Raw genomic sequence first — 72,089 nt, 5'->3', positions numbered from 1 at the left:
AACGTATGCGTCCATCAACAGTTGAATGGATAAATAAAATGTGGTATATTTACACAATGGAATATTATTCAGATTTATCAATGAAATTCTGTCACTTGAAGCAACATGCATGGAACTGGACACCATTTTGTTGAGTGAAACAAGCCAGACACAGACAAATAAATACGGCATTTCTCAGTGTTCTATCGAAATTTTTAAAAAGTTGATCTTCCAGAAGTAAATAGTAGAGTAGTGGTTATGAGAGGCTGGGAATGGGGGGAGACTGAGAGATAAGAAGAGGTTTGTTAACAATGCACAATTACAAGTAGACAGGAGGGATGTGTTGTAGTGTCCTACAGTGCAGTAGGGTGACTACAGTTAACAATATATTGTACATTTTCTGTTTACAAGTAACCAGAAGAGAGAAGTTTGTATGCTACTAACAAGTTAATGTTAGTGTCTGAGCTGATTAATTTGCTCACTGTTCTGATTTTGGTCATACCTCACGGCACACATGTATTGAAATGTCACAATGTACTCCACAAGTATAAACAGTTATTATGTGCCAACTTTAAAAAATCCTTTAATTAAAAAGAATTATATTGGTGTACATTACAAATGATTCAACACAGAGACAGGAATAAATACCATTTTTCTTTGAAATAGTGAATTAACTAACAATGTAGTTACATTCATTTACACCAAACTGTGTATTTGATCATGGTAAGCATAGACAGAATTATGCATAGAATAATATGTTTTAATTTTAGACTAGTACTTATTACTATAAATGTAAATAATTTTAAAACAGCTAAGTAAAAATAATAAAGTTGAGGAAATGTGTGTGTGGTGTGTGATGTGTGAGCTTTTTCTTGTGCACCACTTTGTCCACGGTGGATGTGTGGTGTGTGTCTGTGTCTGTTTGTGTTTACTCTGCTTGGGGTTCTCTGTGATTCTAGGATCTGGACTTCAGTGTCTTTCACAAAATGGGGAAAATTCTTAGCCATTATTTTTTCAATTACTTTCCCTGTATTTATAATTTCTCCTCAGATTTAAAATATAAATATACTATAATTTTGATATTAATGTTTAATTTCTTTCTTCACTTCCTTTTCTTTGCAATTTACTTTGTGAAATTTCTAGTGACATTTTAAGCACATGGTTTCATTTAAAAGCTGAGCCAGCTCTACTGAGGGGTGTGCCCAAAGCTTGATCAATGTTTATACTGCATTGCTTTTGATTTCTTATGCATTTCCATTTGATTTCTTCTTAGTATTTTCATATTTCAGTTACCTATTTAGTCCTGCATTATGTCCACAGTTGCTTCAAGAGATTGTTGCATATGAATTAGAGTTACTTTACATATCTTGTTTAATTAGATAGTTATAATATCTGTATCATTTACAAATCTCATGCTGATCTTTTTTATTATGACTTTAATATTTCTCATTAATTTATGTAATAATTGTGGATAGTCACACATGTTGGGAGGGACAGTTGGTATTGGTTTATTATTTCTTTTTTTTTTTTTTTTTGAAACGGAGTCTCGCTCCGTCGCCCAGGCTGGAGTGCAGTGGTGCGATCTCAGCTCACTGCAAGCTCCGCATCCCAGGTTCACGCCATTCTCCTGCCGCAGCCTCCCGAGTAGCTGGGACTACAGGTGCCTGCCACCATGCCCGGGTAAGTTGTTGTATTTTTCGTAGAGACGGGGTTTCACCATGTTAGCCAAGATGGTCTCAATCTCCTGACCTCGTGATCCACCCGCCTCGGCCTCCCAGTGTGCTGGGATTACAGACGTGAGCCACTGCGCCCGGCCTATTATTTCATTTTATGCATTTTCTGCCTGTATTTGATCATACTTTACCTTTGCCAGGCCTTTATTGTGGAAGTGTCTGTGAATCTTCTCAAAGCTACATTTGACATTTACTTTTGCAGTGGACTTCATAGTTGAAGTCTGTTCTTCTGTGTCCACCAGAGACTTCAGATCCTCCAGTGATACCTTGTTTTTCTTTTCTGCTTGGCTTTGTCTCTTCACCTGTTCCCTCCTCCAGAGAATCATGTTCAGCTCCCTCAGGTGGATTAAAATGTTATTTAACTGAAAATTCTGAAATTCGTGGAAAGCAATAGAATAAAGGGAGATTATCTGACCTTCCCTGGGTTCATATTGTGAACATGAGTCTGGGTGTGACCTTTCCAATGTTTCTGAACTTCCTCCAAATGAGATGTTGGTCTGTGTGTTCTTGCTCTTTTCCCTGCTGTGGAGTCCTCTTGTTTTCCCCAGTTGTTCCCTCCCACAGCTCCAGTGTTCTCTTTTGGTGTTATCACCTTCCAGATTTGCTGACTTGAACTGCAGATTAAGGCTGTGATTAAATAAGAAAGAGAGGGGAGGTAGTTCTCAATGGAACTTAGAAGAAGACCTCTTTTCCCATCTCAGTTCCTAAGAGGTTGCCCTGGTGCCTCTATGATACTGGTTTTAGTGGCTTTCCCTGCAGAGTAATTTCTTAATTCTCCAATGGGGATACAGAAGGTGGATCTGAATGCTTTTCAGAAGTGTGGGCACTTTTTCTCTCCTAGACAGACACATTGGGACTGAAAGATTTTTGTGACTGTCCCCATTCTGGGGAAAAGGCATTCAACAGGATAGGAAAGCTCTTCAGTATGTGGTCTCTTGGAAATTCACACTACAACACATTTACCACACTTGACTTCAAAGCAATCCAATATGTAAGTGTGTTTTTATCTTATAACAGCCTACATTTTATGACATATGCTGCCTCAGTTCAACTTATACCCCAGCTTTGTTATTCTCAACAAAAACTTGCCTGTCCCTAGATTTCACATTTGATGTTTACCTTAAAACTTCAAGTATCTAAAGTTTTATAAGAATAAATTGGCCGGTTGCAGTGGTTCACACCTGTAATCCCAAAGCTTTGGGAGGCCGAGGTGAGTGGATCACCTGAGGTCATGAGTTTGAGACCAGCCTGGCCAACATGGTAAAACCTTTCTCTACTAAAAATACAAAAATATTAGCCAAGCATGGTGGCGGGAACCTGTAATCCCAGCTACTAAGGAGGCTGAGACTGGAGAATCACTTGAACCCAGGAGGCAGAGTTTGCAAGTCATGCCATTGCACTCCAGCCTGGGTGACAGAGTGAGACTCAGTCTCAAAAAAAATTGCAAAATTCCAGCTTCTTTATGTGTTATTGTTGATATTGTTGCTGAAAAAAATAAGTAAAATATATTACTCATCTATGTCCATTTCCAAGCTGTGCAGAAGATTTTTTAGTAAGACCCAGAGTAATAAAAGAAAGCAAATATTGTTAAGCTGTTCAACAGAAAAACAAATTACGTTAAATGTGTTCAGTGGAATACTATCCATCATTTATAATAAATTAATGCCTGATACACAGAACAACAAGGTAAAAAATCTAAGTATTTATGTTGAGTAAAATAAGCCAAATAAAAATATATACTCTGTTATTTCATTTTTATAAATTTTGATAAAAATGCATCTAAAGTAATATAATGAAGATCAGTACTTGCCTGGGGAAATGGTAGAAGAAGGGAAGGGGAGAGGAGGAGGAATATAGCAGAACAGGAGGAAATGTTGAGAAGAATTCACTAGTCCACTTTCTTGATAATGATGAGAGTTACATTATGTTTATTAATTGTACATTTTAAATGTGTGAAGTATATTACCTTTCAATTAAGCCTCATAAAATGTATTACAAGCAAACAAACAGAAACTTAGACAAGAAAGGAGTAAAACTTTGACAAGAAAGATAGAAAAAATAAGTTAAATGTCAGAAGTACCTGAAAATTAATGTGTCTGGACCCTAGTTCTCTCCATATTTTCAGGCGAGTGCTGGAGTGCAGCAAAACCACATGTGCTCTTATTACAGAAAGCGGGTTCTAATAAAAACACTAGACACATCCAGCTTTGTCCTGGAGTTGGTTTAGGGAGCAATCAGGACCTGTGATGAGGAACACAGGGCGAGTTACTGGGGTTCACTCATCCCAGACATGAGCTCCTAGATGTACGCAGAGCCCCCTTCACGTGTGGGTTTACTTCTGCATCCATAAATGAGAAAATATTGACTCCTACAGAACATAGCTTACACGAATATTTAAAAATGAAATAGGGTGATCCTGGCAAAGTGTTTATCACAGCATAATTTCATAAGACAGCATATTTTCCAAATACCATCATTCTCAGCGAACTTCTTCAGGGCACCATTGCCTTATCTGGGTACAGCCTACTCCTCAAGGGTCCCACCCTAGATCTTGTTATATAGTAGGAGACATGCAAATAGGGCCCTCCAGGGCAGGTGTAGGTGCTGCTAAGGGTTTTCAATTCTGTACTAACATTTGATGTCTCTAAATGCAAACCTTTTCGTTTCGGTTTTTTTGTTTGTTTGTTTGTTTGTTTGTTTACAGTAGGACACATCCTCACCTCCACAGAACCCACAGTGTCACTTTGGGGGCAGAAATAATTATTTCATGGTCAACAGGATGAAAGTCCTGAGGATGCTCGGGGGAACCTGGAGAGTGTTTTCCAGTTAGACTCAGGGCAGAGACCTCCATGGGAATCTCTGATTAGAACAGGCTTTGAGTTCTGATAGGAGCTGAGAGAGAGGCTCACCCAGGGTCAGGGTCCTTAAAACCACATGGTTTTCACAGCTATCCCTCCTCGTCTTGTAAAACTGGGCACATCTGACTCAGACTGATTCAGTTGACCCTCTTTCTGCTAATCCATTTTCCTTCCCTGTAGACTTGATTCTCACAATTCCCTTTCTTCTTCTCTGCCCTGAAAACTGAGTATGTGTTATCTGTAGTCAAAATCCCAGGGCTCAGGTCTGCAGGACCTGGGTAGTCTGAGGGGACTTTCTCACTCACCCTTGCCTGGACTCTCCTGCTGTCTTCTGTCAACGGAGATGTTTGGAAAATGAAACGGACCTTAATCACGAAGGGAATAATCCTAGTTTTCTCCAATGGAATATTGATGTAGAGCTGATCTTATGCTTTTCACACTGTCACAGAGTTTGGACTGTCACCTGTGACTTTGAGGAGAGCTGATGATGGACACTCCATCGTGCTGTGAGCTCTGGATAGTACTAATTGTAGGCAGCCTAAGATCAATACTGCTGGCCTTCAGGAAAGACAGGCTGGAATTCCTGGGAAGACCTGCATCTGCCGTACAGCTTGGAGTCCCATCGTCTTCTGTTATGCTCTGATTGAATCAGCCCCACCTCGATTATTTAGAACAATCTTCGTGACTTAGGAAAAAATAATGGCAGTCTCTACTAACGCCTGTATTATGCCATGGGAGCAACACCTAGGTTAGTGTGTGATTTAGTAGATGAGACAGTGGTCTAGTCAAGGTGACAAATAAAATTGATTGTTGCCATTATGATATTTTATTTTATATTTGGCAATATAATGATGCTCATATTATAAATATTTCACTACATTATTTGTGTCAGAGGCTTTGGAACCAGAACAACTTCATCTTGAATAAAGGCTAAGAAAAATAAGACTGAGACCTGCTGGACTACATTACCAGTAAGCTAAGGCGTTCTTAGTCACAGGATGAGAAAGGAGGTCTGCACAACATCCAGGTCATAAAGACCTTGCTGATGAAGGTTACAGTAAAGATGCGGCCAAAGCCCGCCAAAACCAAGACAGTGACAAAAGTGACCTCTGTTTGTCCTCACTGCTAATTTTATGCTAATTATAATAATATGCTAAAAGACACTCCCCCCAGCGCCATGACAGTTTACAAATGCCATGGCAACATCAGGAAGTTTCCCTAGTTGGTCTAAAAAAGGGGAGAAATACTCAGCTTTGGTAACTTCTGGGGGATTCATGAATAATCCATCCCTTGTTTAACATATAATCAAGAAATAACCATGAAAATGGACAACCAGCAGCCCATATTGCTGCTGTGCCTGTGGAGTAGCCATTCTTTATTCTTTTACTTTCCTAATAAACTTGCTTTCATTTTACTCTGTGGATTCATCCCAAATTGGGACCCCTTTCCAGTAACATTTGTGTTATTATTCGTTTTCTAAGCAGAAAACTCCAAGACGGTATGAAGTTTCCCTGAATTTTTATAAGAAGTACATCCACCCCTTTGAGAGAAAGTGCACAGAGAGTAGAATGAGGCTGGGAAGCTGATCGTATATGATGGAAGCATGTCCCTAAGTGAAAGAGAGAGGGAGGGTGGATTGGGTGGAAGGTTCCTATATTTCTGTGCTGTGCAAGGAATCTGCAAAATATAATTGAGTCTTGTGCAAGTCAGTGCTACCTCTCAGAGGAAACCCATGACTCCCAGAAATGGCTCTGCTTATGAATCATTACAAATGTAATTGCCAATGCAGAAGGTGGTGTCTGGTGAGAGGTATTGGGTATGTGAAGTCATGAATGACTTTATGCAACACACTTGGTGACAATTGAGTTTGTGCTAACTTACTTCAAGTGAAATCTAGTTCTTTAAAATACTCTAGGACTTTCCTCATCTCTTCTCTTGTACCTGCTCTAATTATGTAATGTGTCTGCTGCCCCTTTGCCTTCTTCCATGATTGTAAGCTTTCTGAGGTCCTCAACAAGAGCAGATGCTGGCATCATGCTTCCTGCACAGCATGACCATTTGGAGTTTGATGGCCTGAAGGTGAGAAGAGACAAACCGTGTTATTAGAAGACATGTATCAAAACCAAACAAGGTGGCGAGGACAGCTTGAAAACAAATTCCAAGGCTGCTGACATGCCCAGATAACTGTGGCTGTAGTTATGCCTGCTAAGATTTGGGTGCATGGGGCTTGGCTTTTGTAGCTCCCATGGACTTATTTTCTGAAACAAAGAAACCTCTGGATTAGGGGCACCCTATTTATTCCAGTCACCTGGCATGATTTGCAGGATAGTTGCTCAGAACTAAAATATTGATGCAGATGTCTATATTCCCCCTCCCTTTGTTTCTTCTGAGCTGCAGCCAGAGATCATTGGTTGGTTCACAGGAATAAGCAGAGTTAGTCTAAAATGGAGGCAAATACTTAAAACAATTGAAGAGATTCGAATTTAAAGACAAGTGTATGATATGTTTTGAAACATAATTTTTCTCTCTCCAGTTCTGATTTTTGTCAGAATGTAATCATTATACGTCTGAATTGTTTGCAAAGTAAACTTTGGTCTCATGGTTGGCCTGATCATTAGCATAAAGTTCAGAAAGAATAATTAATAATAATTCTGTAGGAAAAGCCTGCAAGCACTAGGAGCTTCACAGTCTAACAGTATGAGCACATGCATCCTCCAGCAACTTACTCAATATTTCCAAGTCAGCCTGCTCCTATCTTGAATACCATCCAGTAATATCTGCCTCAGGTACACTAATATATGGTTCTCTCTGCAGGCTCCTCTCTCCTCAGATTTCAGTGGTTTTTTTCCTCTATGATATCAACTCAGATATGTTGAATGTTTTTTCTTTATTTGCAGTTTTGTACATTTGTTGTTAGTGGGGTCAGGATAATATCTTTTTTTTTTTTTTGAGACGGAGTCTCACTCTGTCACCCAGGCTGGAGTGCAGTGGCGCAATCTCGGCTCACTGCAAGCCCCGCCTCCTGGGTTCACGCCATTCTCCCGCCTCAGTCTCCTGAGTAGCTGGGACTACAGGCGACTGCCACCACGTCCGGCGAATTTTTTGTATTTTTAGTGGAGATGGGGTTTCACCATTCACAGGATGGTCTCGATCTCGAGGTCAGGATAGTATCACAGTTTACTCATTTTTTGCATTCCCTTGCCGAGTAGCTGCTTTTCTCTATAAAATCCATTAACTGAGATAACAAATCACCATTTGTTACTGGTGAACAATTAGTTTGGCATATATTTATGTACTGGAATATAATGCAGCTTGAAATCAAGGCATGCCTCACTCATAAAAAAGCGTGGCTAAATTCTCAAGTTATTGTGCAGAGTGAAAGAAGCTAAGGAATTAAGAGTAAATTTTATATAATTCATATGTAGAAACTTTAGAAGATGCCACTATTAAAAATTAACATGAATAACATTTAAATTTTTCTGAGAATATGGTTTTGTGAATAATGAGGATGTGAGTTAAATTTGAGAGGAATAAGAAAAGATTTAGGGATTAATTATTCAAGACGATTGAAATGCTGAGTGAATTGTTGTAAACATAGGTCTACATTTTTCAAATCACTCACTATAAATTTGAATTAATTATTTATTATACTTGAATAAATCAATAACAAATAAATGAATATTTTTGTTAAAATGGAGCAATAAAAAGACTGATATTGGCAGAAGAAATATGACTGACTTCTGAAAATACACACACATGAACCGTGGTTCTCTCTGCATATTTGGGTAAATTACAGAAAGTTGTCATAACAGATGGGGAATCCTGCAGACTTCACTAGGCATGGGCCACACTGCCCTGGAGTTGTCTCAGGGGAGCTGCCTCCTCCAGTGTTTAGAGCACAGGCCCAGATAATAAGACTAAATTTGTTTAGATGTGTAAACTTAGATGCACTGCACAACTGCTGTATTCTCTATGTAAATTATATTCTGTAAAATATAACATTGAAAGCTGCATTAAATATATTGTGTAAATATGTAAAAATAAAATCAGATTATGAGAGCTAAATGTTAATCAAGGCACAATCACATAATATAAAATTATATTTTCCTGAATGATGTAATTACTACCAATCTCCCCCAGGACACTTCATCTGCACGGAGCCCGGCCCTCTCTTCAGATGTCCCACTCCAGAGCTTGCTATATAATGGGGTACATGGAAATAGGGGCCTCCCTCTGCTGATGAAAACCAGCCTAGCCCTGACCCTGCAGCTCTGGGAGAGGAGCCCCAGCACTGGGATTCCGAGGCTTTCCATTCGGTGATCAGCGCTGAACACAGAGGACTCACCATGGAGTTTGAGCTCAGCTGGGTTTTCCTTGTTGCTATTTTACAAGGTGATTCATGGAGAACTAAAGAGATTGAGTGTGAGTGAACATGAGTGAGAGAAACACTGGATATGTGTGGGAGTTTCTGACCAGTGTCTCTGTGTTTGCAGGTGTCCACTGTGAGGTGCAGCTGGTAGAGTCTGGGAGAGGCTTGGCCCAGCCTGGGGGGTACCTAAAACTCTCCGGTGCAGCCTCTGGATTCACCATCGGTAGCTGGTACATGAGCTGGATCCACCAGGCTCCAGGGAAGGGTCTGGAGTGGGTCTCATACATTAGTAGTAGTGGTTGTAGCACAAACTACGCAGACTCTGTGAAGGGCAGATTCACCATCTCCAGAGACAACTCAAAGAACACGCTCTACCTGCAAATGAACAGCCTGAGAGTGGAGGACACGGCCGTGTATTACTGTGCAAGAGACACAGTGAGGGGAGGTCATTGTGCGCCCAGACACAAATCTCCCTGCAGGAACACAGGGTGGAATCAGCTGCAGGGGGCACTCAGGAGCCACTGATCAGAGTCAGCCCCGGAGGCAGGTGCAGATGGAGGCTGATTTCCTGTCAGGATGTGGGACTTTCTCTACTTCTTAGTTTCGCCAGGGAACCTCTCTAAGTTTAGAATTCTTTGCCTAACAATGTCTTCGCTAAGTATTTGAAAGAGATTATTTTAATATGAAGAGCTATTCTCACATGCACAAAATGCAGATTGATGCTTACAGGGATGAAAAGTCCATCAATGATAGACTGGATTAAGAAAATGTGGCACATATACACCATGGAATACTATGCAGTCATAAAAATTGATGAGCTCGTGTCCTTTGTAGGGACATGGATGAAGCTGGAAACCATCATTCTCAGCAAACTATCACAAGGACAAAAAACCAAACACCACATGTTCTCACTCACAGGTGGGAATTGAACAATGAGAACACATGGACACAGGAAGGGGAACATCACACACCAGGGCCTGTTGTGGGGTGTGGGGAGAGGGGAGGGATGGCGTTAGGAGATATGCCTAATGTAAATGATGAGTTAATGGGTGCAGCACACCAACATGGCACATGTATACATATGTAACAAACCTGCACGTTATGCACATGTACACTAGAACTTAAAGTATAATAAAATATATATATATATATATATATAAAGTCCTCAAACATGGTCACCACGATCAGAGCCCTGAGTAAGCTCAGGGTTTCCTGATGAGTCTTCTCCAATCAGACCCAGGACAGGGACCTCAGTGAGCCTCCGTGACTGGAACAGTCTTTACGGATCCTGATCACAGATGATAGAGGCTGGGCCAGGGTCAGTGTCATGTAGAACCTCACAGGTTTCACGTCTGATCCTTCTTCTGACACTAAATATGCAAATCAGCATCAACACTGATCTGGTGCTTCTTTTGTTCCTAATCCATTTACTTCCTTTTTCAGTCGTTGTTCTCATTTTTCCGTTTGCTTTTCCTGCTTTCTGGAAAAGGAAGATGTTTCCCTGTGGTCAAAATTCCAGGCCTCAAGCCCTTTCCTGGTGCTCAGGTGGGTCTCAGGCTGTGGCTGCTGCAGTAACGCGGGAGAGGCTGGTGGGACTTTCTTCACTCCTCGTCACTCAGGACCCTCCACTGTGTTGCATGGAGACTTATCTGGAAATGCAAGTTGCCAGTGGGAACTGAAGGGGCCAAGCTTGTTTGGTTAATTTGGGATGTGGATGTGGAGCTAATCCTGTTCTCAGAAACCTTCACAGAGTAACTTTCTTCACTAGCGGTGTGAGGGAGAGGGTGTGAAAGTTGTCAGAATCAAAATAGAACAACTTGAGTTATAAACTTTACAGGTGAAGCTGGAGAGAAGGTCATGAATAGAGGGTTCTCATGCACACATCCTTGATAACAAGAACTACCATAAAAATACACTGCACAGCCGGGTGTGGTGGCTCACACCTGTAATCCCAGCACTTTGGGAGGCCAAAGTGGGCAGATCACCTGAGGTCAGGAGTTGGAGACCAGTCTGGCCAAGATGGTGAAACCCCGTCTCTACTAAAAAATGCAAAAAACAAAAAATAGCCTGGCATGGTGTTCTATGCCTGTAGTCCCAGCTACTTGGGAGGCTGAGGCAGGAGAGTCACTTGGACCCCGGAGGCAGAGGTTGCAGTGAGCCAAGATTGTGCCACTGCACTCCAGCCTGAGTGACAGAGTGACACTCTCACACACATGCACACACACACACACACACACAAATTATCTGCACAACTACAACCTTGAACAAAGGCTAAGGCTACCACAACAATAAGAGAGTTAATACTGTGGGGATATCTGCCCTGCCACTCTCTATCCAACCTTAAACTTATTCTACCCTTGTTATTGATTCTTCTACCCCCGGATAGTTGTCTCAAAACAGCTCATGTAAGCCTCCTCATTTATCCTTTAAAACACTTGTCTTCCTCTATCTACCTAAATGTGCCCATGCATATTCCCATTACAATGCTCATTTTCAAATAAATATTATTTGATTTTGGAGAATCTCTTTCTCTCTGATATTCAGGTGTGACAAGGTGCAGAGGGACATGCCACTTTCCTGTGAGATGTAGGGGATGACAATCTTGGGGGATGGCTGGAAACCTCCAATATCCTCAGGGATGGCCATCAGTAAGTGCAGGCTGGAAGTCTCAGAAACAGCTGAAGCTACTTAATCACCCTGGAGTTTTACCTTCTCCAGATCTGCTCTGTTGGATTCAGGGCTAAGCTGGTTATCCATGATAATCTACCTAACATAGAGTCAACTGGTTACAGTTTTAATAATGTCTATTAAAAAATTCACACCACCACCTGGATTAGTGTTTTGTCAAATCAATACAAATTATTTTCCAGCCAAGTACACCATATGACAGATCATTAGCCATGGAGAAAAACATTTAACCTGAGTTCTAGGTTCTTATACTGTTAAAGGTGTAAAACCAATTATTTTAAAATCAGGCTATTTTTATTTTTGCTATTGAGTTATAGAAGTTTTATTTATATATTGGATATAAACACTTTTTCAGATACATGGTATATTATCCAATTCTGTAAGTTGGAATTATTTCGTTGCTTTGAAGAATCTTTTGTAAAATCTGGTCCCACTTGTTCAATTCTGCTTTTTTTGTACGTGCTTTGAATGTAAAATCCAGAACAGGATTGCTAATTTTTTCAGGGGTGGGAGTTTTACAATTACACATATTACATTTAAATATTTAATGCATTTAGAGTTAATTTTTGTGTTTATTCTATCCTAAAATTCTTAATTCTTTGCATGTGAAAATTCAGTTTTCATAACATGCTCTTTGGAAGACACTATAATTTAGACATTGTATATCACTGGTTCTCATGCTGAAAATCAGCTGGCCATCAATATGTGGGTTTATATCTAAGCTCTCTGTATGCATTTATGCCAATACCATTCTGATTTATTACTCTACATTTATAATAAATTTTGAGGCCTGGAAGTGTAATACCTCAAGCTTTATTCTTGCCTTGTTTCAGATATTAGACCAAAATATTCTAACCTTTTACTATTGAGTATAACAATAGCTGTGACTTTTCTTAATGGCTTTTATTATGTACAAGTTGTTTTGCTGTCTTCCTACATTGTTCAGAGTTTTTATAATGAAACCCTGAATTTTTTCAAATGTTTTTTCTATGTCTGTTGAAATGCTATTGAGATATTTTTTCTTTAGTTTTTTAATGTGGTGTACCAAATTGATTGATTTGAGGAGACTGAATCATCTGTGCAACTCAGAATAAATTTGAGTTGATCATGGTGTATGGTTTTTAAAAAAACTTTAGAACTTAGTTTACTAAATTTGGAGTGGTTAATTTTTGTCTACCAATGATATTGATCTATAATTTTATTTTATTGTGGTGCCTTTGTCTATCAATGGTAATATTACTGGTAATAGTGTAATGGTAGCCTCAGAAATAGTTTGGAAGGTTGACTTTTCACAAATTTTTGAAAGAGAGACTGGTTAGCATTACTTCTTTAAATGTTAATGCTCATTTTATGATGTAACATATAACCTATCATGGAGAATGTTCAATGTGTGCTCGAGAAGAACGTGTATTACATGGCTCTTGGTTCGAAGGTTCTATAACTGTCTTTCAGGTGAATTTGTCCACTAGTGTTGTTCAAATTCAGAGGCTTAAGAATTTTCTTTCTGGATTTGCTAAACATTATTGTAAGTGAGGTATTAAAGTCTTCTCTTATGTTTATATTGTTTTCTATTTCTCTCTTTATATCTCTTAAAGTTTGCTTAATGCAGTTGTATTTGAATTTGTACACATGTGTGAAAAATAATAATTGCTAAATGAGTTTCATGGTACAGACACATTATAAGTAATCATATTTTCCCAAATGCTACTGTTGCCAATGAACTCCTCCAGGTGTCTCACATCTGCTCTGGGCTCTGCCCTCTCCTCAGGCATCCCACATCACAGCTTGCTACAGAGGAGAAGGCAGGAAAACAGGGCCCTCTCTCTCCGAGTGAAAACAAGCACAGACCTGACCCTGCAGCTCTGAGAGAAGACCCACAGCCCTGGGATTCCCAGGGGTTTCCATCTGGTAATCAGGACTGAACACAGAAGACTCAGTATGGGAGAAATACACGAAATATTTGTTCTCAGACATGAGACACCCACAGAGGGCCCCCTGTGTCCTTCCCTGAGAACTGATCAGCTCTTGCATCTGAAGAAATGACCAAAGACCAGGACAGAACCATACAGAAGCATCGGAGGGACAGCACCTGGGGCTCTCATGGGGTCAGGAATAGCATCTGTTCCCAATAGATGGACTAAGTAAAAAGTATCATAATTCACAAGGGTTTAACATAGCACAGAAGAAAAAGTTACCCTATACCCACTGTTGATCTTGTGAAGCCAGGAACTCTGAGACAGATCTCAATTAATTTAGAAACTTTTCTTTGCCAGGGTTGAGGACACACCTGTGACACAGCCTCAGGAATTCCTGATGACATGTGCCCCAGGTGGTTGGGCACAGCTGGATTTGCACATTTCAGGGAGACATGAGACATCCATCAATATAAGTAAGAAGGACATTAGTTCCATCCAGAAAGGCTGAGACAACTCAAAACAAGTCCTCCCCACTCAGGGCTTCCAGGTCACAGGTAGGTGAGAGACAGATGGTTGCATTCTTTTCAGTTTCTGATAAGTGTTTGCAAAGGAGGCTATGAGAATATGCATCTATCTCTGTGACCAGAGGGACAACTTTTAATAGACTGGGAGGCAGATTTGCCCTGAGTGGTTCCCAGCTTGACGGGGCCCAAGATATTTTCCTTTCACAATATGGTAACTTCAAACAAAACTTCAAAGCCACAACAAAATGAAACAACAACAAAAACATTAAGACATGGGTACTTATTAAGAGTAGAAAAATATTCAATCCCCAAGGAAAATATTGGCAGTATCTACCTCCACATGACGAAAGAGTAAGCAATGTGAGCCACAGAAAGGAGCACTATTAACCCACAGAGTGACCGAGAATAACATGGGTGATGCGAGGGCATTGAACACACATCATTGTATTTTGTAGATTCAGAAAGCAACAGAAAAGATTGATAGTGGTAAAAGAGACAGAGCCCTGCTTCCCTCTCCCTTTTCCCTTCCCGATGAGCCCTTACAGCCGTGACCCTCAGCCTCATCCTGCAGTGCAGCAGCTACCATCCTGTCCAGGCCAACCCCCTGCCCCGCCCTGGGACTGTTACCTTATTTTCTCCCGGAGTCCAGGTGCCCCGGCGTGTGGTGTGGGAGCCTGGGGAGGCCGTTTGTTCTCTGTCAGGGTCTCCCTGGGAGGGACGCAGCCACCGCAGCTGGTTGGGGCCTGGCTTTGCCGAGGACAGTCCTTTCCTTTCCCATTGTCTTTGGATGACTATCCCTGAGCTGGGACATGAGGCAGGCAGAGGTGCGGGTCACCCTTAGAGCCCCCCTCTTGCTGCTGGGGCTCTGGGTGCTCCTGGCTCCAGTCCAGTGTTCTCAAGGCCATCCCTCGTGGCACTACGCATCCTCCGAGGTGGTGATTCCCAGGAAGGAGACGCACCATGGCAAAGACCTTCAGTTCCTGGGCTGGCTGTCCTACAGCCTGCATTTTGGGGGTCAAAGACACATCATTCACATGCGGAGGAAACACCTTCTTTGGCCCAGACATCTGCTGGTGACAACTCAGGATGACCAAGGAGCCTTGCAGATGGATGACCCCTACATCCCTCCAGACTGCTACTATCTCAGCTACCTGGAGGAGGTTCCTCTCTCCATGGTCACCGTCGACATGTGCTGTGGGGGCCTCAGAGGCATCATGAAGCTGGACGACCTTGCCTATGAAATCAAACCCCTCCAGGATTCCCGCAGGCTTGAACATGTTGTTTCTCAGATAGTGGCCTAGCCCAACGCAACGGGGCCCACATTTAGAGATGGTGACAATGAGGAGACAGACCCCCTGTTCCCTGAAGCAAATGACAGCATGAATCCCAGGATATCTAATTCGTTGTATAGTTCTCATAGAGGCAATATAAAAGGCCACGTTCAATGTTCCAATTCATATTGTCGTGTAGATGACAATATTACAACTTGTTCCAAGGAGGTGGTCCAGATGTTCAGTCTCATTGACAGCATTGTTCAAAATATTGATCTGCGGTACTATGTTTATCTTTTGACCATATATAATAATTGTGACCCAGCCCCTGTGAATGACTATCGAGTTCAGAGTGCAATGTTTACCTATTTTAGAACAACCTTTTTTGATACTTTTCATGTTCATTCACCCACACTACTTATTAAAGAGGCGCCACATGAATGTAACTATGAACCACAAAGGTATAGCTTCTGTACACATTTAGGCCTATTACACATTGGTACTCTAGGCAGACATTATTTATTAGTAGCCGTCATAACAACCCAGACACTGATGAGAAGTACTGGTGAGAAGTACTGGTGATGATAACTACTGCACATGTCAGAAAAGGGCCTTCTGCATTATGCAGCAATATCCTGGGATGACAGATGCATTCAGTAACTGTTCTTATGGACATGCACAAAATTGTTTTGTACATTCAGCCCGGTGTGTTTTTGAAACACTTGCTCCTGTGTATAATGAAACCATGACAATGGTTCGCTGTGGAAACCTCATAGCGGATGGGAGGGAGGAATGTGACTGTGGCTCCTTCAAGTAGTGTTATGCCAGTTATTGCTGCCGAAGTGACTGTTGCTTAACACCGGGGAGCATCTGTCATATAGGAGAGTGCTGTACAAACTGCAGCTACTCCCCACCAGGGACTCTCTGCAGACCTATCCAAAATATATGTGACCTTCCAGAGTACTGTCACGGGACCACCGTGACATGCCCCGCAAACTTTTATATGCAAGATGGAACCCCGTGCACTGAAGAAGGCTACTGCTATCATGGGAACTGCACTGACCGCAATGTGCGCTGCAAGGTGATCTTTGGTGTCAGTGCTGAGGAGGCTCCTGAGGTCTGCTATGACATAAATCTTGAAAGTTACCGATTTGGACATTGTACTCGACAACAAACAGCTCTCAACAACCAGGCTTGTGCAGGAATAGATAAGTTTTGTGGAAGACTGCAGTGTACCAATGTGACCCATCTTCCCCGGCTGCAGGAACATGTTTCATTCCATCACTCAGTGAGAGGAGGATTTCAGTGTTTTGGACTGGATGAACACCGTGCAACAGACACAACTGATGTTGGGTGTGTGATAGATGGCACTCCTTGTGTTCATGGAAACTTCTGTAATAACACCAGGTGCAATGTGACTATCACTTCACTGGGCTACGACTGTCGCCCTGAGAAGTGCAGTCATAGAGGGGTGTGCAACAACAGAAGGAACTGCCATTGCCATATAGGCTGGGATCCTCCACTGTGCCTAAGAAGAGGTGCTGGTGGGAGTGTCGACAGTGGGCCACCTCCAAAAAGAACACGTTCGGTCAAACAAAGCCAACAATCAGTGATGTATCTGAGAGTGGTCTTTGGTCGTATTTACACCTTCATAATTGCACTGCTCTTTGGAATGGCCACAAATGTGTGAACTATCAGGACCACCACTGTTAAGGAATGGACAGTTGCTAACCCTGAATAAGACTAATTCAGCCTCCTGATCCCTGTAAAGATACAGAGACTATAACAGCAAAATCTATGGAACAGGATCAAGGGAAGGGATGGCAAAGCTCAAGTCCACATTTCTTGAAGTCCACAGGAGGCACAGGGTCCTGTCTCACATCATGGGGGAAACGGGAGGCATTGGCTTCTGTCCAGGTTCTTGTAGGTCACTGATGCTCGCTCTGAAATAAATCTTCAAAAACACATGTTGGTGCCTTCCACATTTTCTTAGACTCAGCTGGGATCCCAAACTTGGCCAGAACCTCTGGCCTGGAGAGACCTGAGTGAGCGTCTGGCTCTTGACCTGAGGTTGCTGGTCCCGGAATCAACGGAAGTTGCCACCAGCTCCTTACAGGGCACATTCATGACTTTCTCCAGAAGAGAACTCCAGAGCAATGAGCTTCCTCATTCCCCAGGTAGTCTGTCCTTCTCTAAACCTGAAGTCAGTTTAGGGTGATCTAGGGCTACTCCCTGTTTCCTGTCTGTTCCTCACAGGGGTGCTGTGGGCTTTGCAGTGAGAGGAACTTGGGTTCAAATACCCCACCAAGCAAATCCCCCTACCTGGGGCCAAGCTTCCCGTATGTGGGAAAATGAATCCCTGAGGTTGATTGCTACATGAAATGAAATTCAACTAGAAAAATAGGTAGATGTGTGGGGCAAGCTCTCTGGCATTTAGTGTGAGCTCCGTGAGTGGCAGCTGCCCCCTTCCTTCCTGCCCCCACAATTCCTTGAACTGAAATGGGAAGGAAAGCTGAGTAAGTCGTGATGAGGAAGAGAAACCAGGCTTGTAGCAGCACAGGCTGGTCCAGGTGTAAAACAGGGCTAGGTGTGTCACTGAGTTATTGTAAAGGAAAATGGAAGTTAAATGTATAAATGACCGAATGAGATAACATTTTATTTTAAATTAAAATTCACAATAATATTGCCTTTTAAAATGCAGTGTAGATATGTCACAGAGAATTTCAAAGGCAAAGCCCACCAACGGAAGAAATCACCCTTCCCATACCATCCACAGAAAACCGCTGATATTCTAGGTTAGTACTGAGATCTAGCATTTTTCTGAATACATCTGTGGTTCTAGATGTTCTGCTTCCATAGATATTGTTTAGAATTCCCACCCCTTTCTCCAAACACAGCTTGATATCCTTTCTCTGAACCTGCTTAGAAATTTCCTCCATTCAGCTGTCATAAAGATGTGAGCAATCCATTCCTGTGCCTCTCTCAGTGTATTCTATTATTTTGTGGGTGAACGCTAATGGACAGTGAGTGTGAGGTCAGTGAATACAATGCCCTCCACCTGTGTGTCCTTTGGGTGTGAGGGGTTTTGCTGATAGAGCAGCAGGCCCCGTCCCACCCTTTATGCATCTCTGCCCCCCACCTCATGCTCCAGCTGACCTCTCCCCTGTGGCCTGGGGGGTTCCCTGGGGGAATGACCTCCCCTCTCTCCAGGGCCCACCTACTCAGTGCCCATTCAAGACCACCGTGCTTGGCACAGCCCCACCTTGTGTCAGGGCCTGTGTCTCCTGCCCCAACCCCTAAACAGATGGGACCCGCTGGGACACTGCTCAGGGCAGGGGGCGGAGGTATGTGCAGAAGGAAGGCAAATGTGCAGTCTGTTGGAGAAATATTATAGGTAGTTTGAGCAAAAAATCTAATGCCATGTGAACTTTTAGAATGATACATATTTTAACAAAGATTGCGACCAATAGAGTTCATATTGAAGTCAGGTAAACACTATTTAGAGCAACAACAATATCAAAAACACAAGCCAACAGTTCACCAAGAGAAACCACCATTAACCCCATGGAAATGGTCTTTCAAGAACATCAGCACTTAAATCCTCCAAATCTGCCTGCCTCAGCACCTGTTGTCTTGAACTGTCCTTCTGTATGTTCTAATCACTCCTAAACACGGGGCCTGCACTGTGGGAGATCCAAGCTGTGCCAGGTGGAGGGAGCAGGACAACTGTTACCAGGTTGTTTCAAGGGCAGAAAGCATCCAGCACAGGAGAAAGATGTAGGCTGGGAGGCTAAGCCAGTCTAGTCTTTTCCCATTTTCTGCCTGCTTTATATCCTGGCCACACTGGCAGCTGATTAGATGGTGCCCACCTAGATTAAGGGTGGGTCTGCCTTTCCCAGCTCACTGGCTCAAATGTTAATCTCCTTTGGCAACACCCTCACAGACACACCCAGGATCAATACTTTGCATGCTTCAATCCAATCAAGTTGACATTCAGTATTAACCATCACAAGTCCACCCCTTGTCAACTTGAACCCGTATGAATCTCCTGAGATCATACATAATCTTCAAATAAAGACAATAATAAGGTCATAATTATACCTAATGTAATACAACTATCTTTTGTACAACCAGAAATGCACCAATCCCCAACCCAAATGCTATTAGGTAAAGTTAAGAACACTTAAATGCTGATATGAAGTCAATAAATTTTATATCACATGATACAGGAAAAAGAAATAAAATGAAGGAATTTTCTTAGTACAAGCATATACCTGGACAAACATATTTTTAACAAAAGAATAAGGAAATACTGATGACAATTACAGTCCTCATTTCTGCAACTGATCACGTGGTTGTAGCTGGTATTGATGACTACCTTCTTCTACTACCCATTCTGTGTTCCCTTTGCCTTCAGCAAGCATCACAGCAGGTCATGCTTTTTTTCCTAGTGGAGTGACACAAACCTTCATTCCTGAAGGGTCTGGGTCATTTGTAGTCCTGCCTGGATTGGGCTGTTGTAGTTTCCCATTGATCTTAATGACAGGGCATGGTAATGTTAAGAGACACCCCAATGGATCTCCTGTATTCCATACATACTCTTCCTTACCTCCAATGTGGAGTAATAGACTGATTGCTTCTTGATAGTCCAGGTCAGCCACCCAGCTAACACTGTAACTCCCTTCTTAGCCTGTGGACTTAAAGGTAGGAGGAGCCCAAAGTGTCCAGGTGGCAATCTTAACTTCCAGTGTAATGGAATTGTTGTTGTGTCTCCTGATGGCAGCATTATTCCCACTGGAACTAAGACCTCTAGGCCAACAGAATGTAATGTCATGGGAACAAGAAGCAAAAATTGTGCTAGTGAATCACCAGGGGTGATGGTGAGTGGTGCCACTTCTGCTTCCACCTCTTGATTCCGAGATCCATGAATTACGGCTATGGGAGAAATAGTACCATATATTGGATGCTGGTTCAGAGCATACACGGCCTTCTGGAGAGCTTTGCCCCAGCCCTGCAAAGTATTGCAGCCTAGTTGGCATTGTAATTGTGACTGTGAAAGGCCATTCCATTTTTCTGTCAATCCAGCTGCTTCAGGTTGATGGGGAACATGGTAGGACAAGTGTATCCCATGAGCATGAGCCCACTGGCACACGTCGTTAGCCGTAAAAGGAGTGCCTTGGTCAGAGGCAATGCTATGTGCAATACTGTGACAGTGGATAAGGAATTCCATGAGTCCACAGATGGCAGTCTTGGCAGAAGCATTACATGCAGGATAGGTAAACCCATATGTGGAGTAAGTGTCTGTTTCAGTGAGGACAAACCTCTGCCTTTTCCAGGATGGAAGAGGTCCAATATAATCCAAGAGACACAGAGCCAAACCAGATCATGCCACCCCAGCCCCTCCCAAATCTTCTGTCCTCTTTGCATTTCAAAACCAATCATGCCTTCCCAACAGTACCCCAACATCTTAACTCATGTCAGCATTAACTCAAATGCCCAAGTCCAAAGTCACATTGGAGACAAGGCAAGTCGCTTCCAACTAGGAACCTGTAAAATGAAAAACAAGTCAGTTACTTCCAAGAAACAATGGGGGTACAGGCATTAGATAAATGCTCCCATTTCAGATGGGAGAAATGTGTGAGAAACGTATTCTGAGGGGGGCATATTCCTCAGTGCAAGAACCTCTGTCCACAAATGTTCATCAATAGAGCAAGGCGTGCATGTCCAGAAGCAGGATTAGGGCATGGAACATCAGTAACACACTCTTGTATGGCTGATATTTCATTTAGCTTCCCTTTCTCATCATGGATCAAACTTTGAGCTATGAAATGCTCTATCTCATGAATATGCAAATAACCTGAGATCCACTGAGGTAAATATGGGTATGTCTGTGCTCTGAAAGCATCACCCAACAACCGTATCCCTCCTCTAGAGAATCCTCTGAGAGCACGGCTCCTCACCATGGACTGGACCTGGAGGATCGTCTTCTTGGTGGCAGCAGCCACAGGTAAGGGGCTCCCAGGTCCCAGTGATGAGAAGGGGATTAAGTCCAGTCAAAGGGGCTTTCATCCACTTCTGTGTCCTCCCCACAGGTGCTCACTCCCAGGTGCGGCTAGTGCAGTCTGGGGCTGAGGTGAAGAAGCCTGGTCCTCAGTGAAGGTCTCCTACAAGGCTTTACAAGCTCTGCTATGCAGTGAGTGCAACAAGCCCATGGACAAGGCCTTGAGTGGATTAGATGGATCATCGCTGGCAATGGTAACACAGGCTATGCACAGAACATCCAGGCCAGAGTCAACATGACCACATACATGCCTACAAGCACAGCCTACATGGAGCTGAGCAGCCTGAGATCTGAGGACATGGCCGTGTATTACTGTGTGAGAGACACAGTGTGAAAACCCACATCCTGAGAGTGTCAAAAACCCCAGGAAGGAGGCAGCTGTGCTGGCATGGAGGAGATGACAAAGATTATTAGATTGAAGACTTTCTTAGAAAATGATATTAAGTCATTAAAAAGAAGGAACAATATAAATGTGTATTTGAGAAATTTTAGTTATTTGGAAGATTTTTCATACCTTTAGTCTGTAAGCAAATTTCAGGGATTGGAGAATGAATCAAATGAATAAAGCTGATATAGAATTTCCTCTGAAGGTATCTTTGTAAACATCAATTTCTGAGTCAGTGTTGTAAATATTTTGGAACACAGACACAAGTTCACATTTTAACTCCACCTTTTTATCTATTAAAAAAACACCAAAAATAAGCTGGGCGCGGTGGCTCATGCTTGTAATCCCAGGACTTTGGGAGGTTGAGGCGGGCGGATCTTAAAGTCAGGAGATCAAGACCACCCTGGCTAACATGGTGAAACCCCGTCTCTAGTAAAAAATACAAAAAATTAGCCGGGCGTGGTGGTGGGCGCCTGTAGTCCCAGCTACTTGGAAGGCCGAGGCAGAAGAATGGCGTGAACCCAGGAGGCGGAGCTTGCAGTGAGCCGAGATCACGCCACTGCACTCCAACCTGGGCGACAGAGCCAGACTCGGTCTCAAAAAAAAAAAAGAACCAAAAATATCTCATTTCGTGAATGTAGCGTTTTGAATTCCCACTATCAATGCATGATAGTTCTTGGTTTTCCACATTCATATTGCTATTTATCATTATGAGAATTGTGTGTTTTAACCATTCTAATAGGTGAGTAATGGCATCTAATTTCTGTTTAAATACACATGCTCCTAATAAAAAATTCATACTTAACAATTTTCATATAATTTTTGGTGAGATACCTCTCTTGATATTTGGTTCATTTTTAACTGCATTGCTTTCTTTTGATTAGTTGGAAGTATACTTGCATATTGATTATAAAAATCTTTTAACAAATTAAAATAATTAACTTAACAAATATGTGATTTGGAAGTATTTTCTCCAAGTCTCTAGTTGCCTTTGTCTCCCTTATCAGTGTGTATTGTGGAAAAATGTGTGTGTGTGTATGTATGTGTGTGCTTAAAAATTTAGGTAAAAAATGTATAATTTTATTCCTTAAAGATCATGTCTTTGACATTATATCTGAAATATCATTATAAAATACACTAATAGTGATTTTTTTGCATGTCTCTAATCTCAGTCCACAATCAACTCATGAGTGTTTAAACTTCACCTACTTGATTGGAGGACTATCCACCTGAGATATTTGGAGTACTTCTGTAAGGAGATGTGTTCTTCTTCCCATTATTTCTTTATTTAATCATCTATTAATATCCATATTGGTTTATGGATGTCTATTTCATACTCTGAAGAAGATCCATGCTACATTATTCATCTTATTGTTCAAATCACCACAACTTTATTAGGTGCTGGGAGCTCATTTAGTTTAGATGCTGCATCCTTACAGCACACCTCATCCTTTTGTTTTTGAACACTTCCCTGTTTCCCGATGTTACAATAAATTCTAAGCTTGTTTTCCATATTACCTTTTTCATATATATATATATATATAATCACTGATATTGTTAAATATTGCTTGTTTCTGATGTTAAAGAATGTTATTAAATAAAAAATTGTGATACTGGCTCTGTGTGTTGTTAATGTGGTATAAGTACTTCTAGGACATCTCCACCAACTGGCCTAGTAAATGTGCATGTTTATATGAACCCATGTTTATGGACTCATTGAAACTATTTATATATCTAATCTTCTGTAACTTTATTAACTTGAAAATGAGAATACACTGGTGTCTCCAGCCAACAATGTTACTACATGGACCTTTCTACCCTTCCTTCCTTGAGTGTCCATAACACCCACTGCAAAGTGAGGAACCCCATACCACCGTATGCCATTTTATTATTTAGCTGCACAATTTCAGGAAACATGCATAGCAATATCAGAGACGTAAAGTGGTACCCTTGTTTGAAACATGCTTATCTACTAGAATAGAGTGCTTATGTGGAATTTCTTTACACTTTAAACTTACATAATTGTAGGGAGACCCCCTGAAACTATTGCTATGGAATAAAAGATGAAATGCTCCTGATTATTGTAAATACAAAATTGCATGCAGGATTGTGTAAAGACAATGCCAGGTTGGACTGCCAGAATGAGCCAACAGCGCGTGATGTGCTTCCCCCTGTAGAGAGCCTATGAATGGACGTGCAATCAGGGAGGTTTCACATCACCAAGATTCCTATCCCAGAAAAGCAGATATTCATAGCTCTGGGAATGGAATGCGACCCTTGTGGAGAGCCTATAAACGGATGCATAGAGGGCACCTGTCCATATGGATAAGATAGGGCTATAAACACCCTCATCTTGTCACGGCTCTTCTAGGCCTCTTTAGGATTAAGGCATACTCCCTTCTGAGAACTTCTGGTCTAACTGGTTGTCTAGCTTCACGTCCTGTTTCCATGGATTGTTTGTAACCAGCTTTTGTTGCAGTTGTTACTGCTGATTAATACCTTGCTAATCATAGGTTACGGAAAGATTGTGTTTCTGTTTTAAGGCTCTGTTAGAAATTACTGGCGCACACACTATATTGTAAATTCTTATCTCTGTGTACTGTACTTCTACATACAAATGTTACGTTAAAGAATTACTTCATCCCCATGTCACCATCTCACCTCATAATCAAATGACCCTAAATCCCTCACTAACCTACCCCCACCCTCACTAAACTTAATAATAAATGCTGGTACATCCAGTGCATTGTTGGCACTGTGGGACCAGTAGGTGGTGACCCCCCTGGATCCAGCTTTCATTGCCTTGTGTGTGTCTATTATTTCTCAACCTGCCAATCCGCCTGGGAACAAAGAGAGAGCCCCATTGCATTGTGGGCTGCTGGCCAGATCCCGCAATACATAATTTCCTCATTTGCAAAGTTACTTAGGTCAGCAATTTCATTTTCAACTTTCTTCAGTAAAGTCATTTCAATTACACTGTATAATTTCATTTATTTGAAATTCAGTAAAAGCCCAAACTATAGCCAAGTAAACAGACAGAGGATATTCCAGGAATTTAGAGAAGTGGGTACAAAATAAGCAAAAAATGTACCGTTTAAGAAGAGTAAAACTGTATTTAGTCATATGCAATGGTTGAGATATGACACAATTAATTTGTCTAAGATCATAATTTTGTGATAAAAATACAAAACCAAATATATACAATTTAAAAAATATTTAGCAGTTCATTAAACCTTGGATTAAATGCAGACTGTATAAAATTATCTAACAACATGTTTGTGAGTGTGGGGATGTCAGGAGATGCATGAAACTAAGAATGAAATAATTTTCCTCATTTTCATATAAGATGCTTCCATTCACTAAAGATCTTTTATTTTAAAAAATCAATTTTCTACATTAGCCAGGTTTTTTATTAATGACAAGCAAATAACCCAGAAGATTATTTTCTTTCCTTGGTTGAGAAAGATTTTCCCCAAACTTCAGCTCAGTTCAGGCATATGCTGTCCCTGAATGAGCATTTACCCTCAGATGGGTACACACATCTGTCAACATATGGACCCTTCTGTCACACAAACACACCTTTACTCATGTGGATTCTTCCCTCAGACAAACACACATGTCCTCACATGAACTCTTTCCTCAGACTACCACATATGTCCTTACATTTACTCTTTCCTCAGAAAAAAAGACATTTTCTCATGTGGACTCCTGTCTCAAACAATCAGATATGTCTCCATGAGAACTCTTCACTCAGATACGTACACACATTTCCACATTTTTTCCTTACACAAGTACATATATCTAATGTTGAACTGTTTGTTGCAAAATGATCTCAAGATAATGATAATTATAAACCCCAGCCCTGAAATGCATTTTTTGCATTGTAGTTATAATTTTGCATTGTAATTTAACTTTGCCTTATTGTCAAGAACAGTGGTTTGCAGCTCCAAAAGCACTGATTACTGACAGATGTCCATTTTCTCTGGAAATGTATTCCTCATGTTCTTACTGGACTTATTTGTTGATAATGTTTGCAACTATGAAGATTCCTCAGCAGTGCCCACATTAGACAATAAGAAAGAGTAATGGGCAGATTAACCCTGTGCATCCAGACCCGGGCATACTTTGACCTTGGCCTCCCTAAAATGCAGACCAGAGGATGGATGAGCAATGCTGAGTTGTGCACACATGACCACAAAAAGACGTGGAAATGTGTCTCCTCCCCTCCTCATGAAACGCAGCTCATCCCCGTTCTTTCAGGCCTGGTGAGGAGCCACCCCATGTATGTTCCCTTCCTCAGTGTCCACACCATGGGGTCTGCACTGATCTGGGATTCCCTTCTCATCACCCTCAATATTACGGTCCCTTGTGAATCAGATCCAGCTGTGGCTGCTCCTCATGGGCTCTTCTCAGTTGGCTTCCTCTGTGTTTGCAGAAGTCCTGAGTGAAGTTCACTGGTGGAGTCAGAGGGAAAATGGTTTGCCCAGGGTTTCTCTGAGACTCTCCTGCAAAGCCTCTGGATTCACCTTTACTGACTAAAGCATAAGCTTGGTCCAGCAGATTTCATGACAGGGATTGGTGTGGGTGGCAACAGTGAGTGAACAAGTGGGAGTTCTCAGAGTTACTCTCCATGAGTATAAGTAAATTAACAGTCCCAAACAACACCCTTTCAAGTGCAGTCTACCTTAAAATGACCAATCTGAAAGCCAAGGACAAGGCTGTATATTACAGTGAGGGACACAGGAGAGGGAACATCCGTGTGAGCCCAGACACAAAAATCTCTGCAGGGAGAGAGGAGTGAACTGCATGGTAGATGTTGCTCACAACCACCAGGGGGCGCTCAGGACACGAGGGGGCGGTCAGGACAACAAGGGCGGGCTCAGGACAACAAACGCAAACTCGGGAGCGCAGGAGATGCTCAGGACAGCCGGGAGCATTGTGAACCACCAGGGGGTGCTCCAGACACCAGGGGGTGTTCAGGACACCAGGTTGCGCTCAGGAAACAAGGAGGCGCTCCGGACACCAGGGTCCCTCAGAACCACCAGGGGGCGCTGAGGACACCAGGGGGCATTCAGGATCACCAAGGAGTGCCCAGGACCACTAGGGGGCGCTCAGGACACCAAACGGTGCTCAGAAACACCAGGTGGCCCTGAGGACACAAAGGGGCACTCAGAACCACCAGGGGACGCTGAGGACACCGGGGGTGCTCAGTTCACGAGGGTTCTCTTAGGAAGCAGCTCCACATCAGGAGGCTGGGAGGCTGTGGTTTCCTTTTAAACTTTGGTGATTCTTGACCTGGTCAAGCAAAAGGCTTTCCCAGGATCTCTCACCATTTCTTCCTTTTAACTCCATGGATTCTTTTACCTACAAAACATTAACTTAGAACAGGGATTTAATTCAACTTTTAATGTTGCATATTTTCTGAATAACACTAGCAATGATCTCTCAGTACAATTTTTAAAATAGATTCTTTATATATTATATTCATTTGAAATAATGCTATCATTAAAAGAGTAAAATTTAAAAAACCACACCTGTAATCCCAGCACTTTGGGAGGCTGAGGCAGGCAGATCACTTGAGCTCAGGAATTTTACAACAGCCTGGCAACATAGTGAGATCCTTTCTATTAAAAAAAAAATAGCTGGGTGTAGTGCTACCTGTGGTCCCAACTACTTGGAAGGTTGAGGCTTGAGGATCTCCTGAGCCTGGGAGGTTGAGGCTGCAGTGAGCTGTGATTGTGCCACTGCACTCCAGCCTGGGTGACAAAGTGAGACCCAGTCTTAAAAAATGCGAATCCTCAATACAAACTCTGTTTCCCCGAATAAAAGAGTTTTGTGTTCATGTGCTGTAAGAGTCAAACAATCGCATAGGTTTTCTTACTTTAACTCAGCATATGCATGGTGTTTTGTTTCTTTTTGTTTTATCTACTGTTCGTGGAAATTAAACAGCACTTTAAAGACTCTTGTTCTCCACTTTGGTTGGCTTCTAATGTCCTGTTTTGCAGACTGTTTCTTCACCTTCCTTTCTTCTTCGAAGCCTTTTATCTTCCTAAGTCTCCAGGGAGGAAACAGAAAGTCCCTTTACTTTCTGTCCTCCATGTGTGGTGAATCACTTCTCTTCTCTTCATAATCATTGAAGCCAACCAAGTTTAGGAGGATGACCATTCTTAGAATATACTCATCTACCTGCAGATTATCTGCCCTCCTCACCCTTTTCTCGGGTCCTGCAGACATCACCCCCATCCAATCCCCTCCTTTCCCTAAGTACCACAGAGTGGGCTCCACAGCTACTGCTGCCCTCTGTGTGCTCAGCCCTGGGGCTCACTAGTGCTTTGATAATGAAGCCCAAATCCTCATGTGTTTGCACACTCTCTGACCACCCTCTAGGAAGCTGCCATTGTGAGTGACTCCTGGAAAGCATGAGCTGGGTTCAGTTTCATATTGCTGGATGTTCTCTATTATAAAGGATATTGGCAAATAAGGACTAGAGTTTGTATTAAATATTCATGCCATAAAATGTTTTTTCACAACTTTTCAAATAAAAACAATTTATCCTGCCTAGTTTAAAACCATAATGTTAATTCAACAAATAATGTAATACAATTTAAAAAGTGAAGTTTGTCTTATTATTCTATTCATTAATAACAGACTGATATTTAAAATTAAATACCATTATACATTTAAATAACATATATGCCAGTAATTGCATTTACATTCAGTTTTACCAAAACACGAATTGAAATATATTTGTATTTTAATATTGGAATAGGCAGACAGACACATAGAAAAATATTATTTTGTACTACAACCTCAAACTGCAAACACAATTTAAATTCAATTAAATAATTAGAATAATATGAAACAAATGGGTGTGTTGGTGTGATGTTTAAATATACATGCATTTTTGCATGTATATACATGTGTGTGTCTTTGCTGGGCTGTTGTGTATGTATGTGTGTTTGTATGACCATGAACTTTTCAAATACATCATTAAATTACATATTTATATTAATCTTGGCCAGGCATGGTGGCTGAGGCCTGTAATCCTGGCACTTTGGGAGGTGGAGGCAGGCAGATCACCTGAGGTCAAGAGTTCAAGACTGGCATGGCCAACATGGTAAAACCCCATCTCTACTAAAAATACAAAAATTTGCTGGGCGTTGTGGCACGTGTCTTTATTCCCAGGTACTCAGCAGTTAAGGCAGGAGAATCACTTGATCCTGGGAGGCAGAGGTGAAGTGAGCTGAGATTATGCCACTGCACTCCAGCTTGGGTGACAGAGTCACACTCCATCTTAGAAATAAATACATAGTTATATTAATCTAAATGTATCATGTTAAAATATTAGAAGAAAACTCTGTATTAGTCAGTTTTCACACTGTTATGAAGTAATATCCAAGACTGAGTAAGTTATTTAGAAAAGAGGCTTAATCGATTCATAATTATGCATTGCTGGGGAGGCCTCTGGAAACTTTTAATTATGGCAGAAGGGAAAAGGGAAGCAAGGCATCTTCTTCACAAGGCAGCAGGATGGAAAATTGCAAGCTGGGGAAATGCCAAATGCTTATACAACCATCACATGTTGTGAGACACACTCATTATCACACGAACAGCCTGGGGGAACCTACTCCTGCAATTAAATTACCTCCATCGGGTCCCACTATTCGTATGTGAGATTATGGGGATGATAATTCAAGATGAGATTTTGGGTGGGGACACAGAGAAACCATATCATTCTTCTCCTGGCCCCTTCCAAATCTCATGTCCTCACATTTCAAAACACAATCATGCCTTTTCAACAGTCCCTTAAAGTCTTTTTTTTTCTTTTTTTTGTTTTTTGTTGTTGAGACGGAGTCTTGTTCTGTCAACAATCTGGAGTGGAGCAGTCCCCTAAAGTCTTAACTCAATCCAGCACTGACTCAAAAGTCCAAGTCCAAAATCTCATCAGAGACAAGGTAAGTCCCTTCCACCTATGAGCCTGTAAAATCAAAAGCAAGTTAGTTATTTCCTAGATACAATATAAGTATAGATATTGAGGAAAAACACCCATTCCAAATGGGAGAAATTGGCTGAAATGAGGAGCTACAGGCCCATGCAAGATCAAAATCCAATAGGGCAGTCATTAAACCTTAAAGTTCCAAAATAATCTCATTTGACTCCACGTCTCACTTCCAGGTCAGGCTGATGGAAGAGGTGGACTCTAATGGTTTCTGACAGTTCTGCCACCATGGCTTTGCAAAGTACAGCCCCATTCCCAGCTGCTTTCATGGACTGGTGTTGAGTGTCTTCAGCTTTTCCAGGCTCAGAGTGGAAGATGTGAGTTGATCTCCCATTCTGGGTTCTGGAGGACAGTGGCCCTCTTCTCTCAGCTCCACTAGGCAGAGGCCCAGTGAGGACTCTGTATGGTGGCTTCAACTCCACATTTCTCTTCAGCACTACCCTAACAGAGGTTTTATATGATGGCTACATCACCCCCCAACCAGCAAACTTCTGCCTGGACATGAAGACATTTCCATACATTTTTCTGAAATCTAGGTGGAGGTTCCCAAATCTCTATTCTTAACTTCTGTGCAAACATGACAGGGAAGCTGCCAAGGTTTGGGATTTGCACCATCTGAAGCAGTGGCCTGAGCTGTGCCTTGGCCCCCTTTAGCTACAGCTGGAGCTGAAGTAGCTGGGACTCAAGGCACCATTTCCCAAAACTGCACAGAGCAGGAAAGCCCTGGACCAGGCACATGAAACCATTATTTTCCTTTTGGGGCTCTTGGCCTGTGATTGGAGGTACTGTCGTGAAGACCTCTGACATGTTCTGAAGACATTTTTCCCCACTTTCTTGGTGATTGGCACTTGGCTTCTTGTTACTTATGCAAATTTTTGCAGCATGCTTGAGTTTTTACCCAGAAAATTGGTTTTTCTTTTCTATGGCATCGTCAGCTGAAAATGTTCCATACTTTTATGCTCTTGTTTGTCCTGAACGCTTTGCTGGTTAGAAATTTCTTCTGCCAGATACTCTAAACCACCTCTCTCAAGTTCAAAGTTCCACAGATCTCTAGGGCAGAGACAAAATGCTCCCAGTCTTCATGCTAAAGCATAGCAGAAGTCACCTTTGCTCCAGTTCCCCAAAAGTTCCTAATCTCCATCTGGGACCCCCTCATCCTGGATTTTATTGTCCATATTACTATCAGCATTTTGTTCAAGGTCATTCAACAAGTCTCTAGGAAATTACAAACTTTTCAATATCTTCCTGTCTTCTTCTGAGCCCTGCCAACTGTTCCAACCTCTATCTCTTACCTAGTTCCAATGTTGCTTCCATATTTTCAGGTATCTTTATAGCAGTGCCTTACTCTCGGTGGTACCAAAAGAGTGCATTTTTTTCTTCTCATACTGCTATGAAGAAATACTCAAGACTGGGTAACTTACAAAGAAAAGAGGTTTAACTGACTCACAGTTCTACATGGAAGGCATAGAAACAGAGATTCAAAATAACCTTATATGTAAATAAATAAAACTCCTCAATTAAAAATATACTGTTCACATAGATTTTTTTTAAGTCCCAACTCTCTGCTGTTTACAAAAGAGTGACATCATCTGAAAATCTACACAAGGACTAAAAGTGAATGGGGGAAAAAAGATATGCTACAAAAATAGAAACCAATAATGAGCACTTACATCAGACAAAACAAATTTCAAGTCAAATGCTATAAAGAGAGACCAAAATGGACATTATATAACAAAAAAATGATCAATGGAGCAAGAATAGATAACAATTGTAAATATATATATATATATATATGTACCCACACCTGAGAACTCAAATATATAAGGCAAATATGTTACATAGTAAGGGACAGATTCTAACTTTATACAATTATACTTGGATAATTCAACACATTACTCAGCATTGGATAGATTATCTAGCCAATAATTAACAGATAAGCATTGGATTTAAACTGCACTATATTCCAAATGGACCTGACATTTACAGAACATTGAGCCAAACAACTTCAGAGCACATATTCTTTTCTTCAGCACATGCAATATTCTTCAGGATTGACCATATGTTAATACAGTACATGTGTCAAAATTTTTATATAAAATGATGCCAACTGTTTATCTGATTAAAGATGAAATGAAACTAAACATCAGTAATTGGAGGAAATTCTCTTTTTTTTATTTTTTGAGATGAACTCTTGCTCTATTGCCCAGGCTGGAGTGCAGTGGCACAAACTCAGCTCACTGCAACTTCTGCCTTCCAAGTTCAAATGATTTTCGTGCCTCAGCCTCCCAAGTAGCTGAAATTACAGGTGCTTGCCACCATGCCCAGCTGATTTTTGTGCTCTTAGTAGCGACAGGGTTTCACCATGTTGGCCAGGCTGGTCTTGACCTCCGGACCTAAAGTCAGCCACCAGCTTTGGCCTCCAAAAGTGCTGGGATTACAGGCATGAGCCACTGCCCAGCCTAGAGAAAATTTCAAAACTATATAAACACAAAAATTAAACAAAACACTCTTACATGGCCAATGGGTGAAAGAAGACATTAAGAAGAAAATATAAAAATGTATGAAACAAATACAATAGAAGCAAAACATACCAAATCTTATGGCACTTATCCAAACCAGTATTATGAGGCAAATTTATAGCAATAAATGCCCACATCAAAGAAGCAGAAATATTTTAAATAACCAACATAACAATGCATCTCAGAGAACTTTAAGAACAAGAAAAGGCTAAACTCAAAATTATTTTAAAAAACAACAAAGAACAGATTAGACATGAACAAGAAAAGGCTAAACTCAAAATTATTTTAAAAAACAACAAAGAACAGATTAGACATAAACAGAATTAAGACTAAAAATACCAGAAAATATTAAAATAACAAAAAAAGATAAGCAAAGTTGAAAGCCATTAGTAGCTGGCTAACAAAAAAAGAATATATATGTATATATATATATATATATATATAGAGAGAGAGAGAGAGAGAGAGAGAGAGAGAGAGAGAGAGCCATGACCCAAATAAATAAAATAGAAGCAGAAGATGCCTCAACTGATATACCAGAACTAAAATAAATTATGAAGCACTATAATAAACATGTCTATGTGAAAAATTTGAAAACCTAGAGGAATTAGATAAATTCATGGACACATACTACCTAACAAGATTAAAAAAGAAGGAGTAGAAAGCCTGAACAAACCCATAAAAAGCAATCAGATGGACTCCGGTAAAAGATCTATATCCTGTTGAACATAAATTTAAAAATCTAAAAATACTAGCACACCAAATCAAACAGCATTTCAAATAATAATAATCATAATACACCATGACCAAGTGGGATTCAACCCAGGGATTCAATTACCCTTCAACATACACAAGTCAAAAAACATGATATATCACATCTATAGAATGAAGGATAAAAACTATATTTCTATATTAATAGATGCAGAAGATGAAAATTCAACATCTCTTCATGGAAAACAACTCTCAATTGTGTACAGAAATAAAGTACAACACAATAAAGGCCACATGACAAGTCCACAGCTAACATCATACTTAATAGAAAGTAATTCTTTTCTTTTGAAAACTGGAAAAGACAAGGATGAGAACTCTTAGCACTTATTCAACACAGTACTGAAAGTACGCAAGGAACAAGGACATCCTCCCATGGGAATGCAAGAAAACAAAACAGACATGGACACCCATGGAGAGAACTCATTAGACCTGGTGAAGAATAGACAAAAATCTTTTCCAAAACCTCCAGTGTTCCCAGCTAAATATGAATTGTGGTGATAGACTGAAAATAAGGAGGGGAAGGGACACATGACTCAAGAGAGGAAAAACCCTAGGAGAGCAGAAAGCAGATCTACACAGAACAATCACAGGACAGATGCCAGAGTGGGGCTGAAACAGGAGCTCATTCTATTGGGTACCTAGTGGAGACCCTTTGACATTTCTTGTGAGGTATTCTAGTGGTGATGAATTTCTTCAGTTTTTCTTTGCCTGGGAAAGTATTTCTCTATCTTCCATTTCATAAGAAGTGTTTTATCAATTTTATGTTCTTGGGTGGCTGTATTTTTTCCCCAGAAATTTAAATACAGTTATGCTCTGCATAACAAAGTTTTTGCCACTAACAGATGACACAAACAATGGTGGTTCCACAATAATATGCTTCCCTATTTATCTATACCTTTTTTATGTTTAGATACACAAATACTACTGTGTTACCATGGCCTACAGTATTTACCATAGTTGTTTCGGGATCACTGGGGTGTTGCTTTTTCTGGCCAGAACCCTCTGTGGCCAGCGGCGACTTTGCCCAAGTTCGTGTCCTACATCTGGAAAGAATGAAGTATGCAGCCATGTGGTGGGTGAGCAAGGCAAAGACTAGCTTCATGAAGCATTCGAGCATCTCAGAGGAGACCCCCAGTGAGTAGCTCCTCTCTGTAGGCAGGTTGACTGGTTGAGTGTTCAGCTCTAAGCAGAGAAGGTAGCTCCTCCCTGCAGCTGGTCGTCCTGTTGTCTTCCCAGTTCTCAGGAGAAATGGTAGCTCCTCTCTGCAGCTGGTCATCCTGTCGTCTTCCCAGTTCTCAGGAGAAATGGTAGCTCCTCTCTGCAGCTGGTCATCCTGTCGTCTTCCCAGCTCTCAGGAGAGAGGGTAGCTCCTCCCTGCAGCTGGTCTTCCTGTCGTCTCTCCATCTTCTGTCCTGCTCTGGCTGAGCCCAGGGGTTTTTATGGACCTCCGAGGGAAGGAAGTGCATGCCCATTGGTCCATGGGTGGTCATGGGTGGGCCATAGACAGCACCACAAGTCCCCACTGTGGTCTGAGTATCTGGGAGCCCGGGCCCAGCCTTCAGGCCCTTCCTGGGGACCCTCCCCCTCTGCACAGGAATCTTCCTGCCTCCTTTTGCAGTTCATGGTCCCTGGGGCTCCGCCCAGACTTTGCTCCAAGATCAGAGCAGGCGCCAAAAGCAGGAAGAAGCCAAGAAGTGGGAGCAGGCACTTCGGAGCATGCAAGAGCAGAGGGCTTTTCCTGGGGACCCCAAGAGTGCAGGGATGCCTGAGGCTGCAGCCCGCGGTTTGCGGGGCAGGGCTTCTGCCGGCTTCATGGAGCGAGAGGCCCGTGTCTTCAGCCGCGGTTTGGGTGGCTGCAGCCACGCCCGGGGAGGCAGGGCTCCTTCCTGTTCCTTGACCTCCAAGAGCACAGAGTCCGAGCCCACTGCCCTGATTAGAGCAGCTGGAGCCGCCTGAGAGATCAGAGCTGCTGCCTGCTCCTGGCTCCCACCGGCTCCGTGGAGCATCAGCCCTCGCTGCCCCTCCTTGCGCTGCCCTTCGCAGCCTGATCCTCTCTGGGCCCTGACCGGTGTCCAGGGCAGGGGCGACATCTCCACAAGCTCCCCGCATTGCCCTGGTGCTCAGGGAGGTCCGGGCAGAGCTGATCACGACCCCGGCCGGTAGTCGGGAATGGCGGCCTCCGTGGTCACCCTGACATGCGGCCGAACCCTGGAGACGCGGCCTGAGCAGCCTGCACAGAACCTCCCAAGGCCCAGGAACCCCGCATCCTTGGCGGGGTGGGTACAGCGGCTGCTCCACTGCCCGGGTTTTCAAGGCGGTGCCACTTCCACTTCCCTCCCTGGAACCCCGAAGTTTGACATGGGGGCTCCTTTCTGCCTTGCTCTTCAGCTCCCCTTCCCCCGGAGTAGAGCCCCCCGTTTCCCCGGGTGATCCCTTCCACAGCTGCAGTGTTCTTCATCGGTGTCATCACCTTCCAGATCTGCTGCCCTGCTCTGCAGACTAAGGCTGTGATTCCATAAGAGAGGGGAGCTGCTTCCCAGTAGAACCTTGGTGGGGAGCTCTGTTCCCATCTCAATTCCTGAGGGGTTAAACCAGTGCATTTAGGATACTGATTTTGGTGGTTTGCCCCTGTTGAGTGATTTCTTAGTTCTGTAGTGGGTGTAAGAGACTTGGCTCTGGAAGCATTTCAGGTGTGGGCTCTGATACACCCCAGACAGACACTTTGGGAAGGGAAGATTTTTGTGACTATTCTCGTTATAAGGGAAAGACATTCAAAAGAATAGAAAAACTCTTCAGTATGTGGTTCCTGAGAATTTCTCACTAAAAACATGCTTATCACACTCGACTCAAAACAGTTCAATGTATATCAGTGTATTTTATCTTGTACTAGCCTATATTGCATTTGGTGAACTCTGCCTCAGTTCAGCTCACACCCTAAATTTGATTCTCCCTACAAGAACTTGTCTCTCTCTAGATTTCAGGTTTGTTGATTGTCTTAAAATTTCAATGATCTGAAGTATTAAAGACAATTTGCAAAAGTCCATTTTCTCTGATTAATTGTTATTGTTGATTTTATTCTTGTTGTAAAAAAAGAAATTCTCATCTATATACATTTCAAATCTGAATAACAAAATTTTTATTAACACCAAAAATAATAAAAGAATCCAAATGTTTTTCAGCTGCCTAATAGAAAAACAAATTATGGTAACTTTGTTTACTGGAATGCTACCCATCATTCATAATAAAGGAATTACTGATATACACAATAAGAAGATTACATTATCAAGTATTTAAATAGAGTAAAATAAGCCAAACAGATAAGAGTATATACGATTCTATTTTTAAAAATTCTGGAAAATGAAAACTGATCTAAAGTAATATAAAGAAGATTAGTAGTTGCCTGGGAATGTGTTGGCAGAAGGGAAGGAGAAAGGATAACGAAATAGAAATAGGAAGTAGAAGGACAGAAAAGAAACTGAGGGAATTTCACTTGTCCACCTTCTTTATAATGGTAATAGTTATGTCATGATTGTCAATTTTACACTTTAAATATGTAAAGTTTATAATCCGTCAATCAAATCTTATAAAATTTATTATCAGGAAACAAGTTGAAAATTAGACAATGTAGGAGTGACAGAAAGATAGATACAAGTATGTTAAATGTCAGAAATACCTGAAAGTTATCTACCTGAACCCTAGTTCTCTCCATAGTTTAAGGTAAACAGGAGAGTGCAGCAAAATCACCCATATTCTGATTAGGCAGTGACTTCTGCAAAGCACACTAGGCATGGCCAGCTCTGTCCTGGAGTTGGCTAAGGGAGGAGTCAGGGCCAGTGGTGAGAAGTGCAGGCCCAGACACCAGCACTCACCCATCCCAGACATGAGCTCTTAGATACACAGAGAGCCCATCCATGTGTGGGTTTACTTTTACATCTGCAAATAGATAACATTGACTCCTACAGAACATAATTTACACACATAGGTAAATCTGAAATAAGGTGATCAGTGCAAAGATTTTATCACAGCACAGTTTCACAATAAGCACAATTACTCAAATCCCATTGTTGTCACCCATCTTCCTCAGAACACTTTCATCTGCCCTGGGTCCTGCTCTCTCTTCAGGTGTCTCACCGCAGAGCTTGCTATATAGTAGGAGATATGCAAATAGGGCCCTCACTCTGCTGAAGAAAACCAGCCCAGCCCTGACCCTGCACCTCTGGGAGAAGAGCCCCAGCCCTGGGATTCCCAGGTGTTTCTACTTGCTGATCAGGACTGCACACACAGAACTCACCATGGAGTTTGGGCTGAGCTGGGTTTTCCTTGTTGCTATTTTAAAAGGTGACTGATGGAAAACTAGAGACATGGAGTGTGAATGGACATGAGTGAGATAAGCACTCTGGCAGTTTCTGACCAGGGTGTCTCTGTGTTTGCAGGTGTCCAGTGTGAGGTGCAGCTGGTGGAGTCTGGGGGAGGCTTAGTACAGCCTGGAGGGTCCCTGAGACTCTCCTGTGCAGCCTCTGGATTCACCTTCAGTAGCTACTGGATGCACTGGGTCCGCCAAGCTCCAGGGAAGGGGCTGGTGTGGGTCTCACGTATTAATAGTGATGGGAGTAGCACAAGCTACGCAGACTCCTTGAAGGGCCAATTCACCATCTCCAGAGACAATGCTAAGAACACACTGTATCTGCAAATGAACAGTCTGAGAGCTGAGGACATGGCTGTGTATTACTGTACTAGAGACACAGTGAGGGGAGGTCAATGTGAGCCCAGACAAAAACCTCACTGCAGGGGCATCTGAGACCACGAGGGGGTGTCCTGGGCCCTATGAACTGGGCTGCTCTCCGTGGCAGGGGCTGGTGGTGCTAAAGGCTGATTTTCTCTCAGCATCTGGGGCTGATTCATCAAGTTTCCTCAGAGAACCTTTCAGATTTACAATTCTGTACTTACGTTTAATGTCTCTGAATGTGACACTTTCCTTCCCTGGTGTGTCTTTGTTTTTGTGACAGGAGGACACATTCTCACCTCCACAGAAGCCCGAGTGTCACTTTGGGGACAGAAGTGTCCCTGCCCTGGTCACCAGAATCAGAGTCCTGAGGAAGCCCAGGGGAACCTGGGAAGTGTTTTTCAGTCAGACTCAGTGCAGGCGTCTCCGTGGGAATCTCTGATTGGAACAGGCTTTGGGATTCAGATTGGGACGAAGAGAGAGGCTCGCCCAGGGCCTGGGTCCTTAGAATCCTGACAGTCTTCACAGTAACCCCATCATCCTTTAAAACTGAACATCTGACTCAGAACTGATCCATTTGGTCCTTTCTCTGCTAATCCATTTTCCTTTTCTCTAGGCTTCAGTCTTACACTTCCCTTTTCTCCTTTATTCTGAAAATGGAGGGTGTGCTTCCTGTGGCCTAAACCACAGGTCTCAGATGCATTACCTGGAAATCAGGTGTTGCTGTGGCTGTGGCTCCTAAGGACCTGGCAGGCTGAGGGATCTTTCTCATTTCCTGGTGCCTGGATGCCCCTGCTGTCTTCTATGCACAGATGCATTTGGGAAATGCAAGTGGACACTCATAGTCGTTTCCTCAAATGGGATACTGATGTAGAGCTGATCTTCTGCTTCTCACCCTGTCACAGAGCCACCACCGTCTCTTGTGGACTTTTGGGAGAGCTGAGGATGGACACTTTATTGGGCTGTGAGCTCTGAACGATGGCAATTGTGAGATCTGGCTAGGCACAGCCAGAGCCAATGGAGCTGGCCATCCGGAAAGACAGGATGGAATTCCTGGGAAGTCCTACAGCTGCTGTCCACCATAGAGTTCCATTGTCTTCTCCTCTGCTAGGATTAAATCAGACCGAACAAGTTCATCTAGGACAATCTTCCTGACCTAGAGAAGTGATGACAGGCTTTAATAATACCTGTATTATACATCAGAGCAACATCTAGATTAGTGTTTGATTGAATAACTGAGACTATGTCCCAGTCAAGGTGACACACAAAATCAATTATTACCATGATTAACATTTTATATTGATTAATATTTTAATACTAATATTAATCAATGCAATATTGATTTAATATTAATTAATATTTTATATTTGACAATAGAATCAGACTTTGTTATAAATAATTTTGCAAAAATATGAGTATTATTATTGGTCTTCTGAGCAGAAATCTCCAGTAGCCGATTAAGTGTGCATGCATTGGTCGAAGGAGGGCATCCACTCTTTTGAGGGAAAATGCATGGAGGGTAAATGAGCCTGGGGAAGCTGATGGCATATGATGGAAGCCTGTCCCTGAGTGAAGGAGAGAGGGAGACAGGATTGGTTGAAACTTTCTTACATTTCTGTGCTGTGCAAAGAAAGTCCAGATTATCATTGAGTCTCCTGCAAGACAAAGTTGCCCCTCAGGAAACCCCCATCACTCCCAGCAATGACTCTGACCCAGATGAGTGCAAGGCTCACTCTATTCCTGAGAATGGAGCACAGGATATGGGATTTAGCATGAGCCACGTCATGGACGTCAGAGAGCAGCAGCTGGGTGCATGATCCAAGTGTACGGTTCTGCCTGTAGGTGGAGGGAGGAAGGTGCATTCCCAGAGCTAACACAATGTGGATTTTTATACGGAATACATGTTTTCACCTGATTTATTGGAAGGCATATGAAAAAATGGGCAGTCCACAAACAATTGTAATTTCCAGATTTACCACAATTGCATTATTTCTTCATTCTGCACGATGTCCTGGAACAGAGTTGCATTTTTCATGAGTATTGTTTCATGGATTGAGAACATGAATTTCACACCTGCATTTTTAGCCATGTGCAGAGACCTTGAGTAGAGCATGTCTGTACCTCATCTACACTATCTCTCATGCCCCAAGGGAAAGAGTGGAGACTTGACTGACAGCAAACTTTGGGGAATTAATGAACGTTAATATTTTCTTACAGACTAATAAACATATTGGGCTAGAAGATCTACTCAATGGGAAAAGTAAGGTTTTAGTTATCCCTGTTGAAAGGTTTTTTTTTTTTCATTTATTTTGCTGCATTTGAAAAGCTGGTGATCTTAACATTGCCTATATTTTTAATAATCTTAAGATTTTTTAGTTTTTATGTTTTGTTAGGGATCAGGCAATGGAAGATGCATATTTATAGATGAAACTTACAATATAAGGTAAATATTGACTTACTAATAGTTATGCGAGAATATTTATTTGATCCCAATTTTATATAGTTGAGTGTGTGAAGTTGCAGGTCAAGATAACTTGGAGTTTCAACACCAAGTTTTATTCATGTGTTCATTCATGGACAGGATGCCTCCAATGTGGAGAAATTTACAATGAATAAGCATGAATAGGACCTGGCCAGTGAGCTTTCAGTCTAGCAAGGAATGTAGAACAGGAACATAGCAACTCTAATCCAATGTAGAGAGAGAGACAATTTTAAATCCAATTGAAAAATAGATAGCTGTGTTAGACTGAGGCCATCAAATAAAACTTCATGCAATAAGCAGCAATAGGTCTTCAAAGATGACAGTTTAGCAAAAGGCACAAAGATGAAAAGTGCAGAGCATTAAGTAGTGTGTGGTTTAGTGTGCTGGAAATAACAGGTTGGACAAGAGTTGTGACTAGGATAAACAGCAAAAAGGATTTATGAGAGCCTGATGGCCACTAGTGACTGGGTAAGATGTGTACACTTTATGTGCAGGAAAAGGGACAAAGCTTTTGAGCAGCAGAGAAACATGATCAGAGGGATGCATGAGGAAGGTCCTCAAAACCCTAATGAGTAATCTTGGTTAAACCATTTCACTATAACTCAAGTTTTGCATGTATATACTATAATAGAAACAACATTTGTGCTCTTCCCATATGTAGAGAGGTCAAAAGAAAATCTGTTGATATAATCTTCCAAGCCAGTCACAAAGACTAAGACAAAACACTTACATAAATAAAATTCATAAGATGAATTTAAAAAGATGAAAGATAGTCAATACATTTTATTTTATAACTTGGAAATTTAAACTCCTGAAAATATACCTTAATTTAAAATACAGAGGAAAGGAACAAAATCAATGTGCAAAAATCACAAGCATTCTTATACACCAATAACAGACGAACAGAGAGCCAAATCATGAGTGAACTCCCATTCACAATTGCTTCAAAGAGAATAAAATACCTAGGAATCCAACTTACAAGGGACGTGAAGGACCTCTTCAAAGAGAACTACAAACCACTGCTCAATGAAATAAAAGAGGACACAAACAAATGGAAGAACATTCCATGCTCATGGGGAGGAAGAATCAATATCGTGAAAATGGCCGTACTGCCCAAGGTAATTTATAGATTCAATGCCAACCCCATCAAGCTACCAATGACTTTCTTCACAGAATTGGAAAAAACTATTTTAAAGTTCATATGGAACAAAAAAGGGCCCACATTGCCAAGTCACTCCTAAGCCAAAAGAACAAAGCTGGAGGCATCACGCTACCTGACTTCAAGCTATACTACAAGACTACAGTAACCAAAACAGCATGGTACTGGTACCAAAACAGATATAGACCAATGGAACAGAACAGAGCCCTCAGAAATAATGCCGCATATCTACAACCATCTGATCTTTGACAAATCTGACAAATACAAGAAATGGGGAAATGATTCCGTATTTAATAAATGGTGCTGGAAAAACTATTATAATTGATAAAAAATTCTGTAAATTTGCAGAATACAACACCTACATACAAAAATTGGTGGCATTGCTAAATGCAAACAGCAAAAAATCAATAAAGCATTTTGTTTATAATAGCTAAAAATTATATTTCATATTACCAAATAAGTGAAAGATTTCTAAAAGAAAACCAAAAATAATTGATAATAAAATATAAAGTGAACACACACAAATTGAAAATATATCTGAAATATTCCATGTTCATGGTTCAGAAAAATTAATAGTTATTTTTTCCTTTCTTTTTTTATAATAATTTAAGTTCTAGGGTCCATGTGCACAACGTGTAGGTTTGTTACATATGTATACATGTGCTATGTTGGTGTGCTGCACCCATTAACATTACATTAGGTGTATTTCCTAATGCTATCCCTCCCAGCTCCCACGACCCCATGACAGGCCCCGGTGTGTGTATGATGTTCCCCACCCTTAGTCCAAATGTTCTCATTGTTCAATTCCCACCTATGAGTGAGAACATGCAGTGTTTGGTTTTCTGTCCTTGTGATAGTTTGCTCAGAATGATGGTTTCCATTTTCATCCATGTCCCTACAAAGGACATGAACTCATCCTTTTTAATGGCTGCATAGTATTCCATGGTGTATATGTGCCACATTTTCTTAATCCAGTCTATCACTGATGGACATTTGGGTTGGCTCCAAGTCTTTGCTATTGTCAATAGTGACACAATAAACATAAGTGTGCATGTGTCTTTATAGCAGCATGATTTATAATCCTTTGAGTATATACCAAGTAATGGGATTGCTGGGTCAAATGGTATTTCTAGTTCTAGATCCTTGAGGATCACCAAACTGTCTTCCACAATGGTTGAACTAGTTTACAGTCCCACCAACAGTGTAAAAGTGTTCCTATTTCTCCACATCCTCACCAGCGCCTGTTGTTCCCTGACTTTTTAATGATTGCCGTACCAACTGGTGTGAGATGGTATCTCATTGTGGTTTTGATTTGCATTTCTCTGATGGCCAGTGATGATGAGCATTTTTTCATGTGTCTGTTGGCTGCATAAATGTCTTCTTTTGAGAAGTGTCTGTTCATATCCTTCGCCCAATTTGTGATGGGGTTGTTTGTTTTTTTCTTGTAAATGTGTTTGGGTTCATTGTAGATTCTGGGTATTAGCCCTTTGTCAGATGAGTAGATTGCAAAAATTTTCTCCCATTCTCTTGGTTGTCTGTTCACTCTGATGGTAGTTTCTTTTGCTGTGCAGAAGCTCTGTAGTTTAATTAGATCCCATTGGTCAATTTTGGCTTTTGTTGCCATTGCTTTTGGTGTTTTAGAAATGAAGTCCTTGCCCATGCCTATGTTCTGAATGGTATTGCCTAGGTTTTCTTCTAGGGTTTTTACGGTTTTAGGTCTAGCATTTAAGTCTTTAATGCATCTTGAATTAAGTTTTGTGTAAGGTGTAAGGAAGGGCTCCAGTTTCAGCTTTCCACAAATGGCTAGCCAGTCTTCCCAGTACCATTTATAAATAGGTAATCCTTTCCCCATTTCTTGTTTTTGTCAGGTTTGTCAAAGATCAGATGGTAGTAGATGTGTGGTATTTTCTGAGGGCTCTGTTCTGTTCCACTGGCCTATACCTCTGTTTTGGTGCCAGTACCATACTGTTTTGGTTACTATAGCCTTGTAGTATAGTTTGAAGTCAGGTAGTGTGATGCCTCCATCTTTGTTCTTTTGGCTTAGGATTGACTTGGCAATGTGGGCCCTTTTTTGGTTCCATATGAACTTTAAAGTAGTTTTTTCCAATTCTGTGAAGAAAGTCATTGGTAGCTTGATGGGGATGGCATTGAATCTGTAAATTACCTTGGGCAGTACGGCCATTTTCACGATATTGATTCTTCCTATTCATGAGCATGGAATGTTCTTCCATTTGTTTGTATCCTCTTTTATTTCTTTGAGCAGTGGTTTGCAGTTATCCTTGAAGAGATCCTCACATCCCTTGTAAGTTGGATTCCTAGGTATTTTATTCTCTTTGAAGCAATTGTGAATGGGAGTTCACTCATGATTTGGCTCTCTGTTTGTCTGTTATTGGTGTATAAGAATGCTTGTGATTTTTGCACATTGATTTTGTATCCTGAGACTTTGCTGAAGTTGCTTATTAGCTTAAGGAGATTTTGGGCTGAGATGATGGAGATTTCTAAATATACAATCATGTCATCTGCAAAGAGGGACAATTTGACTTCCTCTTTTCCTAATTGAATGCACTTTATTTCTTTCTTCTGCCTGATTGCCCTGGCCAGAACATCTGACACTATGTTGAATAGGAGTGGTGAGAGAAGTCATCCCTGTCTTGTGCCAGTTTTCAAAGGGAATGCTTCCAGTTTTTGCCCATTCAGTATGATATTGGCTGTGGGTTTGTCATAAATAGCTTTTATCATTTTGAGATACATACCATCTATACCTAATTTATTGAGAGTTTTTAGCATGAAAGGTTGTTGAATTTTGTCAATGGCCTTTTCTGCATCTGTTGAGATAATCATGTGGTTTTTGTCTTTGGTTCTGTTTATATGCTGGATTACGTTTATTGATTTGTGTATGTTGAATCAGCCTTGCATCCCAGCGATGAAGCCCACTTGATCATGGTGGATAAGCTTTTTGATGTGCTGCTGGATTCGGTTTACCAGTATTTTATTGAGGATTTTTGCATCTATGTTCATCAGAGATATTGGTCTAAAATTCTCTTTTTTTGTTCTGTCTCTGTCAGGCTTTGGTATCAGGATGATGCTGGCCTCATAAAATGAGTTAGGGAGGATTCCCTCTTTTTCTATGGATTGGAATAGTTTCAAAAGGAATGGTACCAGCTCCTCCTTATACCTCTGGTAGAATTCCACTGTGAATCTGTCTGGTCCTGGACTTTTTTTGGTTGGAGTCTATTAATTATTGCCTCAATTTCAGAGCCTGTTATTGGTCTATTCAGGGATTCAACTTCTTCCTGGTTTAGTCTTGGGAGGGTGTATGTGTCCAGGAATTTATCCATTCCTTCTAGATTTTCTAGTTTATTTGCATAGAGGTGTTTATAGTATTCTCTGATGGTAGTTTGTATTTCTGTCGGATCGGTGGTGATATCCCCTTTACCATTTTTTATTGCATCTATTTGATTTTTCTCTCTTTTCTTCTTTATTAGTCTTGCTAGTGGTCTATCAATTTTGTAGATCTTTTCAAAAAACCAGCTCCTGGATTCATTGATTTTTTGAAGGGTTTTTTGTGTCTCTATCTCCTTCAGTTCTTCTCTCATCTTAGTTATTTCTTGCCTTCTGCTAGCTTTTGAATATGTTTGCTCTTGCTTCTCTAGTTCTTTTAATTGTGATGTTAGGGTGTCAATTTTAGGTCTTTCCTGCTTTCTCTTGTGGGCATTTAGTGCTATAAATTTCCCTCTACACACTGCTTAAATGTGTCCCAGAGATTCTGGTATGTTGTGTCTTTGTCCTCATTGGTTTCAAAGAACATCTTTATTTCTGGCTTCATTTCATTATGTACCCAGTAGTCAGTCATTCAGGAGCAGGTTGTTCAGTTTCCATGTCGTTCTTTCCTTCCTTCCTTCTTTCCTTTCTTCCTTCTTTCCTTCCTTCCTTCCTTCCTTCCCTCCTTCTTTACTTCCTTCCTTCCTTCTTTCCTTCCTTCTTTTTTTCCTTCCTTCCTTCCTTCTTTCCTTCTTTCTTTTTTGACAGAGTTTCCCTCTTGTCACCCAGGCTGGAGTGCAGAGGCACAATCTCAGCTCACTGCAACCTCCACCTCCTGGGTTCAAGCGATTCTCTTGCCTCAGCTTTGCGAGTAGCTGGGAATACAGCCACCTGCCATCATGCCCGGCTAATTTTTGTATTTTTAGTAGAGACAGGGTTTCGTCATGTTGGCTAAGCCCGTCTCGAACTCCTAACCTCAAGCGATCCACCCAGCTCGGCCTCCCAAAGTACTGGGATTACAGGTGTGAGCCACTGCACCCGGCCTTTTTTTTTTCTTTTTTGATAAAAGTCATCTTAACTGAGGTGAGATGGTACCTTCTACCATTCTGTAGGCTGTTTGTGCACCATGTTGATTATTTCTTTTTTCTGTGCAGAAGATCTTTAGTTCAGCTAAATCCCATTTGTCTATTTTTGTTTTCATTGCATTTGCTTTTGCAGTCTTAGTCATATTTTATTTGCCTAGGGCAATGTCCTGAGAATTTTCCTTATATTTTCTTCAAGTATTTTTATAGTTTCAGTTTATACTTATAAATATTGAATCTATATTCAGTTAATTTTTGCCTCTGGTGAGATAGAAGTCTGGTTTTATTCTTCTACGTAAGGCTGTCTAATTCTCCCAGCACCACTTATTGAATAGAAGGTTGTTTCTCCAGTGAATATTTTTGTCAGTGTTGTCAAAGAAAAGTTGGTTGTAGATATTTGGCTTTATTCCTGGGCTCTCTATTTTCTTACATTAATTTTTTTTAGATGGGATTTTTCTGTCATTGTCCAGTCTGCAGAGTAATGGCACGATCTCAGCTCACTGCAACCTCTGCCTCCTGTGTTCAAGTGATTCTCCACATCTTTGGCACTGCCCTAGTAGAGGCTGTCCATGGTGGCTCCACTCCTGCATCAGGCTTCTTCCTGGGCACATAGTTCTCTATATACATCTTCTGATATCTAGATAGAAGCTGCCCAGCCTCCTTCACTCTTCCATTCTGTATATCTGCCATAATCCAGTTGTCCCAACACCATTTACGGAATACAGAGATTTTTCCTCATTGCTTGTTTTTGTCAGCCTTATCAAATATAAGATGGTTGTATATGTGCAGCTTTATTTCTTTATTTCTGTTTTCTATTTTGTCCCATTTTTCCTGCATGTCTTCTCATGTACCAGTACCAAGCTGTTTTTGTTACTGTGACTTTATGGTGTAGTTTAAAGTCGGGTATCATGATGCCTCTGGCATTGCTCTTTCTGCTTAGGATTGCTTTGGCTATTCAGGCTGTTTTTGGTTCCATACAAATTTAGAATATATAAAATTTTTCTAATTCTGTGAAGAATGATGGTGATAGTTTTATGTAAATTGTATTCAATCTGTAAATTGCTTTGGACAGTATGACAATTTTTACAATACTGATTCTCCCAACCATGAGCATGAAATGTTTTCCCATTTATTTGTGTCATTTGTGATTTCTTTCTGCTGTGTTTTGTAGTTCTCCTTGTAGAGATCTTTCACCTTGTTTGTTACCTGTATTTCCAGGCATTTCATATTTTGTGTGTGTGAATATTGTAAGTGGGATAGGATTGTGTTCTTGATTTCAGTCTCAGCTTGGACATAGTTGGGGTATAGAAATGCTAGATTTTTGTACATTGATTTTGTATCCCAACACTTTACCAAAGTTGTTTATCTATTCTAGAATTATTTTGGCAGGGTCTTTAGAATTTTGTAGGTATAGAATTATATCATCAGTTTGGAGAGATACATTGACTTCTTCTTTTCCTATTTGGATTCTGTATTAGTCCATTCGCACACTATAAAGAAACACCTGAGACTGTGTAATTTATAAAGATTTTTAATTGTTTCATGGTTCTTCAGGCTGTACAGGAAGCATGGCTGGGGAGTCCTCAGGATCCTGACAATCAGTACAGAAAGGGAAGCATCATGTCCTACATGGCTGGAGCAGGAGGAAGAGAGACAAGGGAGGTGCCACATACTTTGAAACCAGATCTCCTGAGGGCTCTATCATGGGATCAGCACGAGAGAGAGAGAGACTCATCCCCATGATCTAATCGCCTTTCACCAGGCCCCACCCTCAACACTGGGAATTACAATTTGACATTTAATTTGAGTGGGGACACAAATTCAAACCATATCAGCTGCCTTTTATTTTGATATTGCTCGGTTGCTCTGACTAGGATTTCTAGTACTATGTTCAATAGCAGTGGTGAGAGGGCATCTTGGTCTTCTTTCACTTCTAAAGGGTTTTGAGCTTTTGCTCACTCAGTATAATGTTGACTGTGGGTTGGTCATAGATGGCTCTTATTATTTCGAGGTATATTTTTTTGATGCCTAGTCTGTTAAGGGTTTTTATTATGAGTGGATGTTGGATCCTATCAAAAGCTTTCTCAGCATCTATTGAGATAATCATACAGTTTTTGCTATTATTCTGCTTACATGGTGAATCACAGTTACTGAATTGTCGATGTTGAATGAACCTCGCCTTCCAGGGGTAAAGCCTACTTGATCATGATGTATTACATTTTAAAGTGCTTCTGGATTCTATTTGCTAGTATTTTATTGAGAACTTTTAGGTCCATATTCACCAGGAATATTCATCTGATGTTTTCTTTTTTAATTATGCATCTTCCTGATTTTGTATCCCAAGAACACACAGTGAAGGATGGACAGTCTCCTCAATATATGATGTAAAAACTGGACATCCATATGCAAAAGAAATAAAATTAGACCTTCTCTAACACCATATTCAAAAATAAACTAAAAATGAACATAACCTGAAGCCACAAACTCATAGACCACATGGAAAAAAACTTCCTGTCATTGATTCAGAAATGATTTCTTTGAATTTAATAGAAAAAAGCACAGGAAAAAAACTATGTGCAATTATATATCTGACATAAGTTCTATCCAAAAGTATAAATAACTCATGCAACTCAATAGCAAATAACAAATGATCTGATAAAAAGGGCAAAAACTGGATAGGTTTTTCTTCAGAAAACACACACATGGAAAACAGAGCCTAAAAGGGTTCTCAACATTACTAATTATCAGAGGAATTCAAATCAAAATCATGATGAGATATCACCTCCCACCACTTAAAATGGCTGTTATCAGCAAGACATATAACACATATTGGCAAGAATGTGCTGAAAAGGGAATCCTTTTAGGGTGTGGTAGGATTGGTTACTCAATAAATTGAAAAATAAAGCTATCATATCATCTGGTGATCCCACTTCTTGTTATTTATTCAAAGAAGTAAAATTACTATGTTAAACACATGCTGATTGTAAGATTATTTATAATAGTGTAGATTTGTAAAAGAATTTAATGACCATAGATTGATGAATGTATAAAGAAAATGTGTATACATAAAACTGAATTTTATTCAGCTTTGAAAAGAAGGAAATTCTGACATTTGCAACAACATGGATGGGCCTGGAGGACATGATGCTAAGTGGAATAAGCCAGATGCAGAAAGACAAATGCTGCATGATCTCATTTACATGTGGGATCTAAAATACCTAAGCTCTTGAAAGCAGAGAGTAAAATAATGGGTCCCAGGATGCGGGAGGGGAGGGAAATTGGGTGATGTTTAAAGTGTACAGAATTTCAGGTGTGCAGGTTGAATGAGTTCTGGAGATCTAATGTACAGCAATGTTCCTGTATTTAATACTGTGTTATAAAAGTGATTTTTGCTGAAAGGGTAGATCTTAGATATTCTCATCTCACACACACACACACTCTATTTTAAAAAAATGTATGTGAGATGATAGATACACAAATTACCTTGATCATGATGAGCATTTTACCATGTGTATCTGATATGGTTTGCAACTTGTCCTGGCCTGAATCTCGTGTTGTATTATAATCCTCAATCCTGAAGCTGGGACCCAGTGGGAGAGGCTTGGGTCATGGGGTGGGTCTTTCATGAATGGTTTAGCACCGACTCTTGGTGCTGTTCTCATAATATTGTGTGAGTTATCATAAGATCTGTTTGTCTAACTGTGTAGACCTCCCTCTCTTCCTGTGGCCCCTGCTCTGGCCATGTGACGTGTCTACTACTATTGTCTTCTGCTATGGTTCTAACTTTCCTGAGTATCACCAGAAGGAGAAGCTACTACACTTCCTGTACAGTCTGCAGAAAAATGAGCCAATTAAGCATCTATTTTTTTTTTCAAATTACTCAGTCTCAGGCATTTCTTTATAGCAGTGTGAGACTGGACTAACACAATATCAAAACATGAAGTGGTGCACCTTAAAGATATACATTTAAAAATATTTCAGTTGTACCTTAGTAAAACTGAAAAAATTAAAGTTACTTTTATAATAAATAAATACCATGCTCATGGATAGGAAGAATCAATATTGTTAAAATGGCCATACTGCCCAAAGCAATTTATACAGTCAATGCTATTCCCATCAAGCTACCATTGACTTTCTTCACAGAGCTAGAAAAAACTACCTTAAACTCCATGTGAAACTAAAAACAGCCCGTATAGCCAAGACAGTCCTAAGCAAAAAGAACAAAGCTGAAGGCATTATGCTACCTGACTTCAAATTATACTATAAGGCTACAGTAACAAAAACAGCATGGTACTGGTACCAAAACAGTTATATAGACCAATGGAACAGAACAGAGGCCTCAGAAATAACACCACACATCTACAACCATCTGATCTTCAACAAACCTGACAAAAACAAGCGATGGGGAAATGATCCCTATTTAATAAATGGTGCTGGGAAAACTGGGTAGCCATATGGAGAAAACTGAAACTGGATCCTTTGCTTACACCTTATACAAAAATTAACTCTAGATGCATTAAAGACTTAAATGTAAAACCTAAAACCACAAAAACCCTAGAAGAAAACATAGGCAGTATCATTCAGGACATAGGCATGGGCAAAGGCTTCATGACTAAAACACCAAAAGCAATTACAACAAAAGCCAAAATTGACAAGCAGGATCTAATTAAACTAAAGAGCTTCTGCTCAGCAGAAGAAACTATCATCAGAATGAACAGGCAACCTACAGAATGGGAGAAAATTTTTGCAATCTATCCATCTGACAAAGTTCTAATATCCAGAATCTACAAGGAACTTGAATAAATTTACAAGAAAAAAAACCAAACAACCCCATCAAAAAGTGGGTGAAGGACATGAACAGACACTTCTCAGAAAAAGACATTTATGCAGCTAACAAACATATGAAAAAAAAAGCTCATTATCACTGGTCATTAGGGAAATGCAAATCAAAATCACAATGAGACACCATCTCATGTCAGTTAGAATGTTGATCATTAAAAAGTCTGGAAACAACAGATGCTGGTGAGAATGTGGAGAAATAGGAACACTTTTACACTGTTGGGGGGAGTGTAAATCAGTTCAACCATTGTGGAAGACAATGTGGAAATTCCTCAAGGATCTAGAATGAGAAATACCATTTGACCCAGCAGTCCTATTACCGGGTATATACCCAAAGGGTTATAAATCATTCTACTATAAAGACACATGCACATGTATGTTTATTGCAGCACTATTTACAATAGCAAAGATGTGGAACCAACTCAAATGTCCATCAATGATAGACTGGATGAAAAAATGTGGCATATGTACACCATGAACTACTATGCAGCCATAAAAAAGAATGATTTCAGGTCCTTTGCAGGGACATGGATGAAGCTGGAAGCCATCATCCTCAGCAAACTAACACAGGAACAGAAAACCAAACACCACATGTTCTCATTCATAAGTGGGAGTTGAACAATGAGAACACATGGACACAAGGAGGGGAACATGACACACTGGGATATGTCGGGGAGAAAAAGCATTAGGAAAGGGGAGGGAGAGCATTAGGACAAATACCTAATGCACGAGGTGCATCAAACCTAGATGACAGATTGATAGGTGCAGCAAACCACCATGGCACATGTATACTTATGTAAGAAACCTACATGTTCAGCACATGTATCCCAGAACTTAAAGTAAAATTTAAAATAGAAATAAATAGTAATCAAAAATAAAAAAAGAAATACATACTTCATATTTTCTTAACAAAAATGAAGCAATATAGGAAAACCTACACTAATATATTTGAAACAGCTTTGCCTATAATATTCATAAAATGGAAACAAATTTAAAGTACATCAACAGGAAAATAAATCAAAATATTCTCATTTATTTACTTAATGGACTGACTCAGATATAAAATCTTTCTCCTTCCTCTCTCTCTCTCCATACGTATGTGAAAACTTTGAGGTTTCATATCAGAGTCAGTCTACGAATTGAATAAATGACAATATGTTGATCTAATTTTATACATTAAATAGTATGAATTAATCTCAAAAATATCAAAGCCCCTTTCGAAAAAAAGGTCTATAATGTTTGATTCCATTTATATAAAGTTCAAAACAGAAAAAAAAAATGGATCTGTAGCGTCAGAAATCAAAACATTTCCCCTTGCAGGAGTTGACCGCAAGAACAGGGAAAACCCACGATGTGGGGATGGACTTGCTCTTCAGCTACCTTAGGTATTGAGAACAAGGGTATTCACATTTGCCAGAAACTCTCTAGTGATACATTTCAGATCTACGCATATTTTATTATATGTAAATTTTATCTCATAAAAACAAAAAATAAAAAACTGTAGAATAGTTTAAAATTCAGTAAATAATAAAATTAATATTAAAACCCTATCCAAAATATGAACATTATTATATGAATTAACAAAATGCATTCAAGTATATGTACTAAAATTAAATCCCAGAAATCAAAAAGACAAAGGTAACATCTTAAACTTAATAATTAATATGCATGCATTTCATAGAGAAGAAAAAAAGTCAAGACATGAGGAACATATATTCCTTTTTTCCAATCAAATGTAATTAAATTATTTATACAACATTTTAACCTGTGTCATTAGTATAAATTACTAATATTTTGTGTGATATTACAACTGATAACTTTTAAAGAAAAAAAAGATGCTTGAGAGCACGTGAACTAAATTGAATGTATTCTCAAAGTTGGTCCAACTATTACACTTCAAAGTTCTAATAATACCCTGGTTTGAGTGGGACTTTGAAAAAATTAATTTTAAGAGATAAATTTAAAAAATAAACTCATAATCTGTAATAAAGAGAAATCAGCATTCCATATCAGAGAAAAATGAAAATTTGCAATACATGTAAAGTCCTGAGAAGAAACCTTGAAGCACGGAAAGGGTCTCATGTATAGTAGGTTGTAATACGTCTATTGTTAAAATTATCACCTTTATGTTGTTTTGAAAAATTAAAGCTAAGCATAATGAAATTAATTTTTTTGTGCTCATCTGGTATAACAGCATGTTGAGAAAATGGAAGAGCCCTGTAACCCTGAGGAGGTGGCTTAATCCAAGGAGAGACATCAGATTTAAAAATATATAATTAAAATTTCATTGAAAATTGAGAAATTTGGTTGTATATATTTATGGGGCACAAAGCTATGTTATGGTTTGTGAATGCAATATGGAATAATTGAATCGAGTTAATTCACATATATATTACCTCAAATCGTCAAATCCTTATCTTTTTTGTGACAAGAACATTTGTAATTTTTTCTTGACTATTTTAAAATGACGAATACACTATGTTAAAGCTTAGAAATAGACATCCACTTATGTAAACTATAGAGAATTGTTGAAATCAATTATAGATTACTCTAATTTATATTTAGCTCATCATTAAGTTTAATTCTTTAGAAAATATTTTAGAATTATTTTGTTACAATGTTAAATATAAATGACTACACATGTATGTATAGGCTTGTGTATTTACACATATGTCTGCAGATGTAAATTAATGTCCCCATAGGTATGTAGTTGCTGGTATGGACAGACATTAATAAAACTAGGCCGGGCGTGGTGGCTCATGCCTGTAATCCCAGCACTTTGGGAGGCCGAGGTGTGCAGATCACGAAGTCAGGAAATCGAGACCACACTGGCCAACATGGTGAAACCCCGTCGATACTAAAAATACAAAAATTAGCCAGGCATGATGGCGCGCACCTGTAATCCCAGCTTCTCGGGAGGCTGAGGCAGGAGAATTGCTTGAACCTGGGAGGTGGAAGACGTTGTAGTGAGCTGAGATCGTGCCACTGCACTCTCCAGCCTGGCGACGGAGCAAGACTCCGTCTCAAAAAATATTTATAATATGAGCATGATTATATTGCCAAATATAAAATAAAATATCATAATGGCAACAATCAATTTTACCTGTCACCTTGACTAGACCGTAGTCTCATCTATTCAATCACACACTAGCCTAGGTGTTGCTCCCATGGCATAATACAGGTGTTAGTGGAGCCTGCCATTATTTTTTCCTAAGTCACGAAGAGTGTTCTAGATAATCTAGTTGGGACTGATTCAAAGACAGCATAACAGAAGACGATGGGGCTCCGTGGGGGACGGCAGATGCAGATCTTCCCAGGAATTCCAGCCTGTCTTTCCCGAAGGCCAGTAGTATTGACCTTAAACTGCCTAGCCAGATTCTACAATTATTGTTACCCAGAGCTCACAGCACAATGGAGTGCCCATCCCCAGCTCTTCTCAAAGTCACAGGTGAGAGTCCAAACTCAGATAGTGTGAGAAGCACAAGATCAGCTCTACATCAATATCCCATTGGAGAAAACTAGTATTATTCCCTTCATGGCTAATGTCCACTACATTTTCCAAATGCCTCCATGCACAGAAGACAACAGGAGTGTCCAGACAATGGTGAGTGAGAAAGTCCCCTCAGCCTACCCAGGTCCTGCAGACCCAAGCCCTGGAATTTTGACTACAGAAAACACATCGTCTGTTTTCAGGGAAGAGAAGAAGATAGGGAACTGTGAGAATCAAGTCTACAGAGATGGAAAATGGATCAGCAGAAAGAGGGTCAGCTGAATCAGTCTGAGTCAGATGGGCACAGTTTTACAAGTTGAGAGGGGATAGCTGTGAAAACCATCAGGTTTTAAGGACCCTGACCCTGGGTGAGCCTCTCTCTTGGCTCCCATCAGAGCTCAAGGCCTGTTCTAATCAGAGATTCCCATGGAGGTCTCTGCTCTGAGTCTAATTAGAAAACACTCTCCAGGTTTCCCTGAGATTCCTCAGGACTCTCATCCTGACCATGAAAGGATTATTTCTGCCCCCAAAGTGACACCCTGGCTTCTGTGGAGGTGAGGGTGTTTCCTCTTGTTACAAAAACAAAGGAACAAAAAAAAAAAAAGTTTTCCATTTAGAGACATCAAATGTTAGTATAGAATTGTAAATCTGGAGAAGTTCCCTGGGGAAATTTGACGATGAGGCTGCCCCAGGCCATGACAGAAAGCCAGCCCTCAGCAGCACCTGCACCTGCCCTGGAGACAGCCCCGTGCACAGTGTCCTGGCGCCCCCTGGTGGTCTCTGGGACCCCTTCAGGGAGGTTTGTGCCTGGGCTCTCACTGACTTCCCCTCGCTGTGTGTTTCACACAGTAATACACAGCCGTGTCCTCGGCTCTCAGGCTGTTCATTTGCAGATACAGTGAGTTCTTGGCGTTGTCCCTGGAGATGGTGAATCGGCCCTTCACAGAGTCTGCGTAGTTTGTGTAACCACTATCACCACTAATGTATGAAACCCACTCCAGTCCCTTCCCTGGAGCCTGGAGGACCCAGCTCATGTAGTGGTTACTGAAGGTGAATCCAGAGGCTGGACAGGACAGTCTCAGGGACCCCCCAGGCTGTACCAAGCCTCCCCCAGACTCCATCAGCTGCACCTCACACTGGGCACCTGCAAACACAGAGACAACCTGGTCAGAAACTGCCACATATATTCACTGCTTATCTCACTCACGTCCTCTCAGTGTCTCTAGTTCGCCATAAATCACCTTTTATAATAGCAACAAGGAAAACCCAGTTCAGCCCAAACTCCATGGTGAGTCCTCTGTGCTCAGTGCTGATCACCAGATGGAAATTCCTGGGAATTCTGGGGCTGGGGCTCTTCTCCCAGAGCTGCAGGGTCAGGGCTGGGCTGGTTTTTATCAGCAGACGGAGGGCCCTATTTGCATGTCTCCTACTATATAGCAAGCTCTGTGGTGGGACAGCTGAGGAGAGGGCAGTGCCCAGAGCAGATGAGAGCATCCCAGAAAACACTGGAGGTAATCCTATCTCTCAGGAAAATATAACTTCAGATTATGTGATTGTGCCTTGATGATCAATTAGCAGTCATCATCTTATTTAATGTTTACACATTTGCAGAATATATTCAGTGCAAGTGTCAATGTTACATTTGTAGAGAAGATGAATTACATACATAACAGAGCAGTTGTGCAATGTGTCCAATATCACACATCTGGCCAGAGTTAGCCCTATTACCTGTGTCTGTGCCTCTAAACACTGGAGGAGACTGCTCCCCTGAGACAGCTCCAGGGCGATGTGGGACATGCCTAGTGAGGTTTTCAGGATGTCCCACCTGTCATAACAACTTTATGTGACTTTGCTTTTTCTAGTGCTTACCTGAAATATGCAATCAGTGTTCACATGTGTGTATTTTCAGGAGTCCGTGATTATTCAAGTGTCAATATTCATCTCTTTCTTCCTCTTCCTCAGCCAATATACTCATTTTTTGTTACTGCTTTATTCAAAAATTCAATCCATAGTGAATTCAAATTTATAGTGTACAATTTGGAAAATGTTGGTATATGTGTGCAGCCTTTGAATCAGCACTTCAATCATGCTATTAGCAATTAAATTAACCTCTAATTTTTTTCTCTCACTTCTCTGTAATTTTATTTCACCATCTTGTTACTCTCACCACACTTTTCTCAGAAAAATTCAGATCCTCTCCATGTTAATTTAGAATAGTTGCATTTTCTACAATTTATACAAATGAAATCACAGGAGATTTACTGTGAATTCTTTAGCTTCCTACACTCAGCACAATTATTTGATAATGTCCTCACATTCTTATGTCACTGGGGCATGCCTTGATTTCAATTGTTCATTGTATTTCAGTATATGAATATTTCTCAAATTGTTTAACAATGCACCAAATAGTGGATATTTGATATTTTGTCTTCGTTTCTGAATTTTATTTAGAAAGCAAATACTAAGCATGGGAATGTAAAAAAAAATGAGAAAATGATCTTCTTCTGACCTCATTAATAAGAAACTTGAACAACTACGAAAAATGAACGCTTCAACATATCTGAGTTGATGTCACAGAGAAAAAAACCCTGAAATCTGAGAAATAGGGGCCTGCAGAGAGAACTAGGGTCCATTTATTAGAGTACCTGGAGCAGGTGCCACTCGTTGTATAGTATTGAAGATAGGAAAAAGCTAACCTGGAAATGTTTCATGAGTTGTTGAGGATGTGTGTGCTAAGGGTGTGAGAGTGTGAAACTCCTGGCACTTGCAGGCTTTTCCTACAGAATTGAGGAAATCCCCAGACAAGTCACCCACCTGCTGTCCTGTGGTGTTGACTGGGGAGGAAGAATAGCAGCTGTGTTCAATGCTGAATCCCCCTTCACGATATGTGGGAGACATTTATTAAATCTTGTGTCCTTCAGGCACTGGTAGAATCAACTAGAACACAAGGAAACAGAGGACACCAAGGAAACTCTACCCAGAATCACCTCCCATCTCTTTCCTGAGGAATGAAGTCCTGAGTCTGTGGGGTAAGGACAGTGGGTCAGAAGCTGAGGACACTGACGAAAAACCACTGTGGCTGGGAAGAGACACTCTGACTTGGAGAAGGGAAGGAACAGGAACACTTGGAAGACCATGCTTCAGAGCCACTCTCACCACCCATAGCTAAGAAGGAGGCTCGGTCAGAAGGTTGGAGAACATCCCCCTGTGTCCAAGCCCCTTCACCCCACAAACAATCACCAAGTAAAAGTGTCAGCAGGATGCACCTGCCACAGATGAAAGAGACAGGCTCTCTCTGGGGAGAGAAATGGGAAGAGCCAAACCGGGGCACAAAAGTGGGTATCACTGGAGGAACCTGAATTTTTGTGAACAGGAGAAGCTGACTTCAACTCTGATAGCCGTGGCAACCATACACTTGAAATCCAACCCTGACTAGATTCATAGAAATGTGGTTAATGAAGGCCCAGCAGAATGTAATGTGTGATCGTCTCCATGAATAAAATAATAAACACAAGAAAATAAATTACAAGTGAAATGCAAACTGGAATTCTACATGCATTACATTTTCATTAAAAGTGAAAGGCAAATAAAATTCTGTCATTAAAAAAAGATCTTGAGACAATTTATTGTCAGCACATTCATGCTTCAGTGCACATTTTAACAAACTTTCTCTGCTAGTAGCCATGTGATATACATTCAAAACATAAATCTATACGAAGAAATTAAGACTGTACAAAATGAGAAAATCAAGATGAAGTGCAGTTTTTATCTTTGTAATTGCTATATTATATAACTGTAAAAGGAATAAAAAGTTACATATTATATTTTATAGCATATGTAAGTGCAAATTGGGAATAAACAAGAAAGAGTGGTGAGAAGGAGGAATTCAAAGCACACAGTTACACTGTCTCTGTTCTTCATATCAAGGCCATCACAGTATCTGCATTAGAATCTAATTATATACAATTCTTATAGAATCTAATTATATACACTTCTTATACAATCTAATTATATACAATTCTTATTGTAAACCTTATGGTAAACAATATAATATTTATAAAAGTGAATTAGATTATATGTTAATAGAGAAATAAACGTCATTGTGAAGTGCTAATTTAAACAAGATAACAGAAAAATAATATTAGTTTAAAAATAGAACTTACTATAGTTGATTTAAAAAAACAAGCCCCAACTAGAAGCTATGTATTAGAAAATTACAGTACATATTCACAAATGTAAAAACTAAAGATGAGAAAACATGGATTATGAAAATGTTAACCAAAATAAATCTATAGTAGCTGTATAATGTTAAGAAAAAATAGACATCAAAAAAGACTTTTAGGACTTAACAGGGATATTACATAGGATAAAGTTACCAGTTTTTTAAAAGATGCCAAAAATACTTAACAAGTATAGAATAGATGAAGAATGCACCATTCTTTGTGATTTACAAAACAAACATGATAAAAGAAGTAAAGATGTCAGTGAGACCGTGCACGTAAGGGTGCATGTAAAAACTTCCTCTTGAATTTCTCCCTGTTGCCACCCACACCAACCCCAGGCCTGGAGTCTGCTGGCCCAAGCTGATGCTGCAATCTGTGAAGGTGAATCCAGAGTCTTTGCAGGAGGGGCTCAGTGAACCGCTGGGCTGTACAATTATTCCCCCTCAGACTCCACCAGTGAACTTCACATAGGACTTCTGCAAACACAGAGAGAATGGACTGAGAACAGCCGCATGTGAAGCAGCCCCAGCTGGACCTGATTCACAAGGGCCACTAATACTGAGGGTGATGAGAAGGGAAGCCCAGATCAGTGCAGATCCCACGGTGTGGACACTGAGGAAGGGCACACACATGGGATGGCTCCTCACCAGGGCCTGAAGGAACAGGGGATGAGCTGCCTTTCATGAGGAGGGGAGGGGACACATTTCCATGTCTTTCTTTTTGTGGTCATGGGTGCACCGCTCGGAATTGCTCATCTGTCCTCTGTGTCTCCATTTCAGGGAGGGCAGGGTCAAAGGATTCCTGGGTCTGGAGGCACAGGGTTAATCTGCCAATTACTCTTTCTTATTCTCCAGTGTGGACACTATTCAGGTATCTTCATAGTAGAAAACGTTATCATCAAATACATCCAGTAAGAACATAAAAATACATTTCCTGAGAAAACAGACATCTCTCTGTAATCAGTACACTTAGAGCTGGAAACCACTGTTCCCGACCATGTGGCAAAGTTGAGTTACAATGAAAATAATGCAGATCTACACCTTGTTAGGGAGGGGGTTTATAATTATCATTATCTTGAGATCACTTTTCGCAACATATTTCAACATCAGATATATGGACTTGTGTCAGGAAACAGTCAATGTGGACATATGTGTACTTATCTGAGTGAAGAGTTCACATGGGGACGTGTTTGCTTGTCTGAGACAAGAGTAAACGTGAGGAAATGTCTGTTTTCTGAGGAAAGAGTAAATGTAAGGACATATGTGGTAGTCTGAGGAAAGAGTCCATGTGGGGACATGTGTGTTTGTCTGATGGAAGAATCCACATGAGTAAAGGTGTGTTTGTCTGACAGAAGAGCCCACATGTTGACAGGTGTGTGTACCCATTTGAGGGTAAATGAGCATTCAGGGACAGGGTATGCCTGAACTCAGCTGACGTTTGGGAAAAATCTTTCTCAATCTAGGAAAGAAAAGGAATCCTCTGGGTTACTTGCTTGTCAGGAAGAGAAAACCTGGGTCAATTAGAAAATTGATTTTTTTCAAAAAAATATCTTTAGTAAATGGAAACATCTTATATGTAAATGAGGAAAATTACTTCCTTCTTTGTTGCATGCATCTCATAATATCCCCACACTCCCAAATATGTTATTAGATAATTTTGTACAGTCTGCATTTTATCCAGGGGTTAATGAATTCCTAAATATATTTTTAATTGTGTATATTTAGGTTTATATTGTCCATCACAAAATTATGAGCTGGGACAAATTAATTGTGTCTTGTCTCAACCATTGCATATCACTAAAATAGTCTTTTCTTAAACAAGGCCTGTTTTACTTATTTCACACCCACTCTCTAAATTCCTGGAATATCCTCTCTGTTTACCTGAGTATAGTTTTGACTTTTACAGAATTTCAAATAAATGAAACTATACAGTGCAATTGAAATGACTTCACTGAAGAAAGTGGAAAATGAGGTTCCTGAAGTAAGCAACTTTGAAAATGAGGTGGTTCTCTAAGTTTAAATTGTAAAGAAATCACACATAAGTACTCTATCTAGTAGATAAACATGTTTCCTACAAGGGTACAGCTTTACATTTCTGAAACCGCTATGCATGTGTCCTGAAATCGTGCAACTAAGTAATCAAATGGCATATGGTTGGATGGGATTCCTCACTTTGTAGTGGATGGTTATGGACAGTCAAGAAAGGAAGGTTAGAAAGGTCCATGTGGCAGCATAATTGGGTGGAGAGACCAGTGTGTGCTCATTTTTAATGTAATCAAGTTACAGAAGATTAGATACATAGTTTCAATGGGTCCATAAACATGATTCATATAAACATGCTCATTTACTAGAACAGAAGGTTGAGAGGTCCCAGAAGTACTTATACCACATTAACAACACACATACCCATTATCACAATATTTTATTTTAGCACTATTCTTTAAAATCAGAAACAAGCAATCTTTATATAAATGGCTAATTCTATGTATGAAAAAGGTGATGAAGAAACAAGCTTAGAATCTATTTTAATATCAGGAAACAGGGAAGTGTTCAAAAACAAAAGGATCAGCTTTGCTGTAAGGATGCAGGATCCAAACTAAATGAGCTCCCAGCACCTAATAAAGCTGTGGAGATTTGAACAAGAAAATGAATAATGTAGCATGGATCTTCTTCAGAGTATGAAACAGACATCCATAAACCAATATGGATGTTAATAGATGATTAAACAAAGAAACGATGGGAAGAAGAACACGTCTTCTTGTAGAAGTATTCCAAATATCTGAGGCAGATATTCCTCCAATCAATAGGTGAAGGCTAAACATTCATGAGTTGATTGTGTCCTGAGATTAGAGACATGGAATAAATAATCACTATTAGTGTATTTTATAATGAGACTTCAGATATAATGCCAAATACATGATCTATGAATGAATAATTTTTTATGTTTTTTGTCTAAATTTGTGCACACACACACACACACACACACATATTTTTTGAAATACCCACTGATAAGAGAGAAAAAGGCAACCGCAGACTGGGAAAAAATACTTCCAAGTCATATATTTGTTAAATCAATTCTTTCAATTTGTTAAATGACTTTTATAATCAATATGCAAGTAAACTTACAACTAATGCAAAGAAAACAATGGAGATAAAAATGAACCAAATATCAGGAAAGGCATCTCAGCAAAAATTATATAAAAATTGTTTAATATAAATTTGTTTATTAGGGACATGTGCATTTAAATAAATATTAGATGCCATTACTCACCTATCAGCATGGCTAAAACTCACACAATACTCATGATGATAAATGGTAACATGAATGTGGAAAAACAAGAAATGTCATGCATTGATGGTGGGAATTCAAAACGTTACATGCACAAAATGAGATTTTTTGGCATTTTTTAAATAGAGATAAAAGTAGAGTTGAAATGTGAACTTGTGCTTGTGTTCCGAAGTATTTACAACGTCGATTCAGAAATTGATGTTTACAAAGATTGATTCAGAGGAAGTTCTGTATCAGATTTGTTAATGTGATTCATTCTACAATCCCTGAAATTTGCTTGCAGAATAAATGTTATATGAAAAATATCTCAAATAACTAAAATCCTGTCCACTCAAGCCGTTGTCCAGGGGCCCATCGCACCCAGTGCAAGTAGCAGTAGGTGAAGGTGTATCCAGAAGCCTTGCAGGAGACCTTCACTGAGGCCCCAGGCTTCTTCACCTCAGCCCCAGACTGCACCAGCTGCACCAGGAAGTGGGCACCTGTGGGGAGGACACAGGATGGATGAAAACCCCCTTGACTGGACTCAATCCCCTCCTCATTACTGGGACCTGGGAACCCCTTACCTGTGGCTGCTGCCACCAAGAAGAGGATCTTGCAGGTCCAGCCCATGGTGAGATGTGCTCTCAGGGGATTCTCTCAGGTGATTCTCTCAGGGCACAGAACATATTTATCTCAGTGGATATCAGTATATTTGCATATTCATAAAACAAAGCCTTTCTGAACTCAAAGCCCAATCCGTGATAAGAAAGGGAAGATAAATGACACATCAGCCTTACAAGAGTGAGATGAAGATGGTCGAAGTCCTAATCCTGCTTGAGGAAATGCATGCCCTGCTCCATTTATAAACATCTGTGGACAGACATCCTTTCACTGAAGAATAAGCCCGTATAGAACAGGCTCCTCACTGTAAGCCTATATTTGATTAGCATAGAGACCACCTGGATCATTTTTGGAACCATCACTCTCCATCACACTGAGAAGGTGCCTTGGTCTTTTCCTGGACCCATCAGGCACCAGCACAGCTCATTGGTGACTCTGAGAAAGTGATGCTTATGTCCCACATGAGTGTCCAGGAGGGACCTCTGAGATCTACTGGGTGCTCCTGAGACACTGTCTCCAGCACCTGACTCATGTCCTGATCCCCCAGGATCTTCAATTCTATTGAACACTGTTGGTTTACAGATTTGCCCTGTGATGCATAATTAGAGCTGATTTTCTCATCTCACAGACAATGGGAATCAGAAGAAGATAAAGCAGGAGTTTGGAGTCCATTATGAACTCTCTACTCCCAAAGTAATTGTCAAGGAATTTGTGTTTAGAACAATTTTGGGTTATTTTTGAACTCCATTTATTAGTATTTTGTCAAGTATTTACATACTTTCAGTTCATATCCACAGACCCTCACCTTTCCATATTGATTTCTGACTCACTTGGTCTGTGCACCTGCCACACTCTCAGATCCACTACTGCCCTGTCACTCACACAATGTAAGCAACATTACTTAACACTGACATCTGAATTTCTTATTCATAGGAATGAAGTTTCTTCAACTAATCTGTACCCATAGAATTAGTAAAAACATGCCCATCCTTCATATTCTCACTACTAAGATATTATAGTTCTAGAAACACACTTCAAAAAATAGTTCTCAGTGCCTTAAGTTATATGAATGGTTTTGATGTGATAGAATATTTAAAGCACGTCAGTGACTTTTTGAACAGTTATTTTAGATTGTTTTTTCCTGACAAAGGAAAACCCAGGCCCTGAGAGGAAACTTCCTCCCCAGCTGTGCACCTGCTCCAGGGCTGGAACCTGTGCTTGGTGGCTCCCAAGTGCCCCCTTTCACCCAGGCTCTTGCCTTACAATGAGGTTTCTGTCGGGGCTCACAGATATTTTCCTTCAGAGTCTCTAGCCCAGCATGAAGTGGCTGTGTCCTGGTTTAGAATTCTCTGCCAGTGACACCATATGCTGCCGACACCATGTCTTTTAACAATTGATTAGCCTCACTAAACCTACTGAGGGATACCCACAGAAAAGACTCTATGACTCAGAAGGGAGTCCCTTTTCTGAAGCTTCACATTTCCTGAATCAGTGGACACATAATGAATACAAAAACTTGTAGGATTTGGGGAATGCCTAGTTTCTTCGTTGGGCTCCTGCAGTTGAATGTTGCATCTGAGAATATCTGCAGGTACAGATACATTCAGAATAAAGACACCTTTGTATATGCTATTCCAATAACACATATTCTCCTTTCTTACTATTTTCTAGCCTATAAAAGCGCCTCCTACACAGACACTAGGCCTAGGTTTATGGCTTTTTCCTCTTAGCGATCTAAGGCAAACAGAATACAAGTGGAGACTTGGGAAGTGCATGAATTTTTTTTCTCAGCTAGGAACCCTGAAAATGCCCCATGATAAAAGAATCTGAGGTCAATGGATTTGCCAAGACCTTGTCTTCAAAAAATTTATGTCAGAGGCTTCAGATTTTCCTACTGTCCTTGTCTTTTTCTCTGCCATTGTCTTTCAGTTTCCCTATGTTCTCCTCCTCAGATAGAGTCTGTGCACTGCCACACTTTCATCTTTAACCCAGATTATACTGGTGAGAAAACAAAGTGTGCATCCTGGAAGTATTATATGTTCTTACAATTGATTCTTAATAATTCAATCATCCTTTTTTTCTCTGGGCTGTGACCTATATGCAGAGTCTCCAGAAATGAAACTGATGCTTTCCCTTTTCTGGCTATAATATTATAGGATTATTTCAGTATCGGCTAATTTTATCCACTTTCATGATAAAGGAAGGCTGCTGGGAGGGTCTGTAATGGAGATGGACTACCTTACCCAATACAGATAAGGTTCTAGATATGTCTTTCCCCTGGATGGTCTATCTGGAGAAATGTACGTGTGTATTTCTCAGAGATTAGGTCTTTGGATGATTTATCCAGGAAAGGATCTATGTCAATTTTCACTCGAAGAACCTGGAGGTTCCTGGAGCAAATAAGCACAAGAGTGTGAGGTGTGGGGCCTCTAAGATCTCTCACCCTCACACTAGTTCAGACATGCCCTTTATGTTTACATAGTTCAGATTTACATATAACATACCACACAGCCAGGCCCATCTAAATTGCCACATGCTCATTTAAACTCATTGGAGCAGCAGCTGAGTGTAATCATCACATTGAACTCAGAGAAACCTGGGTCCAATACACTGTTTATTGTAGCTCAGAGAAGCATCACTGAGTCCCTTGAGTGGACGTTTCTTCCCTGAAAGAGCTTCACTACCAAGTATACTAAAGAGTTGCTATGGAGCCACTGTGGGGTTGGATTTCTTCCTGTCAGCCTGTCATGCAGGGTGTTTTGAGTGATGCAGAGCTTTATACTTAGATGCTAATCATTCCCAGTATTGTTGAAATGGCTGGCCACCCCCAGTCCTGTTTCTCCCCTCCACTCACCTGAATGTCTCCAAAAACCCCATGAACCTAAGGATTCTCTTTTCCATGGATGACTGAGGATTCTCAATCTGGTCAGTGCCACAGTCAGAGGCAGCTAATGGAGGATTCTCAGTCCGCTAATATGTTGAGCCCATAATATAGGATACATATCCAAGAGTGGCCAATTCATGTCAGTGCCAATCCACATTTAATTCAAGGGGCATGATTTTCAGTGCATTGAAGTTTAAAAGCTTCGTAATTCTTAATAGAGGCACAAACTGAATGGTTTGCTGAAGAAGTGAGTTCATGGTTAGAAGAAAGCTGACTGCACCCAGGCAGAGTCTCTTTAAGTAAAACACCTGAAATGTGATGTCCTGAAACCTTGTGAAAATTCATTTCCTTGAGTAAAAAAACAGGAAAGCTATTCTCAAATCACTGGGAGAAAACTTATCAGAAATTTTATGAACACACCAGTCGAATTCCAGTAAGTCAATCCTTGGGTTTATGTTTCACAACTCAAGAAGCAATAAAGAAATCTACATAATTGGAAGGCTGCTCCAACAGAGAGAATTTTGAACTATTTAATTAATAGACCAGTATTCATTCAAAGACACTCTCCTGTGGAATCTGCAACTTAAACAGATCTCTGCAACCTGGAAAAATTTTCTCTTATTTTTCTCTAGACATCCATAAATGCAAAAACACATTTTGTGTGTATGTGCATGAGTGATCTATAGAAATACTTTGCATATTAATGAAAGTTTGGAAAAATGATAACTTCATCACTTATTGTGAACTCACACTTCACTGGTTTCCAAAATTCTCCACCTGTGTCATGGGGCAATGGGTGCCTCTGAGAATATGCTGATTTTCAGACTGAACATATTCTCCACTCCTCACTTGACTTCATGGTTTCTCACTCACACTGATGTCTCTGTGAATGAAAACCCAACACTGATATCCAGCAGATTTTCCTCTTACGAGATTCATATTCTCTCTATCTCTTTCTTTCTCTGCATGTCTCTAACTCCCTATTTTTCTGTGCCATTACTATTTATTACTGAATCATCCTGAATCCTGCCAACAGACTCCATCTCACATTCTGCAAATATTCTGCCTTAAAGATAATTAGGGGCAAACTCATCCTTGCCCAAGGTGGGAAAACTTTCTGGACTTCCACTAGGTTTATTAGAGCCTCATATGAGAACCATGATCAAACACTATGTGTTTTTGGATTATACCTCAAATCTAAAACTGTTCTTCATAGTGGCTATGACATTCTACATTCCCATCATTACCATTGTGCAAAACAGTGTGGTGGCTTCTAAATAAATTAAAACAGACATACCATATGACCAGCGATCCAGCTTATGGAAATATACCCATATGGGATGAAATTACCACCTTGTGAAGATACCTGCTCTCCTGTGATTATTGTAGCATTATTCACAACAGCCAAGATATGGAAACTAAGTGTCTGTCGATGGACAAATGGATAAAGACAATGTGGTATGTGTACACAATATAACATGATTCTGCCGTATAAAATAAAGAGATGCTGCCATTTTCCACAAGATGAATGGATTCCCACCACCCCTAGCAATGCATTTTATCCATTTCAGCCCCTCCCTGGGAGCCGGCAGATCCAGGCCCAGTAGTAAGGACTGGTTGTGATGGAGTGGCCAGAAACAGTGCAGGTGATGCAGAGGGGCAGTGCAGGCTCTTCAGGTCCAGGGCTGACTCCTGCAGCTGCTCCTTGGACAGGGCATGTGAGTACATGGGGAATCAGTCCCTGTCAGTCACATGTACCTACACTCACCCCATAGACCCACATCTGAGACACTCACCCTGGGGGAGCTGTCACCAGGCACAGGAGAAGACAGACATAATGCCACCTTCTTCATGAACACAACTCTGCATTCCCCAGATACCTTAGCCCTGCCTGAGGGGAGAGCTGTTAGCTTCCACAGTCCAAAAGCATTTTATACCCTGGAGCCTAAAGGATAGTTTGGATGTGGCAAAGCCTTGTACTTATATGAGAGAAGGACATAGGTCTGACTCCCTGTGGGTTTGAATATGTTTTATTGTTGTCTGTCTGTTTTCAGGTTGACATGAAGCACTTCCTTGCCAAAAACTACAGTCATGACATTTAATAAAATTTGCTTTATTCCTATTTTCCCACCTGTGACATTTGACCTTCTGTATCAAGTGAGCAATGTGCATACCTTACAGGAGAAATTACAAAATAATTCTCTAAGTCATCAGTATCACACGAATGCTACCCTGTCCTTACTGCCAAATATCTTCTGGAAAAATTTAAGTAAAAATAAATGACAAGTTGCATTCTTAAATTGAAAGTAGCATAACATTCAGAAACTCATGAAATCCCTTTGCCAAAGGTACTCCCACTATAACTTAACAGCCCATGGTCTGCTTCCTCAAGGGCAAAGACAATATCACCCTATGACTTGATTCATCAAAAGCCCATGTATTTTCCATTTTACCTTCAGCATTATACTCTGATTTATCACATGCCAATACAGCGAAGTATTTTAGGGGATCGATGTGCTATGCAGAAATATTCAACAGGATGTTAAAAATATCCTAAATAGCTTCTTTACTGCCATCAACTTGTAAATTATTTATTTTCCAAGAGACATCGGAGAAAAACAGTCACAAACATTGTAAAAGGGGCTAATTACAATTAACAACAAATGCAGCAGTGACTCCAGGATGTCAATCCATAGGTTTATGAGTGAAAATGAGGTGGGTTACATAAATTGTTTTGAGAGGATTTTCCTTGCTTATAGAGTCAATACCAAGGTTGGCATCAATATAGGGTTAAACAGTGATTTGCTGGGAAGATGTCCTTGTAGAAGTGATTTTTATAAGGTCATGGTGGCTTCTATCAAAGGTTGTGGTTAAGCAGAATCCATTCATGGTCGTTCTTGTTATCAGGAGTATGTGCATGGGAAACCTCCTTCATTGTCATTCCTAGTTCCATTTGTCAAGGTTTTAACACAAGTGGATCTATTTTGATTCTGACAACTTTCACACCCTCTTTCTAACACTGCTGGTGAGGAAGGTGACTCACTCTGTTGGTACTTTGCACAGCACAGGATAAATTTCACATCCACATCCCATTTTGACCACACAAGCTCATCCTCTTCACTACTGTTGGCCACTTGCATTCCCAGGTGAGTCTCCACATGACACACTGGAGAGTGCTGAGCAATGGGAGAGAGGAAAGTCCTATCAGCCTCTCCCATGTGGCTGCAGGAGCCACAGCCTGAGCCCCACCTCAGCTGCAGGGAATGGGCTTGAGACCTCGAGCTTTGGCAGCAAGAACCACATCCCCATTTTACAGGAAGCACGAACAGCACAAGGAAGAGCAAGAACAACAACAACAAATAAAAAGAAATAGAGTGGGCTAAGAGCAAAAGGGGCCCCAGATCAGTGCTGATACTAAGTTGCATACTTTAGTGTCAGGAGAAGGGTCAGGCATGAAAACTGTGAGGTTCTACATGACACTGACCCTGGCCCAGACTGTATTGGCTGTGATCACAATTCCTAAAGACCGTCCTAGTCAGGGAATCTCACTGAGGTTTCTGTCCTGAGTCTGACTGGAGAAGACTCACCAGGTATCCCTGAATTTCCTCAGTACTCTGATCCTGGTGACAAGGTTGAGGGCTTTTCATCTCTGTAAGCATCAATCTGTGTTTTGTGCATAGGAGAATAGGTTTTCACATTAAAATAATCATTTTAAAAATATGTAGAGATGACATTGGTAAGCACAGAATTCTGAACTTAGAGAGATTCCCTAGAGAAACTCTAAAAAGATGAAGTCCCACATCCTGACAGGAAACCAGCCTCCATCTGCAACTTGCCTCTGGGGATGACTCTGATCAGTGGGTCCTGTGCGCCCCCCACAGCTGATTTCCCCCAAGCATTCTGCAGAGAGGTTTGTGTCTGGGCTCACACTGACTTCCCCTCACTGTGTCTCTTGCACAGTAATACACAGCCATGTCCTCGGCTCTCAGGCTGTTCATTTGAAGATACAAGGAGTTCTTGGCATTGTCTCTGGAGATGGTGAATCGGCCCTTCACGGAGTCTGCATAGTATGTGCCACCACCAGTACCAATAGCTGATACCCACTCCAGACCTTTTCCTGGAGCCTGGCGAACCCAGTGCATAGCATAGCTACTGAAGGTGAATCCAGAGCCTGCACAGGAGAGTCTCAGGGACCCCCCAGGCTGTACCAAGCCTCCCCCAGACTGCACTAGCTGAACCTCACACTGGACACCTGCAAACAGAGAGACACAAAGGTCAGAAATTGCCACACATCACATACCCACTGTTTCTCTCATTCATGCCCATTCACACTCAATATCTCTAGTTCTCCATGAATCACCTTTTAATATAGCAACAAGGAAAACCCAGCTCAGCACAAACTCCATGGTGATTCCTGTGTGTTCAGTCCTGATCACTGAATGGAGACACTTGGGAATCCCAAGGCTGGGGCTCCACTCCCAGAGCTGCAGGGTCAGGGCTGGGCTGGTTTGCATCAGGAGAGGGAGGGCTCTATTTGCATGTCATCTACTATATAGCAAGCTATGGGGTGGGACTCCTGAGGAGAGGGCAGGGCCCAGAGTAGATGAGAGCGTCCTGGGGGATTTTGATGACAATGATTGTGTTTGGGAAAATGCTGTCTTAATGTGAAATTGTTGTGCGATAAACATTTAACAACTATCATATTTTTAATTATTTTTACCTATGTGTACAAATGATGTTATTTAGCAGTCAGGGGTTTCTTCATTTACAGATGTAAAAGTGAACCCACACATGGAGGGGCTATGTATGTGTCTAAGGGCTTATATCTGGCATGAGTGAGTCCTAGTACCTGGGCCTATGCTCCTCACAGCTGGCCTCAATTGCTCTCTTAACCAACTATTGGACAGAGCTAAATGGGCCTAGTGTGGTTTGCAGAATCCACTTCCTGCCACGAGAACCTGTGTGATTTTGCTGCATTTACCTAAAAATACGGAAACATCTAGGCATCAGGCAGATAAATTTTTGGTGTATCTGATATTTAATGTATTCATTTGTTCCTTCTTATCATCCCTTTTTGGTCTAAAATTTCACTTGTTTACTTGTAATAAATTTTATGAGTTTTAACTGACAGATGATAAAATTCACATATTTAACCTGCACAATAGTAAACTTTGATAAAGAAAATCTCTATTTTCAAGAAGGTGACAAGTCAACTCACCTCAGAATTCCTCTTGCTCTTTTACAGACATAGTTTTGTTTTTCTCCTCTTTTCTTCTACCATTTCTTTATAAAAGTACTGATGTTTTCATATTTCTTTAGACTAGTTTTTATTCTCTAGAATTTATAAGAATGAAATAATATAGTATGTACTCTTATCTATTTGGCTTATTTTTCTCAGTAGAAATACTGAGAATTAAACCTTTTATGTTGTATTGTTTATTTTTTAATAAATAATAGGTAGCATTTCAGCAAACAAATGTAGCATAATTTGTTTTTCTAAGTTGCTAATTGGCATCCAAACTTTTCATTACTTTGGGTCTTACTAATAAATCTGCTACTCAATTTGGTAATGTACATAGATGATAAATTATATATAAAATATATTATTTTTGCAACAATAACACATAAACAAGAGAATGTGCTATTTGGCAAATTTTCTTTAGCATGTCAAATAATTGAAGTTATGAAACAAAAAACAAACCTGTAAACCAAAGAGTATCTGAGACTAATCTCAATAGATTTAGGAAGTTCATTTTCCAAGATTAAGGACATGCCTGTGACACCGCCTCAGGGAGTGCTGATGATGTGTGCCCAAGCTTGTGGGCACAGCTTCGTTTTATACAATTTAGGGAGGCATGAGACATTAATCAATATATGTATATAAGATGTACATTGATTTAGTTCAGAAAGGCAGGACAACTTGAAGTGGGGAGAGGGCTTCTAGATCATAGGTAGGTTTGAGAGAAATGGTTGCATTATTTGAGTTTCTGATTAGCCTTTAACTGAATGCACAATTTACAGGAATAGTCACGTAGGCCTTAATCTGGCTTAGTGAAACAATAGAGCAAAGGCAGCAATCAGATATGCATTTGACTTACATGAGCAGAGAAATGACTCTGTCTGTCTTTGGCCCACAAGGATTTTACTTGTGGTCAAATTTTGAAGGAGGTCTGTAGCTTTTAAAAACCTTAGTAGCTATCATTTTAGTGAAAGAATGGAGGTGGATTTGCCCCAAACAGTTTTCAGCTTGACTTCCCTTTGGCTTAGTGATTTGGTGGTCCCAAAGGTTTATTTTCCTTTCAGGAATGTGGAAATCTTGAAAGAAATGAGTTCTTGTAGAGAGAAATGAAGCCATAGTGTTAGCTAAACTGAGGCCGAGGCTGCCACATGAAATATAGCCTATTACAAGACAAAGCTACAAATGTGTTGGATTACTTAAATTCCAGTGTGGTAAACGTGTTGTCGTGTAAAATTCTCAGGAACCACATACTGAAGGGCACTGATAAAGTGAATTAAATATGGCCTGAGAAGGACTCCGTACTTCTGTGTTTGAGTCCTTCCGGACAAACTGTAACCTACCTGAATAGGTGGACAAGATTGAAAAGCCAACTTCAGAGCATGAGCCTGTAACAATAGCGGAGTCTTGGCCAATTCCAGCAGCCATACCTCAACCACTCATACACTCTTGAGTGTGCACATTTTGTTTAAATAAGACAAAAGCAACCTGTAACCAATCCAGCTGTTTCTGTACCTCACTTCTGATTTCTGTACATCATTTTTCTAATCTATAAACCTTCTTCCACCACGTGACTGCACTGAAGTCTCTTTGAATCTGCTGCGATTCTGGGGGCTGCCCAATTCATGAATCATCCATTGCTCAATTAATCTCATTAACCTTAATTTGGCTGAAGGTTTTCTATTATCCGCATTCCTATACAATAGAATCCCTTTGTTCTAGAATGAGGACACTCAGAAAAATTTTCCTTTC

General features: G+C 40.6%; 1 pseudogene and 4 gene segments (V, D, J or C); 3 read left to right on the top strand and 2 right to left on the bottom strand.

Annotated features, from left to right (window-relative positions):
• The first annotated feature begins 8,798 nt into the window (after window positions 1-8,798).
• Window positions 8,799-9,464, top strand: LOC117978830 (immunoglobulin heavy variable 3-11-like). The segment is given in 2 exon segments: window positions 8,799-8,962; window positions 9,064-9,464. Coding segments are annotated over 2 exon segments (447 nt in total).
• Window positions 9,465-14,876: 5,412 nt separating this feature from the next.
• On the top strand, window positions 14,877-17,079 carry LOC100986568 (disintegrin and metalloproteinase domain-containing protein 21-like; annotated as a pseudogene).
• A 20,268-nt stretch (window positions 17,080-37,347) lies between these two features.
• Window positions 37,348-47,585, top strand: LOC100974127 (immunoglobulin heavy variable 3-74-like). The segment is given in 3 exon segments: window positions 37,348-37,408; window positions 37,504-37,808; window positions 47,315-47,585. Coding segments are annotated over 3 exon segments (492 nt in total).
• Window positions 47,586-54,291: 6,706 nt separating this feature from the next.
• On the bottom strand, window positions 54,292-62,226 carry LOC129394297 (immunoglobulin heavy variable 1-3-like). The segment is given in 4 exon segments: window positions 54,292-55,084; window positions 59,818-59,820; window positions 61,934-62,096; window positions 62,181-62,226. Coding segments are annotated over 4 exon segments (375 nt in total).
• A 4,442-nt stretch (window positions 62,227-66,668) lies between these two features.
• LOC100983961 (immunoglobulin heavy variable 3-23-like) lies at window positions 66,669-69,507 on the bottom strand. The segment is given in 3 exon segments: window positions 66,669-66,729; window positions 69,047-69,353; window positions 69,462-69,507. Coding segments are annotated over 3 exon segments (414 nt in total).
• Between the last annotated feature and the right edge of the window lie 2,582 nt (window positions 69,508-72,089).

This window comes from Pan paniscus, chromosome 18 (genome assembly GCF_029289425.2).
Source record: "Pan paniscus chromosome 18, NHGRI_mPanPan1-v2.0_pri, whole genome shotgun sequence".
Lineage (NCBI taxonomy): Eukaryota > Metazoa > Chordata > Mammalia > Primates > Hominidae > Pan > Pan paniscus.
This window is presented reverse-complemented; position numbering and strand designations above follow the sequence as displayed.